The 72,089-nt window shown below is 35.0% G+C and overlaps 2 protein-coding genes across 15 annotated transcripts; both read right to left on the bottom strand.

Moving 5' to 3' along the window:
- Positions 1–11,214: 11,214 nt before the first annotated feature.
- Positions 11,215–33,216, bottom strand: LOC117926708. 13 transcript variants are annotated; one of them, XR_004653223.1, is made up of 8 exons: positions 31,502–33,216; positions 26,687–26,777; positions 26,346–26,454; positions 25,477–25,539; positions 22,403–22,559; positions 12,430–12,630; positions 12,119–12,177; positions 11,215–11,897 (listed from the first exon to the last, which is right to left on the bottom strand). XR_004653223.1 is itself a non-coding variant. In XM_034845952.1 (2 exons), the coding sequence occupies exon 1, from the start codon at positions 33,037–33,039 to the stop codon at positions 31,519–31,521; it is 1,521 nt and encodes a 506-aa protein (XP_034701843.1). In that variant the 5' UTR covers positions 33,040–33,216; the 3' UTR covers positions 26,477–26,777; positions 31,502–31,518. The 13 variants fall into 13 exon arrangements, 1 of the variants encoding a protein (XP_034701843.1); XR_004653217.1 differs by having other exon boundaries at positions 25,393–25,539; XR_004653225.1 differs by lacking the exon at positions 26,346–26,454 and having other exon boundaries at positions 26,706–26,777.
- Positions 33,217–34,971: 1,755 nt separating this feature from the next.
- LOC117927236 (protein RAE1) lies at positions 34,972–55,338 on the bottom strand. 2 transcript variants are annotated; one of them, XM_034846689.1, is made up of 12 exons: positions 55,249–55,338; positions 54,998–55,073; positions 54,814–54,900; positions 54,383–54,460; positions 54,084–54,277; positions 52,255–52,396; positions 44,684–44,764; positions 40,781–40,909; positions 37,818–37,895; positions 36,312–36,383; positions 35,765–35,845; positions 34,972–35,317 (listed from the first exon to the last, which is right to left on the bottom strand). In XM_034846689.1, exons 2-12 carry the CDS (start codon positions 55,055–55,057, stop codon positions 35,267–35,269), a joined length of 1,053 nt encoding a protein of 350 aa, XP_034702580.1. In that variant the 5' UTR covers positions 55,058–55,073; positions 55,249–55,338; the 3' UTR covers positions 34,972–35,266. The 2 variants fall into 2 exon arrangements, with proteins under 2 accessions (XP_034702580.1, XP_034702579.1); XM_034846688.1 differs by having other exon boundaries at positions 55,213–55,332.
- Between the last annotated feature and the right edge of the window lie 16,751 nt (positions 55,339–72,089).

Raw genomic sequence — 72,089 nt, forward strand, 5'->3', positions numbered from 1 at the left:
TCGACTATCATGATTTACTAAACTACTATACCACATAAACTCTCAACCTTAAGAGGATACTGAATGTATGCCAAAGTCAATAGAAGGCTTTGATTTGTGGGTGAAATCCTAAGGTGGTCGCATATCCCTATAGATTGGGTCACCGTTGATGGAGGCTGGTGACAACAGGTATTCTTAATAGACGCACCATGATATCTTATGGGTTTTAGACAATGTGTCCCTTTCGGTGATCCAAAGGACATGTGATCTAAAAGATTGTAGTCATGGTATTTCTTTTAGTGAAACTTTGATATATGCTTTTTGGGACTTGAGTATGTCAAATGACCACATAATAAGTGAGATTTGTAACTCAAGATTAGAAAGGTAATATGGATAGGTGATAGCACTACCTTGTTAGATTAGAGACACCAGTTCATAAATAGTCTACATACAGTGGATAGTAGGTCATAGACCCAAGCTTTGTCTCATTATTACTTATATAGGGTACTAGAGTGCAGTTAATTCTTTGTAATAGGATGTTGAATCAACTTTGGAATTGGACTTTGAGGGAACTAGTACTCATATGGGTCTTAATGGTCAATGCTAAAACTCGTATACCTTGATAGCACAATTTATTAAGGGTTGAACTAGCTCTAGGTTCACTTTTATACATAAAGAAATTTTGGTAATTACGCAAGATTGCATAAGGGTTAGTGAGCAAAGTATATGAATTGCACTAATTGATTAAGTAGATGACCTTGTTAAGTTAATTAATCAATTAGGACCCATTTTGGGCTAGATTAAGTGACCCAAGCCCTTAGTGAGCTTAAGTCACTTTAGCCCAATTAGAAAACCTTATAAATACCACCTTAAAGTATTTATGAGAGTCGTCTTTTTTTCCATGGTGCATAAGATTTAGAAAAGTCTAGCAAAGTTTTCATGCTTCTAATTCCATCCAAGTATAGGGAATGGAGATATCCAGGTACAAAAACACTCTATGCATATGTATCACCACCAAGGGTTAAAGGAAAATTTTTGTTTCTGGTCATGGGAACTTTCATCGAAAAATGCCTTTTGGTTTTGTCTTGAAAGACTAAACATGCCAAGTCTTAAAAAACCAAGTGAGTAGCCCTCTAATATAAACTTCCCCAAACTTAATAAACTTGTATCAAAATCAGGAACTTAAATAACATTTTTTATGCAACTTATTTCACCTTATTTTACCTTTACAATACCTCTACCTTGTGCTTTTTGGATTGTTCCATCACCCTTTTTCACCTAAGTGATCAATGATTTATCCAAACTTGTAAACGCATCCAAGTTTGTTGTCATGTGATTACTATACTCATTGTTCATATACCAAACATCTTAAACACATTCTTTAGCATGATAACAAGAAAGAAATAAAGTTTTAGATTCTTCATTATCTTTCTCTTTCACATTCTTGAACAAATTTGACATGTTTTTCTTTTAGTCAACAATATTTTTCTTTGTGGCCAAATTTCTTACAATAGTAGCATTGGATTGACTTACAATTGTAGCTTTCACCTTTTTCACCAAACTCATTTTGGTAGTGGTTATGGTTACATGAATGCCTGCCACTTCTTTCACCCCTTTCACTTCTTCTGCCTCTTCTACCGTGAGAGAAATGTTCTCCATGTCCTCTTTTATTGCTAGACTATTTGTCATTGCCACTTGTCTTATCTTTAGAAAACAACAATTTAGTCTAAAATGCATTTTCAACATATGTTTCTTCATATCTCTTAATCCTATCTTCATGGGATTGAAGAAAATCAAGTAACTCATCAATGGTTAGTATATTAAAATCTTTAGACTCTTCTATTCCTGTAACCACATGATTGAACTTCTTAGGCAAGCTTCTCAAAAAAATTTCAACCACTTTTTCATCAAATTATTGTTCGCCATATTTTTTAATTTGGTTTACAACTCCCAACATATTACAGAAGTAATTATGCAGACAATCATTCTCTTCATGAATAACATTTCAAACTTCCCATGAAGGGCTTGAAGTTTAACAGTAAGTACCTTAGTTGAGCCTTGATATCCTATTTGCAAAGCATCCTAAGCTTCTTTGGACTTTGTTGCTACAAAAATTCGATGAAAAAGTTTCTGAAACTGCTTGTTGGATAAAAAAAAAAAAAATGTCTTAGCATCTTTCTTTTAGACATCTTTGTTAACCTTTACAGGAATCTCCTCTTCTTCATAACCCTTATCCACATGCTCCCACAAATCTTGGTAGTTAAAAAGAGTCCTCATTTTTGTGCTCAAAACATCATATCCACTTTCTTTAAAAAGTGGAATGGTAAGTTGAGTGGGATAAGACCAATAATATTTACCATTTGATTAACCTAGCTCAGATACCAAATGATAATCCAAAGAAAGTTGTCTTCACTACAACTATTAGGAAGAGAGAAATAAAAAAAAAAAAGAAAAAATAAAAACTTTGAATATGGCAAGAAGTCTAATTGAAATTAGACTCACACTATTTATTTATGAATTTGCATTCAAATACACAATCAAATTCTAACAAAATCTTAAATAAATCAACCATCAACCCACTAATATTACCCCACTAACACATGTAGGAGTGTTTCCTAAAACATAGACCAACACTAACCCATTAATACATGTAGTGAATACTTTCTAAAAATTAGGATAGTATATTCCACATCTTATTTGACTCAAACTAAAGTTACAACTAACCAATAAAACATCAACATTAATTCCAATAGAAAAAGGCGTGCGGATGGTGATGGTTATGGGTAATAAGAAGAATGAGGTAGTTGTAAGTAGTAAGAGGAAGAAGAGGAGGGGGAAGAAAGAAAAAGAAGAAGAAAAACAAATACGAAAAAAATAAGAGAGGGGAAGGTAAGCGGCAGAAGTAGAGACAAAAGAGAAAGAGGTTAGTCAAAGATGAGAGAGAAAAATGAGCCCTTGAAACCCTAAGATATTTTTTATATATGGGATCCTAATCAGTTAGGCTTAAAATTCACTAACCAAATGGACTTAAAAGCATTTATTATATGTATTATTTTAAAATAAAAACTTTCAAATACAGTGTGAAACCATTTATAACATGAAAGTTATGTTTTTGAAGATTGATTATTTAAAAAATTCAGAGAATAAACCCAAGATTTTAAAACATCACTTCGTGTCAAGGTGATACCCCCCATCCGACTAGACAGAGTCTCCCTAACACGCCAATTTTCCAGTAAAACGGGTTATAGGTTAAGGGTTAAGACTAAAGACTCTAGTTTTAAAACCTGATTTTACACTCAAAATTTTCTAAATAACCCGATCAATTTTTTTTTTTTTTTTAACTTGATGGAAACATTATATATAAAAATGACCTATGTATATTACAAATATTAACTAGTAAAGAAAAATTGAGATATGAATCAAATAATTTTCATTTCCCTACTTTATCTTTTTACCCCTTTTACCCCCTAAGGGTAAGAAAAAAGAGACAAAGTAAAATAAATTCAAAAATAAAATGAGAGTAGAAATTTAACAGAAATTTTTTACTTTCTTATTTATGATTGTAGAAATTTACAGGGTTGAAGATATAGTTGAAACTCTGATTGCACTTTACTGTCACTTTTTTCACACACTTCTCTCACACACACCTTTCTATCTCTATGACTTATTTATAGGCAAACGGATTTACAAACAACAAATGAAATTTAATTTGAGTGGTTGGAGCAGCTGATGGATGGCAGGACAAATGTTTACAAAGTGTTTAGAGGTTTGGTTAACAATAAATACAAAATAGATACAAAGATGGTAAAGTCTTTATGAGATTTGACTTTTGTTTTCCTTTTACCATCCATCCGATCACTTCCTTCTTGTTTTTTCTTCTCTTGCCTATCACATGCAGAATACGTGGCTTATACATGACTTTACTGGTTCTGAGCTTCTACTACTACATTAAATTCTTGTAATTGGAGACGCATTTACTATTTTAATGTCGTCATTACTAACATCATCATTCCATTGCATTTTGCAGATTATAATAATTTTCATTATCTAGGTTTTCCCAAAATAATGTGTCGTCGCTAAGGTAAGAAAATGGTTCTAGTATTTCTACACTGAGTTCGATTATAAAATCCTGTTCTTCAGAAGTAATAAAAGGTTTTGGAATAGTGATGTGTTCTAAGGGTTTGTTTCTCCATATGGACATGGTTTTTGTTTCACCAATGAGATGAAATAATTTGTTTCGAGTTGGTCTAAGATCATAAATCTGAAAATCTCTAAAGCGAGCAAAAAATTCTGGAAATTCATTTGAACGGGTCATTTCCCATTCTGGTTCTTGTTGAGGAATAAGTGGTTCTTTATTGTGTTTTATATATACATGGTGATAGGCTAGTACTACTGATCCATCAGTTTGAAATAAAGGTGGAATGGTTTCAAAAGAAATGTCTATCTATTTTTCGATTTTGAAAAGATAAGTTAAAATATCTTTTAATTTTTCTAGGAAATTTTCAGGGATTTGAGATACATGGTTCATAAAAACATTTTTTTAAATTCCCTGATCCATGAACTGGGGTACTAAATCAAAATTTTCTTTATTCACAATAGACATAGTCACATAGGCTAAATATATTACAAGGAAAAATTCAGGGTCATGATATGTCATATACCTTATTTTTATCCCGACATTTTTGGTTTTAAAATGTTTACACAAAAGTTCTTGATTTTTAAAAACTTTGTTATATTGGGTTTGTAGAAAAAAGGTTTCAACTAAAGAGTAGTTATCAACTCCAATTAGGTTCTTAACAACAAGTTTTTCATATTGTCCAGATAAAAGAGTTGATTTCTTAATTAAACTAAGCATTTCATATTAACTATTTGAACAACTGGTTTGACTGGTTGACACTGTACCAATTTTCAAATCGTTTATCAGTTTTTTTTTATTTTCTTGGATTTTTGAGGTTTTGAAATTTTTGGGTTTCTAAAGAAATCAGTTGGTTTTGAAGGTTTTGTATCCTTATGATAGGAGCATTTTTTGTTCCAGTCTCATTTAGTCGAATCCGTCTTGATCGCCTCCGGCCATCTGAAGTCTAACAGGTCATGGATCTATAAGAGGAGTCTCTCTTAGGAGATGCTAAGGGGGTGAGTATCATTTGTTGTTGTTGTCGGCTGTGTCGCCTCTTGTTAGCTTGCCTCGATTGGTTCGAAGACTTAGAAGTCCCCGCCTTATCATTCTTGGTTGGATGATTAGTGACCAAGACTTCTTGAGAAGCTGCTTAGACATCGTTTTCGAGCGTAGAATATTTGTTCGCTCACCTGAACAGGTCATCCATTGTCACAAATGACTTCTTTGCAAGGGACTCAAAAATGGCATGTCTAGGCTGATGTTGTGCTTGAAGATCTGCAGGATTACGTCCATACTGCAAGATTCAACTTGGAGCACTACTTGCCCGAACTGCTTCATGAAGTCCCTTAGCAACTCATTCTCCTACAACTTGATGTTCAACAAGGTGCATATGTTCTGCTTATGGAAAACGGAACATAGATAGTAGCCTACAAAGGCTTTCGAGACATCCCGAAAAGTGTTCATAAAATTCTGTGGGAGACGGTGGAACCAAAAGAGAGGTTGGCCATGTAGGCTGGTTGGAAAGACTTTGCACATCACTGCATCATTCCCTATGTCGAGGGTCATAAGCTGCCTAAAGTGCATGATGTGATCGTGAATTTTGGTACTACGAATCCTTTGGGTGGCTTGTAGTTAATAATATGGGAGCCAAACAGTGTGGAGAGCATGTCATCTAGCCATTGACTGATAGAGCTAAGCGGGGCTCGTGTCACTAGTACTTCCGTCTGCTGCTACTTTGGTAGCCGAAATGGCCAGTTTGACATAGTTGTTGCAATTAGAGGACCTAAACATGCCCTCAAAGTTCCTGACATACACGGTTGTCCTTCCATGCCTAGTGCTTGAGGTCCCAGCTGGGCTCGCATTACATCAGATAAATGTGACCTTATATCGCACCTCCTCTTCCTTGATGCTCGAGTAGAGCTAATGCCTTCATCCAACTACGTTTGGCGAGCTAGCGAAGACTCTACCTCGGATCATCTCAAGTAACTGCCAAAGGAGAACTCTATGCCCCCAAGGAAAGATGCCTCATCATTTCGTCTTGAGGTTGTTTGTCAGCTCTAAGTGTGCCGACTTTGAGAGGGGCCCGTTGTTGACATTTGAGCCAACAACTCTTCATTCTCTTTTTTGAGTCGTTTCATTTGGCGGAGCAGAGTCTGTATCTTCCGCTCATTTTCTTATTAGCATCTCTCCATCTTTTCACCCCCAGGCAAAATAGTCTTTATCACCCATAGCTTATGATTGGTTTATGGAGGGTGTTGACATCCTTAGGTCTTTCCCACAGATGACGCCAATGTTGGTGTAGTGTCAATTGGATACAGGTTCATCTAGCTTCACTAAAGTCAAATGGACTTCTTCCCTGCACAGAAGAATGTCTAGACAGGTGGTTCAGGCATGCCCCTCCAAAGCTTAAGTCAGAAATTAGCAAGGATCAATCCAACGGTTTTGAATGGCTACGTATGCGCGTACCTTTTTCATGCTTCTCGAGGGGTTTTTATAGAACGGATGGCACCATTGTCACTACATTGATTGTGCATTCATGTCTTTCTTGTAATGATGATTGCTATCAGGGAGGAAATCAAGCCTTAGCAAGACAATTAACGCCACCATCTCGGCGCGGATTGGGCAATCATACCAAGCAAGAGCTGCTAACTAGTGCCATTTTCTGGTTGTTATGTAAAAGTCTCAAACTATGTAGTTGATTGTGCATTTACGTTTGTGAATGTCGCTGATTGCATGTAACAATTGATTGACATTAATTTTTAGGCGTAAATGTTGTTTAGATTGTGGCTCAAGCATTGGGTGTGATTAACCATTTGTCCAATTCATGGAATTTTCAACTGGGTTGATTTGTTTGTCTGGAAATCTCAGCCGGCTTGGTTTGTCCGTTCCATCTGGCATTGGAAAAGAAGGAAATCTCTCTCCTCTTGTGCCAGACGGAGCTTATCTTGGTCTAGACAGATTGATCCCCTGACGAATCATCTACTTACCTTGGACGGACCAAGGGGTCTTTAGTTTGGGAAGGACACGTGGAGGGAAGCTCTCCACAATTTTGCTTAAAGATATATAGAATTTATGAAGGATATATCTAAATCCTCCCCCATCAGATTAGGTTATAACCCCCAACTATGCATGATGGGCCAAAGAGAAATGGATAATTCTCATCAATTAATGTGAAAAGACTCGAAGTATGTACACATGTCATGATCTCTTATTATAAATGTAACTAAAGCATGTTAGATATTTCTACAATTATAACAAACATGTATGTTAAAACTTATACAATTTAAAATAATAAAAATTAAAAGAAATTTGACAACAAAAGCATAATTTATAGATTATATTGAAAGAAAATTGAGGAAAATAAAAAATAAAATAAAAATATGTTTTTCAACTGAAGTACTTGTTTTTTCAATAAAAAAACATTTTAATTATTTTTTTTTAGTCCAGAGTGTTTGTATATTTTTTTTATTCTTAAAAGTTATAAATTAAATATTTTTAAAAATTAAAAAAAATTAAATTTCAAAATTACTAATATTTATGGTGATAATATCAATTTTGTATAAAAGTACATAAAAGTAGGATAACGGGAAAATATGAAGTTTTTATAGGAGAGGTTAATTTGATTGACATGCCTACTTAAAATCTTCGTAAAAAATAAATTTTATAAATATAATAAATTTATAGGGATGTTAAATGTGTTTAGTATTTACATCAAACCTAAGGGGTTTGAATGAAACTAACTTTTTTTTTTTTTTTTGTAATTTATGATTTATTTTTAGAGAAGTTTGAAATAGATAGTGAAAATTATGCCCTATAATAATAATGTCTTTATAATTTGAACAATAATTATAATGAGATGTTATTCCATGAAATTATAATAGAAATCTTTAGATTAATTAATGATTAGTATTAGGGAGAATCATGTAATAGTGTGTTATCTCAAAAAAAAAAATTATATTTTTTGAAACTTTGACTTTTTTCTTTTAAAGTTCATTCATTTTGAGTAAAATAACTTTCAAAATATGCACTTCTATAGTAAAAAATCATTAACATACCAAAACTACCCTTCTAACCCTCATCATCCAACCTTCAATCTTTTTTCTTTTTTTTTCCTCCATAATACTTCCACATTTTTGTTTTTTTTTTTTTTAATATGTTGGCTTCATAAAAAAATTTCAATTTCAATTTTTTTCCACAATTTCATATTTTCATATTTATTGATTTTAATTATTTATGAACATTTTAACATAAAATAATAATATATAATAAATCATTAATGAGAACAAATTTAATATAAAAATAAATACATAAGAACACATTTAGAGATTTAGGACATAAAATTTTTTACATTCCTAAAACATAAGATTTTTTATTTTATAAATTTTATTACATTATCATATTATTTTATTGTTTGTATTTTTTAATATTTTAAAACTTTCATATGAAAATCAAAATTGATAATTATAGCTTTAATTTTTTGCTTGTAAACTTGACCACGGTTTAAACTTTTTTTTGTTAAAATATTTAATATTTTTAGTTAAAAAAGATAAAAACTTGGTTGTGGTTTTAACTTTTAATATTTTGCTTTGTTAAGATTTAAAATTGTTTATTTATATAAAATAAAATATATATTTTTTATTAAAAATGCATTTAACTATTTATATTATTTTCTCTTAATTTTGTTAAAAATTAAATTTTTGCATATCGAAGATGTGCATCCATCGATATTCATATAGGCCTTGGAAAATATAATACCAAACTTTTCTTGGAAAAAAAATACCACTCTTTTATAAAAAAAGTAACACTAAAATATATTAATAGTACCACCAATAATGTACAACTTTTCTTTGAATTTTTAGGAAAAAAAAAAGTATCATTCTTTTATAAAAAAAAAGGTAACAGTGAAGTGTATTAAAAGTATCATTATAGTAAGAATGATATATCATTATTCTTTGATTTATTGTAAGATATGCAAAAAAATTATTTTTAATAAAATTAAAAGAAAATTAATATAAATACAAATTCTTTATCAAAAATATATTTTATTTTTATTTATATAATAAAAAAAATTAAAAATTTTAACAAATCAAAATGGTAAAGCCATAACCAAATTTTTATCTTCTTTAATTAAAAATATAAACATTTTAATCAAGAAAAAAGTTAAAACCACTGAGAATTTACATACTTATAAGTAAAAAGTTAAATTTGTTTATTATGTATTTATTTTTTCTCATTAATGATTTATTATATGTTATTATTATTATTTTATATTTAAAATGTTCATAAATAATTAAAATCAAAAAATGAAAGAGTGGAAAAAATTATATTAAAAATATTTTATGAGAATGTGTAATTAGCATATTATAAAAAATGAAAAAAAATGAAAAAATAAATAAAAATAATGTTGTATGTTGATCGCCAGATGTCAAGTTTAAAAACATTGATAAGCATGATTGAAAAAAAAAATCATGTGGGATGGTTGATTGCCACTTGTCAATTTTCTTCTTAAAATAATAACAATTATGAGTTTTTTCAATTGCCATGTCAATTTTAACAAAAAAAGGAAAAAGAAAAAAAGATATGATAGTTGATGACTAACTACAAAAAAAAAAAAAAAAAGTGAAAGATAACCTTGGAATTTTATTTATATTTTGGATTGTTAGTGAAACTTTACATGATTTCCCTTTAGTATTATCATATTTTGCGACTAGTATTTTTTTTATTTTTATGCCTTATTAATATTATCATATTATTTATAAAAGTACATAATTACCTAAGAATATAATTATAATAATAATAATAGAGGGGTATAAATAAAAGACACTCCTTAGTATCAATTAGTCACATAATAAGAAAATAATATAAAATGATAAACATAATATTTTAGCCTTTAACATGGCTAAAATTCATTTCAAAACAATTAATAAAACTATAAATATCCCTTCTTCTTTTTTCATAAAGAGCAAAAAAATAATAATTAAAAAGATGTTGTAATTTATTCATTAATAATAATAGTGGTTATTTTAAATTAGTTATAAACATGACTAATGAGTATATTCAATCTTTTTCAGGCTATCGAATCGACAAGGGTGTAGCGAATAGTCAAGGCTACCTGAAAAAGGATGGCCGACATTCATCAATAGGTGGATCCGCAGTAGAGGTTGGTTCAACCACTCGACGACAGGCACTTGCCATTGAAAAACCAATAAAACCATTTCGGTAGAAATTTATGAAATTACAAAGGGCAAGTGAACCAGGCAAAACCTAATGCTTGTGAAAGGTTCTTGATCCATTGGGCAATTATATTAGTATGGGTTGCCATGAAAAAGGGGTTGACTTAAAGAGAATTCTATCTAGGTTGCCATTGATATGAATGCAGATCCAACTATTTCTTCCATTCAGTAGCAAAATTTTTTCAATGGTGGGCAATAATATGAGAGCCAGACTTCTTATTGACATTTCCCATGGTATCTTGAATAATGTGCTCATTATTAAAATAGCTAAAAATATGATACAGATTTCCTAGTCTAAATCTACCCATTTCAACATAACAGAAAGAAAACATAAAAAATGAAAAATGGCTAGCAGCTTTGCTTCCATGCTCAATTTCACCATCAAACGCAATGTCAACTGCACATCACACCTATTTTGGACACAACCTAATCATCTAGTTTCATGTTCAAGTGCCACAAATTTCAGTTAAGTAATTAAGACACACACACAACCTACCATCCTTGCTTAACCACACTCAAGACACTGATCTAGCCTTTGCATCGCAAAATTTGCCCTAATATCATTTCGATCTCATGCAATCCTAATGTAATAACAAACCATTGCCATATTTTGCCTTTGCGGCCCTGAAAATTTGGGTCTTGGATTTACATTGGTCAGAACCACAACATTACATTAGCTTATCTAATTTGTCTATGTTGGGGTCAATATCCGAAGCTTCTACAGCATCTGTTGCTGTTTAAGCCACTTCATTTCCACAACATCCCCAACATCAACACCAGCTCGTCATAGATCTACTTTTTCCTTATTCCCTTGGCATATGCTCTTTATTCATTTATTTATTTTTTATCAGAAGATATAATAATTATAAAAAAAGTACAAGAAAATGATGAAAGGTCTTCCCCACAAAATACAGAATATTAATGAAAGTAAGACTAAACACCTCCTTCATACAAAGAGAACAATACACGAAAATATAAGCCACTTAAGAATAGATAAAGGTAACATCTCCTCAAAACCGAACTCAACTCCTCTCATCGTTATCCACCGCCTTCGAATTACAAATAGAGAGATAATTGAGTTGAATAACATTGAATGGAATGCCTTTGAAGGCAGCGATATAAGAAGCCCACAAGGAGGAATAGAAGTAAAGTAGATCTCATATCTTTTCCAATTCTCCATTTTTCCTCGAATATCCTAACAGTTCTCTCTTGCCACACAATTCAAAGCATAGTAAGACAAACAATTTGCCAAAGGGTCTTTCCTATTATGGAACTTCTCAAACCTCTAAATGAGATGATCATCATGTCACATATACACCTAGGCAAAACCTAATAAATCTTGGCTAGACTGAAAAGCTTGTGTCGAACTCTCAATGTTAATGAATAACATAGAAAAAGATGGTCCATCGATTCTCCACTTCCCATGCATAAGATGCACCAATGAGGACAAAGAGACTTGTAAGATCTTCTCAACTGTAACATGTCATTGATGTTTACCTTCTTGTGCAGTACTAACCAAGAAAAGGCTTTGACCTTTGATGGGGCTTTTGATTTCCATAAAAATTTGGCTAGAAAGAACGAGATTGGATTTAATAAATTGGACAAGGCCAAGAAAAAAAAAATTGCTGAGAATAAACTCAAAGAGGATAAAGACCAAGCTCTTGATCTACAGCAAGTGGAGACAAGTGCATAACAGTGAGTGAGGACATGAGTCTTTCAAGATTTTCAATTTTCATATCAACGAGATTGCGACAAAAGTTAAGGTTCCAAGAAGGTGAAGAGGAGTTACCAAGAACAGCTGATATGGTGTGATTTTTCACTGCAATAAACCTTAGCATCTGCTTATCCCTGCAAGCATATTAAAATTAACATTACATACTTGTTAACAAATGAGAACTTAACATGAATATCTGCTAGCAAAAGGAAAATAAAAAATAAATTTTATAAAGAAAAAACGGATTCCTTGACATGCACATGAAATCCAAATTTATTCCACTTTTCATATTTATTCCACTAAAACCTACTTTTGTCGAGCATGTCAACAATGGTACAGTATTGTCTTTTCATTATTTTTATCCACAACTGAATGGTTGTGCTCACCTTGACATTGAAACGAAGCCCAAGTAGTACTCATTCTAAAAGAGATGTGTATCCTGGCTTAGACATACCATTCTCACATCTCAATCCAGTATATGCAGTTGCCTTGGTGTTTGAACCAATTTTCTATTCTTTCTACATCTGAACTTGAAGATCTCTACTCTTTCATTATTCCTTGGATTGGCTGGACTTAACTTTCAATTCCTGCATATGTGATAATAACAAATAATATTACAAATCCATTAACAGGGACAATAATCCCATGATATACATATTTGATTAAAAAAATAGGTACCACACCAAATGAAAAATGAAAGCGTTTAACCATAAGTGTCAGCAAGTAACATGTTACTACAAAACATATGCTACCATAGGCATCAATAACTAGTTTTAACAAACTAAATATTACATAATAAAAATGTTGTCATGAACTAAAACATAAAAATAGCAATATCATTGTCCTTGATACAGTCTTCACTCAATAACAGTCTGTCTTATCAAGCTTGCTGTCCATTCAGTCCTCTAATTAGATGCTGCTATGAAAGCAATGGAATCGTCTCCAAGTCAGTTTGGACATGATCCTCTATATCTTCTTCCAATGGATTTGTTCTCTCACATAGGAATTGCTTATAACCATGGACTGACAACAGAACAGTAAAGAGGGTCAAGTATGGTCTAGTCAACTGGAACTTTCATGAGTTACATGGAGCAGAAATGAATGGGTGGCCCCTTCTTGTATGCACCTCCACCTGTCCCACCCTAATAATTAATTAATAATTTTTAACATAATTTCTTTTCTTTTGTGGTTGTGGAGGAAACACAGCCCTTTGTGGTTGAGCAGGAAACATATTCCTCCCCTTAGCTCTTAAAGAAGAATAAGAGGATTTCACTAGAAATCCCCTTTTGCTTTCCTCCTTCCAAAGTAAAGAATCCTCCCCTACTGCTTGAACTCTCGCAGCATTTAATGATGGAGGTGACTACAAAAATGCAAGGACCACTGGCCACATTCTGCCTCTATCGGCCACAAATCTGCCATTCTAATGCATCTAGAAACTGCTAGGCTAAATAACATGGGGAAGCTCTCTTTCAATGGTCTCACCCCCATCCATCTATCAAACCAGAATTTAGTCCGTCCTCCATTCCTAACCAAAATTGAATTTCAGAGGCTAAACTCCTAATGTTTTTCCAAATCCCCATACCACTATTTTTATTTATTCTAACAGAAACACTTTAATTGCCTGATTATATATTTTATTTATTTAGGTAAAAAACAGTTTGTCTTCTTCCTGTGTGGAGCCTATGTGACACATAACATTCTTTTTATTTGTAGAAAATTTACGTCATGCGATGAAGTTTGATTTATTATAATTCAAATTAGATGTGAACATTTAATTTTTTAGGGTTGATTCATAATTAACTTAATTTTAATATATAGTAAATTATAAAAAATTTAATTTTGTCCTTCTACAAATGCCCCCTCGAAAAGTTGTTCATGAACACAATTAGATTGTAAGTGAACAAACTTTTGAACTTGATGATTGTTCTTTAGGAGAGATAAAATACACAACTTGAGTGGTATAAAAAACCTCAATCTATTTGAGAGAAACTTGGGATATTTTCCCAAAAGCCTATTTACCCAAAAAAGGATCAAATCGTAACATAGTTCAAAGGATTTTTCCATCTTCTTTAACTTTTTTTTTTTGATAAGTAAGGATATGCATTAAAAAGGCAAAACGCCGCAAAGCATACAGGAAGTATACAAGGCAACTTATGCCTCAAAAAAACAAAAACAAAAAATCACCTCCCTCTAAGTGGAAGCTATCCACTCTAAGAAGCCTATAAGGGAGAACGCCTCCTCTCCTACATACAATTTGGCCCAACTCCACAAATTACAAACAAAAAAATTCTTTAACTTTTGAACATTCAATATCCCCCCCTAAAAGCTAATCTATTCCTCTCCTTCCACACCGTCCAAAAAATACACAGCGGAATGGCATCCCATATCTTTTTCCTTTTCTTTCCCACAAACGATCCCCTCCAACTAGCTAAAACCTCCTTTACAGTTTCTGGAAAAACCCATTTCACATCAACTAAACCAAAAACAATATCCCATAAGGCTCTAACCACTGTACAATGTATAAGGATATGATTTACACTTTCTTCCTCACAGCCACACAAGAAGCAACGGTTTGGCAGTTGAAATCCTCTTCTTTGAAGACTATCCAAAGTTAGCACCTTCCCCCATGTCGCCTCCCAGGCAAAAAAAGCAACCTTAGTTGGTACCCTTGTCACCCAAATACTTCTTGAAGGAAAACCTATATCATCAGACTTCGCCAGCAAACTATAAGCTTCCTTGACCCTGAATTGATCACTCTTTCCTTTCCTCCACAGAACTGAGTCTTCCTCCAAGGAGGGTTTGAAACCCCTCAAAATGTGGAGAAATTCCCCAACCATCTCCAGCTCCCAATCATTGAAATCCCTCACAAAGTGGAAGTTCCAATTCCCTTGGCCCAAATTCTGGTCCCACATTTCCTCAACCGTTGAATACCTTTGCGCAGCCATACCAAAGAGGTGAGGGAAACACTGAGACAATGAAGCTTCTGAACACCACACATCTGTCCAGAATCTGATCCTGTTGCCTTTCCCTACTCGGAATGTCATGTTATCCCAACACCACTCTGATTCTTTCCAAATCTCCTTCCAAACCCCTACTCCAACCGCCCCATTTGCCTTTTTGGGCCTCCAATCAAGACCCTCCTGCCCATACTTCACCTTGATCACTTGTCTCCACAGATTATCTTTGTCACAGGCATACCTCCATATCCACTTGCCAAGCAAAGCTTTGTTCAACAAAGCTAGCTTCCTAAGTCCTAGCCCACCTTTATCCTTGTCTGTACAAACCACCTCCCACTTAACCAGATGAACTTTTCCCTCCATATGTCCCCCTCCCCACAAAAAATCCCTTTGTAGTTTCTCAATCCTTCTAACCACTATCTTAGGCATTCTGAAAAGGGACATTTGGTAGATTGGCATGCTAGCCAAAGTGCTTTTTATTAAGGTGACTCTTCCTCCTTTAGAAATATATTGCCGTTTCCAAAGAGCTAGTCTCCTCCTTACTCTCTCCTCCACCCCATCCCATATATAAGGCGCTCTGTTTAGAGCCCCTAAAGGGAGACCCAAGTACTGAGAGGGTAAAGCCCCCACCCTGCATCCTAGCTCAACCGCCAACTCCTCCATCTCCATCACCTCTCCAACTGGAATGATTTCACTCTTGGCTAAATTAATAGTTAGCCCTGAAGCCGCCTCAAACCAGAATAAAATCCAACTTAAGTGAGTTAGATGATCCTTTCTAGCCTCACAAAATATAATTGTGTCGTCAGCAAAAAACAAATGAGAAATGTTCATTGGAGGACCACTTCCACCCCTGATGTTGCAACCTGATAAAAACCCCCTTCTACAGCTCTCCTGATAAGAACATCTAGCACTTCCATCCCCATAATGAAAAGGTAAGGAGACAAAGGATCCCCTTGTCTAAGTCCTTTAGTGCTAGGGAAAAAACCTGCAGGCACTCCATTGACCAACACTGAGAATTTAGCTGAGGATATACAACTCCACATCCACCCCACCCACTTAGACCCAAAGCCCATCTTTTGTAACACCTTCAACAAGAACTTCCAGTTGATGCTGTCATAGGCTTTCTCTATATCCAATTTGCATATAATACCCCTTCCTTTTTGTTTCTGCCACGTGTCTATCACTTCATTTGCAATTAAAGAGGCATCAAGAATTTGTCTTCCCCTCACAAAGGCATTCTGAGAAATGGAGACCACCTTGCCTACTACTTTCTTCAGTCTATTAGCTAGCACTTTAGCCAACAACTTGTAAAGCCCCCCCAAGAGACTGATAGGTCTGAAATCTCTAAGATCCTCAGCCCCACATTTCTTGGGAATCAATACCAAGAAAGTATTGTTGAGACTCTTAAGGAAAGAGCTGTGATCATAGAAGTCTTTGAACATTTCTAAAAGCTCCTCTTTAATGAACTCCCAACAACTTTGCCAAAATGCCATAGTAAAGCCATCCGGGCCGGGAGCTTTATCCCCATTCATCTCCATCAAAGCCACATGGATTTCATCTTCTGAAAAGGGCCTCTCCAGGTTCTCAGCCTCTTGTAGGCTGATCTGGTCAAACTGAAGATTCCCTATGTCCGCCTTCCACCCCGTATCTTCTGAAAGCAAACTTTGAAACTCATTAGCAATTCCTTCCCTGATTTCCTTCTCCTCCATCAACCACACTCCATTGATCTTTATTCTCTCCAAAGAGTTATATCTACGGTGGGCGCTTGCCATGCGCTTGCCATCTTCTTTAACTTGTGTCAAGATCACCTTTTCACATTTTCAATCTAGTGAGCACGTCCTAATTTTCGCTTGAATTACTCTTTAAGGGTTTTTGAATCTCTCTCTCGTTTTTTTTTTTGGCTGTGTCTTACCTCTTTCATCCCTTTTTTTGTTAAATTATAAAAATTACCTTTACACTTTCACTCATATCTCAATTTAGCCCTCAACATTTTCTTGAAGCAATATCAACTCTAAACCATGTGTAAATGTCTCATCGGCCCATCTATATTAAGATTTTTCTTCAAAACAAATAGAAAAACCCACATCACAAGCACATTGAACATATTCAAAAAAATCATATAAAAATTCATATTAATGTCTAAATGCTTGTCACATGAACTTTCTTAAGAATTTCTAACAAAACAAATCCTACCAAAACATTTGAGTATGGTTTAAGGTTGATATTCTTTCCTTATTGTCAATCAAGGGCTTGAAGGAGTTTAATCTTGAATGAAGGATTTGTTTAATTCGATGTCGTAACCTTAAGCCTACCTTGGATCTTGACTTGATGCAATTTGAGTCTTGACTTGGGCCTTGACTTGATGTGGGTCTTGACCTAACTTGAGCCTTGGATTGACTCTAAGGCCTTAGCATGACTTGAGCAATGTTGGTTAAGGGCTTGAGCTAGTTGATCTCAAATTTAAGAAGTCTTTTATGGATTTCGATCTTGGAGCTTGAAACTCGAAGCTTTAAAAATTTTGACAATTTGAAGATACTTCAAAAAAATTAAAAAATCTTTTAAGATTTGAAGATGATTTGAAGTCTTTTTGAATTTTAAAGTAGCTTTGAATGTCCCTGCAAAGCCCTTCTCTAAAACTTTTCTTATGAATTGTAGCTTGAGCTTAGCAACAACCTTCCCTATTTATTAAGATCAAGAGGTTCACACTTGGATATTTATTAATCCTTTTAAAATCTTATTCTTTAGTTTAAAATAATATTTAAGCAAATTTGCAAGACTTTTCTAGATAGTCTTTAACCCCTTGACAATTATAGAAAATTTATGTCATATGATGCATAGCGCCAATTATAGAAAATGAGGGCCCATGTAATACATAACATCACTAGTAGAAAATTTATGTCATGTGATGAATTTTAATTGGTCACAATTAAAATTAATTATGAACACTTGTTTTTTGTAGTTAGCCCACACTTAACTCAGTTTGAGTAGGTAATAAATTGTAAAAAGTTAAATTTTACCATTCTACACCTCTCACCCTACTTGAAAGGAGATGGAGGCTCTCAACTATTTTTTAAAAAGGAGTAGGGAAGGTGGGTTTGAGGCTCTCACTTGCAAATGACACTCTTATTTTCTATGACACTTGCCAAGAGCAATTAACCTTTTTAAATAGGAGTCTCACATGGTTTGTGGTAGTTTCTATACTGAAAATTAATGTGGAGAAAAGCAAATTAATACCAATAGAGGATGCCTAATATGCAAGAGTTAGTTGCTTAATAAGATTATGAGGTGGGTGAGCTCCCCACCACCTACCTAACCTTCCTTTGGGAGCCTCCTTTTAAGTGGTGGTGGTCTAGAAAGTGGTGGAAGAGAGACTCCACAAAAAGCTTACTTTGTGAAAGCAACAACACCTTATTAAGGGGTGGACAACTTACATTGATTAAAAGCACCTAATCTAGCTTGACAATAAATTTTATGCCCTTGTTTGTCATTCCAAGAAAGGTGAACTTGGTACTAAAGAAGATTCATAGAGATGTCCTTTCTTTTATTTCAGGAGGTGGGTTGTGGAGCCCTTAAGAAAAACTCTTATTGGGTGAGATGGCCAATTGCTTGTATGGATTAAAAAAAAAGCGCTCGTCATTAGAACTTATCTATCCTTAATAAGGTTTTGCGTGGCAAATTGAGTTGGAAGTTTGCTACATAAAGGGAGCCACTAAGGAAGTGGGTCATAGTTGAGAGATTTAGGGAAGATGCGAGTGGTTAGTGTTCTAGCAAAGTGAGGGAGTCTAGGGGGTAAGGTTGTAGAAGGCAATAAGGTGAGGTTTGGAAGACTTAAAAAAAAAATAGTTTTATGGTAAGAGATGGTAAAGAGTGAAGTTTTGAAAAGGATATTTAGTGTGGTGAATTTTCCTTGAGCATCACTTTCCCCTCTTTATTTGTCATAGCCAATTCAAAGGATCTTAGGTCAAGTTTGTGGGGGAAGAATCAAATGAGGAAGGCATTGGAGACCTTGTTTCTTAAAACAAATTTATGATTGGGAGCTGAAAGGGTTGAAGTGCTTTTTATGAGGACTCAAGAGAGATTAGTAATGAGGAATGAAGAGGATAGGTTGTTTGGAAGGATTCAAAGGATGAGAAATTTTCAATCAAATCTTTCTATACTTACTTGGAATCGGAGAAAGGAGGACCATTTCCTATCAAAGTATTTTGAGACTCATGGATGCCTAGGAAAGTGTTGTTCTTTCCATGGCAAGTGGTTTGCCTCAGGATTTTGGCATTGGATCTGTTAAAAGGGAGAGGATGAACATTAGTGAATCAATGTTGTCTTTCCAAAGGCTGAAGAAGAATCAGTAGATCACATCCTTTTTAATTGTGTTAAACATGAATTTCCTGACTTTTTTTTTTTTTTCAATAGGTAAAAGAAATGGATTTCCTGACATTTGTCATTCTTTATATTTAGAATGGAGTAGGTGCTGGCTTCTTCAGCAAGAAAGACTCTAGTCAATTGGCATGAGAGCTATGTGGTAAAGAAGCATAGGAAGGTGGAAAGAATTGCTACATTAAGCTTATTTTGGACCATTTGGGAAAAAAAAAAAAAAAAAAATCATATCTTTTGAAAATATAGAGTAGCCATATCAAACTCTTCAAATATCATTCTAGCGTATTATTTTGCTTTGGGCTAGAAGCTTCATGGATGAACCCTCAATATCTATGTCAAATATTGCCGGTCAGTTGAACTCTACTTAGAAGCCTTTTTGTTTCTCTCTTCCTATTTGTCGATTTGACACCACTTGACATGTATGCTTCATGTGTATGTGTGTACGCGCGAAGGGTATGTATATGTGTGTGTGCATATCCAAGAAGGATCTAAGTATAAATCATTTTGAAATTTAAATATATTTATTTCATTCACCCAACAAAAGTATGTCAAACAAATAGAACTTACAGAAGCCTTTAAATAGATACAGAAATTTTCAAACTCAAAATACACAAGGAAGAAAGAAATCCGATAAGATCATTAGCGGTCCTCAAAGAATCTCTCATTAAACCCTACCTTGGAAATTGAGTTCAATGCTAAATGTAATGTTCTAACAACTACCAATTTGTTCAATACGATCAATAGCTAAATCATTCTTTTTTTTTTTTTTCTCCAAAGTGGTATCCCCCTTTATCTTTCCTTATCACCAAACCAACATTGCTACCCATATTTGACATAGTAATACCCTCACCATGCTATATATTAAGCAAATACCTTACTTTGGTGCCCCTTCCCTTAGTGTCTTTGTAAAAGCGCTCTCTTTTCCCCTATTCCCACAAACATTGATAGGTGTATTAAAGTTGAATCATAGAATCCATACTATATACCTAAGGCAACCAATATCTTATATAACTCAAGCAACTAACTAGGATATTTAACTACACTAGGAACACACGGAGAAAACAAAGGGAAAAAAACAAGAAAAAAGGAAACAAAAATCCTAGAATAACACACCAATAACTTCCTTTAGCTTTTTCTCTTCTTTTTTTTAATCAGTTTGTTGCCATGAAATAACTAAATACAAAGAAAAATAACAAATCCTTCCCTAAAAGACAACCACTACATAACTCCGACAAAAAGGAAGAGTAACTATCTACTCTAAAGATGAAAGGAATTGTAAAATTAAAAAATGAAAACAATTAAGAACTCAATACTCTAGGAAAAGAAACCCCCTAAAAAGAGATCTTATTTGGCTACTCATTTTGCTAACGTATCCACATTCAACCATGTGATTAGCTGCAAAAATCCAACAAAAGGAACATCTCAAGTCTAAAGTAATGTCAAAATTCTGACAAAGCCACTTGTCAAGCTTCCCCGAGCCTCTTGCCTCATTTACCTAAGAGAGGCCTCCAATAAAATCTCCCTCTCTTAGAAGATTGGATGAGCCCTCAGCTTTAGCTAGCTTTCAGCACTCCAGCAATGTTGACATTTACTCCTCAGTTGCTAGACACACTAACATTTTAGACAATGCTCTAACTAGTGTTCCATAACGATTCATGAGCATCCCTCTAATCCCTAACTATCCTGGGTTACCTACGAGTATCAACCAAAATTCAACTTCCTTTAGAGGGCTTAGAAACCTCCACTCTTTCAAAGATCCTACACCATTACACACTTACAAATGAAACATAAGGAAGTTGTCTTCCACACCTTCCTCCTCCACAAAAATGATAATCCCACTAAGGTTATTAGACTAATTAAAGAAAAAAAATTAGTACAATTCATTCTATTGATTTACTTTATTTTCTATTTTTTTGTTTATTTTCTATTCTTTTGTTACCTTTCTGAAATTACTGATCTCATATTTTCAATAGGTTGGTTAAGAACTACCAAAAATTAAAACCAACTCACATCTCTAAACTCATCTGTATTTTTCTTATCTAATTACAATTAATGATCTACAATAATATCAAGAATGATTATCCAACTTCTTTATTTTCACGCATAAGGTATGTTTTCCTTTTTTTAATCAGAACAAGTAACTCATGTTTTTTCATATCTTCTTAGCATATATTAAGCTAATATCTCATTCTAGTGGCCCTCTCCTTGGTGTTCACATTGTGAATAAGTCCTTTATTCCATATTCCCATAAAGTTAGTTACATTTGTTAAGGACACGAATAGGATCCATTTCTATCTTCTTGGAACCAAGGTTTTCAAAGCCATTTTTCAGGGGCGCCTTGAAGCACACCTTAAGGCGAGCTGTGGCAAAAACACCTTGAGGCTTCGAAGAAAAAGCAGAAGTCCAGAAAGGCATACGCCTTTTGCAGCAAGTCATGGCGGAGGCACATTTTGGCTAGCCTTTTACGCCTTTGGATTGCGGCATACGCTTCTGTTGGTCTTTGTGGATGAGGTGGCCACATTGGAAAAAAAAAAACTGAAGAATATTTAACCCAAAAATCCCATAGAGAGTAAAAACTAAGAATAGAGAAGAAATTTGAAGAAAAACCCTAACCTTACCTTCATGAAACCTGACCTCATGATCTTCGCTTCCACTCTGGCAGGACCCTCTCATCATCACCTTGCCTCATGCTTGTGCATTTAAAAACTTTGCTTGGCACTTCCCTTTCATGTCTTTCTACTAAGTACACTGCTTTATTTTATTTTATTTTTTTGTCCAGATAAGTTTCTCCTAAGTCTATACTGCTTGAAACTATTCTCCCCCATGCTCTCTAAAAAGGTGGTCCTACTTACTAAGAACAACATGATATGACAAACAATGAAGCCACAACCTTATTTTATTTCTCCTCTGCCTCATGTTCAATATGAAGCATTCACTTGAGAGTGAAAAAGTGATTTTTATTGTTTCTAACAATCCAGAACAACAAAACAAGCTAATAATTTGGAATTAGTTCAAAGAAGGACCTTACAAATGATTGGGAATCCAATCTCACTCTGTCAAACTGAGAGATTCAAACTTGGCAAGCACTTGCAAGTGTTGTCATATTAATTGTAGCAATGGAGCCAAGAAGAGACTTCAAAGATAGGTCCATCAGATTGTTTAAACAAAGGCTAGTCCTTGGAGGCCTGCACTAAAAATTTACAAACTTCAGAATATTTCAAGCAGCCATTAAAAACTCATTTACATTCATAGGCATTGCTTATCTGGCAAGTTACTCTGTTCATGTTAGAGTTGGGAGCAAGACGATTTACTACTAGAAAGTACCGACTCTATTAGAAATAATTCTAACATAGTCAGTACTACTCAAAATTCAAGTCATTAACAATGCTAAATTGACTATATTAATGTTCAAAACAAATGGATATTTACATCAATTCAGAAACTACCTACTTCTAAACAAGGCGTTCATAAAACAGATTAATTCCTAATATATGTGACTCTAGCAGAAACTTGTGAAACAAACAATCACTGCTGGTGAAGCATTTCCTGTTCAATCAGGAGTAACACGGTAATATGAATGAATAATGGAACTCAAGGACAGTTGTTAACAATCTTTTCCTATGTTTTCCCTGCAGTCAAATGAAGTTCTAGGGAAAAATGACCCCAGACAGAGGATTAGGAAGCTCTTATCAGACATTTGTGACAGGAGAAGGATTTGGAGCAATTCAGAACAAAGAGACATACCATAATATATCTCTCCATCTATATGTATATATGTACACACACACACACACACATATATATATATAGATGTCCTATATATACATACACACATACATACCTATATTTAGTAAGCTTCTCTATTCTTGTCAACGGTTCTCCTTCGGGCTTTTTTCAAAACTCTAGGGGGTTGAGACAGGAGGACCCTCTCTCTCCTTATCTGTTTGTGATTGTCATAGAGGCCCTTAGTTGTTTGCTAAGGAGGGCCAAGCTTGGTGGTTTTTTGCTGGGGTGGCAGGTGAGAGGAAGAGGGAGAGAGGGGTTGGATGTTTCTCATTTACTGTTTGCCGATGACACATTAGTATTCTATGAGCCTTCCTCAAATCAGCTGACTTATTTGAGTTGAGTGCTTATGTGGTTTGAGGCTATGTCTGGGTTAAGAATTAATCTAGAAAAGAGTGAGCTTCTCCTATTGGGGAGGGAGGAGAATATCAGGGAGTTGGTGCACGAGTTTGGATGCAAAGTTAGGGCACTTCCATCGACTTATGAGGGTCTTCCTTTGGATGCTCCTTTTAAGTCAGTGGCAGTTTGGGATGGTGTGGAGAAGAAGTTTCAGAAGAGACTGGCTCTTTGGAAAGGGCGGTATATTTCTAAGGGGGGAGACGTACCCCAATTCACAGTACTCTGTCCAGCTTGCCTATTTATTTTATGTCCTTGTTCCGTATGCTAAGATTGGTTGGGCAAAGGTTGGGGCAAATTCAAAGAGACTTTCTTTGGAGAGGAGGGGCCCTTGAGAGGAGACCTCACCTAGTTAGTTGGTCTGTTGTTTTGTTTACACACAAGTAAGGGTAGTTTAAGGGTTAGGAACCTCTCATTGCTCAATAAAGCTCTTTTGTGCAAATGGAATTGACGCTTTACTAAGGAGAGGGAGGATGAGATTCTGTGGACTGAGTCTAAAGATAGGGCTTTCTCTGTAAAATCCTTATACAGGGTGTTGGAGCTAGGAAGACGAAGTGTTTTCCTAATAAGGGTGATTTGGAATTTGTGGGCGCCTAAGGAGGAAGAATTTGTGGATCATATTCTCCTTCATTGTACTAGAACAAGAGTTTTATGGCATCTTTTGTTCTCCCTTTTTGGTGTGGTGTGGGTGCTCCCCTCATCGATTAGAGAGGTGTTGTTAAGTTGGCATGGTTCTTTCGTGGGAAAGAAAAGGAAGAAGGCCATGGAAGAAGGCATGGCGGGCTGCTCCTTTATACCGTTTTTGAACTATTTGGAAGGAAAGAAATAGTAAGACGTTTGATAACGAGGGTCAATCAATTCAAGGGTTGAAATCCTCCTTTGCTTGTAATCTTGGGGCTTGTTGCAAGATGCACATAGTTCCTAGACCTCATTCCTTAATAGATTTTGTGGAATGTTTGGGTTTGGGCTAAGGGGGTTGTTAATGTTTCTCTTTGTTTTTGTGTTGCTTTAAGGTGTTTCTGAGTATACTTTCTATGTACCTTGGAGCTCCTTCTCGAGCATTACTTTTTATAAATTGATTTTGATTACCTATCAAAAAAAATATTTAGTAATGGAAAAGAAAACAATATCTCAAATTGACATTTTTTTCAGAAATATAAAAAAATAAACATGTTCTTTGCTAAATAAATCATAGTTATTTAAAGATGTTAAACAAGAGGCTATTGTTCTGACAAGTCCTTGTTTTTAGCTTGGTTTTATCCCTATTCTAAGGATATAAAATGCAAAAAGGAAATATCAATCATTTAAAATTCCTTTCAAATTCCATATAGAATAAGGCCAGCAATTCTTAACACGACCCATAAATATGACTAAAGAATCAACAAAATTAGCATGTTAGTACAAGATATAATTGTTATTGCCTCATACTAACACAAATATGGCTTGAACCATGTATTATCCATTTAACAGTCATAAGTTGTTTTTTTTTTTTTTTTTTTTAGGAAAATAAAAGTTATTGATAGTTTATATGAATTTTTTTATTATATTTATGAAAAAATTACTTGACAAAACAAGTTAACTGGTTTACAGTATTATTAAATGGGTGAAAATCATGTGAAATGGGTGATAATCATATCAAGTTAGCACATAGTTAAAAAATTATGTATGCTAACTTTAACATGACTTAACCCAACCTAATTAAATTTGTTTACTAAATGGGTTACATAGGTTGGGTCATATCACTTATATGCTAAATAGGCCCTGCTCATTTTAGAGAATTATGACTCAATTATTAAACATGTCATATTTAGATTCAGAAGATCTGTGGAATACTCTCACCTAATAAGACATGACCCAACATGAGCACAGCAATTGTCACCCCTAGTGTAGATAATGGAAAATCAATCAATGGCAAGGGAGTACCAGACATCCAAGCACACCCTCAGCCAGGTGCCTTCATAAAGATACTGCTTCATAACAATTAAACTGCAGGATCACATGCGTGATTGTCAAAAAACTATAGCAAAACTGATACAATACACAACATGATACATTTTTAGTGTATAATGATATGCATTTCTGATGTATTGTAAGTGTAGCTTTTGATACATAATGTGTCACATGATAAACACAACATGAGAGTACTCGAGTATTTTAACAGTTTTTAAGAAAATTCTAATTAAATCCCGTTCTCAAAATACTAGTATATTGTTGCTTAAAAGGCAAATTAAGCTATAAAATGGATGAAAAAAATGGTAGTAGAAGAGAAAGAACAACCTACTACATGGAAACATTGTACACTTGTTGAAGCCATGTTAAATATTGAATCTTATTGGTAACAATTGTTTGAACAAGTATTGGACAGGTGTTTGATGGTTTTATTCAGTCTAATAGTTTTCTAAGCTTATGTATTTTATTGATGAACACCTATACTTACCTCTTTTTAACTTAATTATCTCTAATAAAATTGATTGATTGGATAGCACCTATCAAAAATAAATAAATAAACAAAATTGATTGGATAGTGTTTTATACTTCAATTTAGCAATATATATTTATCATACATGTATGCAAATATTTATATGCACAAACTTCATTTAAAATGAAGCATTACAAGGATGGATGAGCTATCTGTATATAGCCAATCGACTTCCTTATGGAATCATTTCAAATTCTACTTTCTATAGGGAAAAAAATGAAATCATATATCAGAAAATACATTTCAAAATCCCATTTCTGTTCAGTCAAACAAAAATAAAGGAACAGAGAATAAAACTTGAGAATCTAACTACCATTTCAACCCCAACTAGTTGTAAGACATCATTTTTCTTGATCTTCTTTACAACCACCCAAACCTCATTGTAAATCTTCAATTTGGATTAAAGGCTAAACAGCAATAAACTGTAAAAATACACGATAAATGAAATTTCAATGCACAATGATTAATACGAAGTTACATTGAGAAATATTTATTATAAATGAATAGCTCAAACAGGGAACATTAAATCCTCACTAAATTGCCAATATGAAAGAGGTTTTGTATCCTCTCTTTAATTAATTCTACAAGTCCCAAATATCCTAGCCTGTTATTAGAGAAATATAAAGAACAGAAGAAAAATCAGGGCCACTTCACTAGTTCGTAAAGGCTCAACTAATTGCTCTATTACTCCAACTCATTTCAGTTCCCTGTAGCCGGTAGGTAAATCAAGGGAGTTTCACATCATCTGCACAAAGAAGCAAGTATCACAATATAAAAAAGCACTGGATTAGGTTGAGTAAAATGTGGATCTAGGAGTAGCAAATCAGGTAACACTAAGCAAGTAACTGGAACCTGAAAAATGAAACTGATGCTATAAGGTTCTCTGGAGTTCTGATTCCATTTTTCTTCCCAACAATAAAAACAAGTGAAAAATACCAAAAAGACCAAAAGATTTCTTCAATCCTAAGAAACTGCCGAAACATGGTTGGATCCAGGAACCCAGGGAACCAAACAAACTCAATTCTCAACTTCCCCATTTGAAAAAGGACTTTTGGGCAAAACGGCCCTCCAAGTTCAAGGAAGATGAACTACAGCACATTCCTTTCCATTGGTTGGTCATTGTCCAACACTTGCCATATCTGTAAGCTAAGCAAACTCAATCTGTGCATCCAAATTTAATAGTCATATTGAGCATTAGAGTCCTTAGGTGGAACCCTAGGACCCCACACCAAATTAGCTAGAAACAGACAGGAGGCACCAGAGGATTGACAGAAATACACATGAGCTGCTTTGCAGCATGAAATTGGGAGACAATATTTCAACAGATCCACTGTACTAAACATCATAACAAAACTTGGACCTCAGAAATACTTGTTCCTGATTGGAAAGTATTTCAGCCTCCTCTAATAGCTTTCCCAGGGCCAATCCATACACTTCCCTACCCTCCTTAGAGCACCAACTCCCTTCCACCTCCCAAGCAAACCCAAAATGACTCTGCCCCACAAACCATCTGACTCTATAGTAAACCTCCACAATCACTAACCAAATAAAGCCTTAATGAGCATTAAAAAACCATTAATACCGAATTCCACCCTCACATGAGGGATCATGTTAAATCTTTTAAAGCTACTTGTACCAGCCAAGAGTCCACAAATGAGGACATAGAATGAATTAGTAAGCTAGAAAAGATGTTTTTAACAAACATAAGTCTCTTCCGTTGTTGACTAGCAAACATAGTGAACTAACAATGGAGATATAAGATTTAATCCACCTAATCCATTTCTAATCAAGACCTATCTTCAACAAAATGGTCATGGTTCTTTTCAAAATCACTCATCAAAATCTTCAACAAAATGCTTCTATAAGCATGGTTCAAAGTCACAATATCGGTCATTGACTCAGATTCTATGGTAAAAAATATTTAAAGATTATAATAAAAAATAAAAAAAATAAAAAAAAAATTATGAAAATTATTTTAAAAAATAAGTATTACTAAATAAATTTTAAAAACTAACAAAACAAAATTATCGTATAAAACGGATGCAATTGTCTTCAAATTGATGAAGAATAAATACAAAATTGTTTTTCAAGTTCTCAATTCAAAACGTCATCAGCCTATAAGGTAAATTGATATGATTTATATCACATTTTAGAATATAAAATAGTAAACCATTATCATATAAACACAATTCATACCACACATAAACATTTAGAATAATAAATTATTTTTATATTAACATATTATCGCTTTTCTTCAAATTCCCCATACCACACCACATAGAGAGAGAGGATTGTTGACCCATTTGAGCAAAGGCAGAGAGTCTCCTCTACAGAGCACACCCACGAACACAAAGCAATGAAGATGAAGTAGGGAGGTGAACCAGCACATAGCACAGGTGATTAGTGGAACAATTTGATGTTTCTCACCATTCACCATAGGGAAACCACCAACAAGAAGGCATTGTAGACATGTAGTCCATCTATGATCATCATGATGGATTAATGCTTCTTTCTTTTTCTTCTTCTCATAAGTACATCATAGTGCTTTAAAAACTTTTTTTTTGAAGAGAATCTTTTGATTTTTCAAAGATTTCTCTATTTTGGTGTTTCTTGTTGTGATTTGAATGGGAAAAAATGATTTATACATTTAACTCGGGAATGTTTTGGTAACTTGGAAGATTCAACTCAATCAATTTGGATGATTCAATTGAGTCACCTCAAATGATTCAACCGAGTCAACTCAGATGATTCAACCAAGTCAACTCAAATGATTCAACTAAGTCAACTCAGATGATTCAACCATATTAACTCAAAATCTCAATCGAGACAACCAAGTTTAATCGGTTCCTAGCTAAATCTATGTTTAAGATGGTATTAGGAATCAGACTTGGAGTGGAAAAGGCCAAGGCGGATACAACTCAATCAAATCGTACCAGACTTGGCCTTTACTTTGAACCTTGTCTATGAGCCCCCAACTACACAAACCAGGCCTAAAATTTCTTTTTGTACCCTTTACCCCTCCCTTTCTAGGAACTAAGGGTCTATTATTTTTAACTTAAGTGCCACTTTCAAACTTCAAAGTTTTTTGTTTTTAACTCATAAATCTTTTTCAAATATTATTATGTAAATCAAGAAACCCAAAAAAGAAAAAGGCATTTATCTAAATGAAAAAAAAAAGAAGGTTGATTTTTCTAACTTTTACTCCACTTGACCAAACTCCTTTTGACGCACACACCCGACCCTCCCTCTACATGGCATCAGTTGCTCACTGATGTTTGTCATTGTTAACCATTGTTGTCCTTGCCATCATCACCACCACTTGCTCCCTCCCAATTGCCACCACTCCTGCTCCATTGTTGGCCTCCACTACCAAGAACCAATGCGATCTCTTTCTCTAGGTTTCTCAAGGTACATTCTCAATCTTCCTCACTCTTTCTCCATCTCCATCTCCATCTCCATCTCCATCTTAGAAATATAGTATTTTTGTTGTTTTGTTTCTCTAGAGTCTCCTATGTATATGGTTTTTTTGGTTTGTTTGATTGTTGGGATTTTTATAGTCCATTTGGTTGCTAGGAAACCTTAAAGAAAAGGAAAGAAAAAAGCTCATGTTGTTGTGGCAAGGGGCTTTTCCAATGCAAGCTCATGTTTCTATGGAAGGGGGCTTCACACCCATATGAGTGCCCTTCTAATTGTTCTATTGGTTTTCCCAAATGGGTTTTCTTTGCTTGCTTGCTTTGTATAATGGATGTCTTCTATTGGTGTGATTTTACCCAAACTTGTGGCCATTAAGGATTGTAGTGAATCTTTAAAGCAAATGGCTTTGAAGCTTACAACGGGGGACAACCTCTGAAGTATGATGGCAAGTATAGAATTGAAAAAGGTGTTTGGTGTTCTCACTAATGAGGGCTTTCTCATGGGAAAGACTTGTGGAAAGGCATGAAGAGAGTGTGGGATGAGTTCTTAAAATCTACATCCTTGTTTCTCTGCAAAAAGCCAAGATTATGGTCCTGGTATGATGTATGTTGTGGTGATCTCCCCCATAGATTGACGTTTTTCTTTGTTCTATTATGAGATGACAAATCAAGGAAGAAAAAGAAAAGACAATCCTTCATAAACACAGCCTATGATACCTGAACTCTCCAACTTAACCTAGCATGTTCGTGTTAAAATGACACATGAGTGCGGGTGTGGAATTCTTGTTGGATACTCCTACTTTGCTATGCATATGGTTGTTTGATTTTGATCATTGTTTTTTTTGCCTCAAACTTCCCTAGAAAATTATTACTTTGAAAAAGGAGAGAATTTAAAAATGATTAGGGATAAGGTAAAAAAGATAAAGTTTGAAAAACAAGACAAGGAGACCCAGAAATTGTTTTTTAAGTGTCATCTTCCAATAACACACATCCTACAAAAATTTGGCTCTCTATCCAAATCATACTTGTTAAGCCTTGGACATCAATCATGAAATCCATCACTATACAGAGCAGATCACAGGAATTCACATCTCAGTCCAATGGAACTGTAAATCTGTTATAAGTTTTTCTACATAGGTTGGAATCCTGCCTCTCCCACTCGTTTGTTGTAGATTTGTTTCTTTAAGAAAAAAGCTCATTTCTAAGCTCAAGAAGAGCTCTCTACCTCTTTGGATGATTTTGTTAAAAAAGTCTATATCTCATAAAAGAGTTTAATATGAAAGCCAATAAAAATTTTGCTTCTTGCAAAATCTCTATTTGAGCTTATGCAAGAAGTTTTTTCATGTGTAATGAAAATTTTGCAATATGAATACTGCCCTTTGAAATTATGGTTTGGGAGCCAAAAACAAAAAGAACTATCTCAAATAAGGCCTTAAGCAAACAAAAAAAAACATAACCCTTCTTAATAGCATGACAAAGCCCATAACCCATCAAACCGTTTCCCTTTATGGAACACCAACCCCCTTCTAAAACCCCAAACTTATCCACCACCACTTTCCACCACAATCTATGTTCTTCACTCGCCTATCTCCAAATCCACTTTCCCAATGAGGCTTTATTAAGAACAGGCATACTACTAATTCCTAAAGCCCCCTTTCTTCCTAAGGGCGCACACGATTGACCACTTCATCAATTTATTACCTTCCTCCATCATCCCCTACAAATATCCTTTTTAAAACTTTCCTAATCAATTACTAAACAAGAATAACAAATGAAGACATAAAGTATAATGGCAAACTAGAGAGGGTACTCTATGCTTAAACCAATTTGCAGGATCTCAAGAGCTTGAAATAATCTATTCAATGTAAGTAACGCAAGTTACATCATCATGAAACAGTCTAGAGATAGGAGGAAAAAATTAGACACAGAAGAAAGTACAATGACTTTTTTTGTTCCAAATAGGATGTACATTCATTATAATCATGGAAGCATAATAAAGTGCAAAATCCCTATGTCAGTAACTGAATGCTATAGGAAGAAAGAGGCCTTCTATTACCTGTTCTTGAACTGGACTCAGGATGAACCCCTTGCAGATGCAGATGCAGATGCAGATGCTTGCACAGGTACAGCACAAGACTGAAAAGAAGCATCAGAGAATGTTTCTGATGCCTTTGAACAATTCAAAGGCAGTCCAGGAGCCGAAGCCTGGCTCTCAAGGTAACCTTCACAATGGACTTTGGTTACAGAATTCAGAACTGCTTTCAAGCTTGCATGCCTCTTGCTATACTTTCTTACATAGCGATCAGGTTTTTTACTACATCCTTTATCCTGCAGCATAGCATCCCTGCCACAGTTGGATCCACATTGAGTTCCATAGTCACTTGCATGCAAACCAAGTCTCAACAGATCTTGTTTCTGACAAGACTGAGACTCCCAGTCCATACTACTGTTGTCTGCACCTGAGTTAACCAACCTATTAGAACAACTTCCCTCTCCCTCCTTCAATGGTAACTCCAACTTATAATCTTCAGGATCAGGCTTGGCATCAACACCCCCATTCAGTCCTATCTCAATCGCCCCCATTCTTGTAATGTTATTTCCACGGCATTCTTTGCTCTCTTCAATTAACACATTCAACTTAACAGAAGTTCTACAATGAACTGAAGTTTCAGAAACAGTTATATTAGGATCAATATTCCCACAAACACTACCCTCTCTACCCAAGGAACCCAAGGAATCAATGTCACATTTCACAGCCTTTGGGACAGCTGAAGAAACAGAATTCACTGAGCAGAAGTTTTTTGAAATCCTGGGTGAACTATTCATAGCTCGATGCAACCGAAAAGCCAATTCCGCATCATCCATGAAAGGGCCCTCAGAACCTGCCTTCCTAGTGTTTTCATCCTTCCTTACAACCGAATCCAAAGTACCAGTAGCCAACTCTACGGCACTCTTAGCTAACACCACCTTCCTTAAAGCCTTCTCCTTGGCCCTAGCTGCTACCACGAACTTTTTCTCCACCTCGCAATTTACATCCTTCACTACATCCTCCAAACTCTCCGTCCTCGAAACCTTATCCAAAATCCTATTACGACTCACACCCAAAACCCTACCACTCCCAATTTTCTCCTGAAAATTCCCATTCCCGCCACTAGTACTCCTCGAACCAGGATTGGGCATCGAACTTGGAAGCCAACAATCCAAACAAACAGACTCCAAACACGGGCAATAGGACCAAGGCGCGGAACCCTTATACTTGGCAACACAATCTTTATGGACACGACGCTTACAATCACTGCAACCAAAACCAGGGCACTCGCCCAATTGAGAGAGACAATAGGAGCAGAGATCGGCGGAATTCATCTGATCAAAGCACTTGGAGCAGAGAATAACGATGCGCCAGAAGCTATCAAGGATGTGCAGTCGATCTTTGCCGTTGTTGGTGATGCGGAAATTGCAGGCCTGGCAATGGGAGAGATTGGGAAGTTCTCGGGTTCTTTTGGACAATTGGGACAGAGATTGGGCGGAGGGGTCGGCTGCCATAGGGCGCTTAGGCGGAGGCCCGGCGGCTGTGGAAGAAGAAGGCGGTGGCATGACGATGGGATTTGGATTCAGCACCTCCGGGGTTCCACAACGTGGAGATTAGGGTTTTGACTTCTAAACCGTTCTGAAGGGGGAAGGGGGGGTTTAAAATTTTGAAACAGCCAAAAAAGGAAAAACAGATAAAATGGTGTTCCTTCTCTGCCAGTCCATTTCATTTGCCCATACACTCCATTCTAATAATGTATGGTAGGATGTAGGTAAGAGCAACATTTACACATAGAACACATATTCATGAGTTATTTCGTGTTTGGCGGCCATTCTAAAAGGTTCTTCTAATCTTTTTTATACTTAAAATATAAATTTTTTAAATATTAGAAATACTAAAAACGTTTTTAAAATCACCGCTAAACACACTCTAAATTTCTTTAATTGATAAAATATTCCTATCATTTAATCTCTTCCTCAAATAACTTAGTTATCTTATGAATTGATGTTCTTTCCAATTTTTTATGCATTTCACTGCTCCATTATAAATTCCTTTTGCCCTTACTGTACTTCAATTTGGTATTATACTCCACCCTGGTAGTTTTGTCAAAAATCGATTTTTATAGACGCTTGATCTCTCCCGCTAGGCCCTACGATAATGATTTCTATAACATTCTGACTTTTACCATAAATCAAATTATTTTGTGGATTGGATTTCACTTGCCACATTTTTTAAAAATCAAAGGTTATTTGTATTCTTTGAAAACCCTAACCACATCACCATTCAATATCTTTTGGTGAAGGGATAAAAAAGGAACTTTGTTCAATTTTTTTAGTCTATTTATAGATTTTTCATTTTAAAATTTTACAAATAAATAATAATAACAACATTTATATAAAAAAGTATAAATCATTTTAAAAAAAAATTAGAAATAGAAAATAAGACATACATTTCTACTATTTTTTTATTTTTAAAAATTAAAACAAAAAAACAAAAAAAATATATCCAACAATACCCTATGCTATGTTTGGTTCCCGGAAAATTTGAGAAAAAATGCAAGGGAAATAAAATACAAAGGAAAAGTAGAAGGAAAGAAAAAGTGAAGGAAAATAAAAAAATAGATTAAAAGTTGATAAATTATTTTTTTTGTTACTTCAAACTCATTTTATTTATTTTAACTCATCAATATAAAGATTAAATAATTTAAAAATACATAAGTTTTTAATTAATTTTAATTATATTTGATTTTCTTTAATATTTTTTCATAGGACAACCAAACATGAGAAAATTATTTTCCTTAGCATTTTTTTTCTTTTCTTTGTACTTTCCGGGAATCAAACATAGCCTAACCATATGATTGTTTTATTATATTAATATTTATCATTTTTACCCTCTTACTTCTTTTAGACAGCTCCAGGCGTAGAGCTTGGCAAAGCTTAAGAAAAGATATTTCATAAACATAATTGGAAAACATTTTGAAACATAAAAATTAAAAGTGTGTTTTCCAATGATTTTTTAAAACGTTTCTAGTATTTCTAATACTTGAAATTTTTTATCTTTTAAACATTAAAAAAAAATTAAAAATACTTTTTAAAACTACCACCAAACATACTTTAATTTAAGTCAAATTAGAAACACAAATTAAATATAAACCCTTGTGTTTACTAGGTATAATTCAATAGAAGTTACAATCTTACCAAAGCATAAATTCCAACCATGCCTCAATATTTTGAGAACATAAAATAAAAATGCATTTGATAGTGATTCTAAAAAACATTTTTAGTCTTCCTAATATTTAAAATATAAAAATTTTCAAGTATTAGAAAAGTTAGAACTATTTCCTAAAAATTATTTCTTATAATTACTATCAAACGAAGCCTAAAACCTTTTTTATTTTTATGAGAAATGCCTTAGCTTTTAACAAATTTTCAGTTCATATCTCCCCTCAAGCATTTTGTAGAAAAATTTGAGAATAAAAATATCAAAATAAGATTATATGTGTAATTTTTAATATATAAAAATAAAAAAGAACTAGCCATGACTTCGAATATATGAAAAGCAATAACCCCATTCCCTAAAAAGCTCAACGGAGTAAACTAGAACAACCTTTATTAAGAACCTATTCTCAAAGCCAAACTCACCTGCTCACTACAGGACCATTCCTAAGCTACACTCCTCTGCTCTGCTCACAAGTCGGACCTACCAATAAAAAACAAAATGAGATCCATTTACAAGCAAGGTACAGATACCCATTTTTCTTCCCATCATTCTCATGGCTTCCACTGTGTAGCTTCACTTTCTACCACTTGTTCCAATTCTTGGTTTGCCTTTGACCTCAGCTTCCTGCATCCCAAAACAACATACAGTTGCAGTTCTCAAAACTGGTTTTTCCAGGTTAGAAACAGTACTATAAAGAAAAAACATCAAGGCTATGTTTGGTTCCCGGAAAATTTGAGGGAAAATGCAAGGGAAAGAAAATACAAAGGAAAAGTAGAAGGAAAGAAAAAGTGAAGAAAAATAAAAAAATAGATTAAAAGTTGATAAATTATTTTTTTTGTTACTTCAAACTCATTTTATTTATTTTAACTCATCAATATAAAGATTAAATAATTTAAAAATACATAAGTTTTTAATTAGTTTTAATTATATTTGATTTTCTTTTATATTTTTCATAGGACAACCAAACATGAGAAAATCATTTTCCTTAGCATTTTTTTTCTTTCCTTTGTACTTTTCGGGAACCAAACATAGCCCAAGTGTCAAGGCTAAGAAGCATTTATAGGAATGTACCTGTGGTAAATGCAGGAAGATGTAGGTCTTTGCTGTTGCTGGATTATGATTTTCTGCACCCTTACTCCAGTCATAACACACCTATAAACAAACAAATTTTGGTGAAACAAGCTTACAGGACAGAACAAACCAACATGGTAATCCATTTACGCAGAAGTAAATAACTTTAAACCCTGAGAGTTCGCAAGAAGTTGTTGTCAGGAAAAATTTGTCTGATCACAACTTCAGAAGCAGGGTAAGCATTGCAACCGAGACAAAAATACTGAGCTTCTAAAGTGGGGATCCCAATAGTCAAATACTCGCAGTGTGACTTAAAAGACCATTATGCACCACAAAACAACAAGAGGACATGGGGGAAAGGTTTCCTTTCATGGAGACTAACCCTGACTTAATAGGTTAATTGCATACTAAATGCTGCTTCCGTAAAGATGGATCAGGTAAAACCCAACATGGGGGCTAATTGCATACAAAATCCAGCTTATGGCAAGGAAGAATAAGTTACATATCAATCATCATTCTTTGCCAAAACATCAAGGGTGGAACATACCGAATATGCAAATATCGATCCATCATTGTTGAAAGTACTGCAAGGTATAGGTTGACTGCACCTTGACATAGCCTGGAAATCAGACAAAATAGAGTCAGACAAACAAAGGGATGTTCTAGCCCAAAAAAGTCGGCAATTTGCCAGCTTGATATGGAAGAAAAAAAAATGTCTATATAAAATATAGTAACCCTTATCACCCATCTTGCAACAGAATGTCAAGAATAAAATTATTTTTCTAGGTTCAGACTACATGTGTGCATATCCATGGAATCAACTCCATAAGGAAAAAATTACCAACCCAAAAGGGTGTATTTCCCTGGAAGGGAGTAAACTTACCTTGACAGGCTGACGCATATACAATCTCAGTTTTGGAGGCTATAAGGTTGGAAAATTTTGAAGGAAGCTTCCTTAGACATATTCGACGAAGGTGGGTTCAAGTATCATCACAGGAGAGAAAGGTGTGCAACCCAAAAGAGTGGTAGTTTAGATATTAGATCACTTTTGTGGATGAGTATAAGCACTTTTGGGCAAATGGATGTTGAGATATCGAATGGAATATAAAGTGATTCTTTTAAGACTATGGTAGTGATGGCATAGGTTGATAACCTAATAAGGTGTGAAAGTTCTGGAGTGTTGGGCAGGGAATCATGAGTGGGACAAGGGATTTTGAGTTTAGAGTGGAAGATGGAGGTTGTGTGAGGTTTTGGAAATTCATCTGGCATAAATGTTTCTCTTTTATGGAGGACATCTCTAATATTATGAGACTGCAACAAACAAAGAGGCTTGGGTGAAACTTAAAAGATAATGTGAGGTAAGAGGAGAACAACAATGAAGAATTAGGGCAAGCATGAATGAGAAAGGTATTAAAAATATAAGAGTGTAGGGGTGAAACTTGTTTTAATTATGGTTTCTTGTTCTTTTTGTATATTCCTTTCTATCTTTATCTCATTTCTAAACAAGAAAAATGGTATTGAAGATGTCTTAAGTGTAGGAGCAGTGGCACTGGTGGTTCTAGTTTCTTCCTTTGTCCTTGTATCTAGAACTACATTGCAATTTATGGATGTGGGTTGAAATTTCAATTCTCTTCGTTGGGTTGTTGGGCCCAAACAAAACGAATTGGAACCTTAGAACCCATTGCCAACCAACATTACACTCATTTCACAACCCCATCCCCCAATACAGCCCATCCATCCACACCTCCCCGTGCAAAAAAAATAAAATAAAAATGAAAGAAATGAAAACAAAAAAAACAAAAAGAAAATACTAAATATGTACTGAAAATACTGGAAGAAACCTCAAAATTATAAGAAAGAAGATCATGAACAAGTAATAAATTCACATGACAAATATGAACCACAAAAATGATAATTGTAAGGACATGCAGGCTGATTTCAGTTCATACTTTTCCAATTTGGGTAAAAACAATAGAATCTAGAAAGAATAGAAGAGTAACAGTGTCCAAAAACAACGAGAAGAACATATTCAAAAAGGAATCCTTGAGATTACCTTGAGCCTCTGTTTACTATCCTTGTCCCAGAAATTAAAAGCACCGTCAGAGCCTGCAGTGGCAAATGTGTGATGCACCTGAAATAAGGGGCACAAAAATAAGTTCTCCAGAGAATGCAAATCAAAAGACCTTCAAAATGGTTTGGCACTGAATTATAACTAAACTAAATATCTCCAAAAAAAAATTAAAAAAACACTGAATGTGGACATAACGTAAGAAACAACTATCTGTCCAGATCATAGGCATACACTATAGATCATTATCTAAACTTTGGCCAACTTTGGGGATCTTAGCATGATTTTTCCTTGAGATCTTTTGATTAATCTTTTCTTGGAATTCCATGCAAGTATTGCTAGTCTTGTAAATTCACACACCATAGAAATTGAATAGATGAAATGTCATATAAAAATGACAAAGCAATTACCTAAATAGCTGAAACATGATATTGCCAATAAGTTAACCTAGAACTCAAAAGCTCCACCCAAGGTTAAGGCTTTTCATGGCTTGTGGCTAATAAGAAGTTTAAGATCAACAACTTTCTTAAATTGAGGAGGCCCTACATGGCTCTTAGACAAACAAATGTGTTATATGTTTGAAGGGTAGTGAATCAACCAATAATATTTTTCTTCATTGTCTCATAGAACTAGGACTTTAGCATAGATTATTCCACATAGCCAATGCCAAATGGGTTCCTCCTAGAGGCATAGCAAAGATGTTGGAAATCTCTTTTAAAGGCTTTGGCAATCTTCCCTTTTGCGAATATTCTTTTATAGATTCTAACACTAGATTAAAAGAGTGCTTGTTACTCAAAGAGGTCAAAGAAGAAAGCTATGATTGATTTGTTACACCTAGTGTTTTGAAAACCAGACCAGACTGGTTAGTCCAACCAGTCGGATCGTCGACCAGAGAGTTTTCCGATTCGATTCACCTTATCAACCTGGTCAAAAGTCAAATTGAACGTGAACCGCCTAAACCAATAGTCCAACTGTGAACTGGATCGAACAGGTCAGGCCAATGCGAATTGAGTAGGCCAGAGGCCGATCCCATTTTTGCCCATAATGGGCCATACTTTGCACAAGCCCAAAGCTCTTAAACCCATTTTAGTCCACTGTTTATGGGCTAAATGCTTTGTTAACTTCCTTTGAAGCTCATCTATATTTATGAGGGGAATTTTTTATGTCAATTTCCGTTGTGGGGTGGGTTACATGGGTAGAAAATAAAACTGGCAGCAACATGGGGGGAATCGAACTGGGTTGTAGCACAAAACTAAGGAAATAGCTACCATGGGCAATGTGTAAGCTTTGTGTAAATCTTTACAAAAAATAAATAATGTAACCTAGGGTTTTTATTTTTTGTTTTTGTTTTTTTTAAAGTTCCAATAATTTAAACTCTTAATAAATATAAATATTTAAGTGAATATTTATTTTTATAATGATAAATATTAAAATAATATAAATCAAATAATGTAATAATTTTAAAAATGATAAAATAATAAGATCTGTAATTTTTTATATGTAAATAGACTTGAACATTATATTTTTTCCTTTTATTTTAAATATATCTTCACATTTAAATATTATATGTATTTTATTATATAAAATTAAATTGATATATTTATATTTAAACTTATTATCATTTAATTTGATGATATCAAATATAAAAGATAAAATATTCTTAAAAGTTTGAATTATATTTATATTCCTAATTTCTTTAATTAATTTAATTTTATGTAATATATAAATTATATATTTATAACGTCACCGGTTCTTCAATCACCAATTCAACTAGTGAACCATGAATCAAACTTTTCCGGTTCAATGATCGGTCTAGTTTTGAAAACATTGGTTACACCCTCTACTAGGTTCGACATGGTTAAACTTTGTGGATGTTCTTTAAGTAATCCTAGACAATTAGGTATCAGAGGCTGATTAGAGATCATTTAGGTATACTAGTGAGATTACTCTAAACCTGCAAAAGCGAGATTGGCCATTGAGGCAAAGATATTATTGTTATTGGAGATATTTATGCAGGCCAAAGCTTTGTGGTAATATCTTGAGTGTCTAATAGAGAGAGAGGCTCATGGAAGTTTGACAACTAGATACAAAAAATCATAGATGTTGCTAGTGAGTTGGATGCTCCATCTCTTGGATTCATCGTTTAGCTAATCAAGTCATAGACGAGTTAGCCAAACAAGAAGCAATGCACTTGACATCCTTTGCTACTGATTTTCTTCCCCCCTTAAGTGTATAAAGCTTCTCTTTTGTGTGTACATTGCTCTCATTTCTTTGGGAAGATGGTCTAGTTTGTGTCTTTTTATTTTTATTTTTTTATTTTTTTTTTGTGGAGTAGTGTATCTTCTAATCAACAAATGCACATCTTCAAAGGATTGCTCATCCTTCTTGTATTCATCATTTAATGAATGAAGATGTTTGTTTCTAATCATATATCTAAATAAACCTAAGCAAACAAATGCAATGCATCAAAAATTTGTTTCAAGTTCAGATTGTACAACAACAACATTATGATATGATCCTCGAAGGCACTTAAGGACATAAGGTATGAAATAGCTTCCTCCTCTTCTAGTGGCAAAATCTTCACTAATATCCATGAAAATGGGCCATGAAGACCGAAACTGAGCATAAGCTCAATATGAGTATGCTATAATATAGGGGGGAAAAGGCTATAAACGCATATGCAATCACAATATTTCATGTTAGAAGAAATAAAAGAAGCTTTGGAAAGAATAAGCCAGTAACCCTTCTGGTTATAATAAGTGCGCTTTACCTAAATAAACCAAAAAAAGTAAAGAATATAATACAACCTACCCTATTCGCTAGAAAATGAGAAAATAAAGCAGCTATCAGTAAAGAATAAACAAGCTCCCAATATACAGGCAACCATGCACACGCACAGAGATATATTCAATAACTAGAACTATTGCAATGGCAATGTAGAATCTTACAGGATGGAAGTTTAGAGAATTCACTGAGTATATCTCATTGCCTTCCCTGTGACATTTAAAAGTAAAGTTTTTACTTTGTTGTGCATCATCAAGATGATGTACGCCAACCCTTCCCTCTATCGAGCCAACCTAAAGAACAAAAAGATAGATTCAACTATCTTAATAAATTGATCCATAAATCTAAAGAGTAAATTTGTTAAAAGGAAAATATAGTAAAAAATATGTGAGAAAAAGAACAGTTTAAGTAATAATACAAGTGAAAAAAGAAGACAGATGTTGAATTGTAATTGCACAGAACTAATAACAATAGAAGTTTTGCATTGGGGGTAATTAGAAAGATCTGCATATATGAATTTGGAACTCAAACAAACATAATAAAGATGATATGAACATGGAAGTTCTATAGCAATTCAACTTGAATTAAGCCCTCAAAACTGCGTTACCAAATTCTATTTTTTAATAATATTATCTCCAATTAAAACCTTAGAACAGAAATAAAAAATATCCACCCATTATTTGTCTCTAGTTGGAAAATATTCTCCATTATTTGTGTCTCTAATGTGAAAAAGTATCATCAAAAGAAGTATTCCCCATTAAAAAACAATAATAGTTGAAACTCCTATAAAAATTGTCCCATCAGCAAGGGCTGAGCTAGTTTGAACTTCAAAAAATGATTTTTTGTTCCTCGTTGATGTTGCAGAATATATCATTTGGTAATTCCACCATTTCCCTAGGTTGCATTTATTTGATTGTTCTTTAATTCATTTCTCAATCATTGCATTTCTTTTTCTTTCACTTTTACTTTTTAATTCTATGAGCATGCATCTATGGAAGTCTCAGTTCCCATTTTTACTAAATTTTGTGAGCAGCAATTGAGATTGGAGCGTCTAGGATTGACATAGGAGCATCTCAAAGTTCACAGACTCCTTGCATGGACTGTGTAAGAACTCAATTTTACCACTTTAATATGGTGTCCTATATTTGCTTTCAAAGATTAACAAAAGAAGGCTCTGAACCTCATATTTCCACTGATGCTTCATCCAAATTTGACTATGATACTTGATTGTTGAGCTGTCAAAATTCACAAAAATTGCACACAGTGCTTCTATCCTCTTAGAATTTTGTTTTCCTGGAGCCTCTATTTCCTTGAAGTTCTTATTCTTATAGTTTCTAGTTTAATCTCCAATTAAAGTTTAGAAAGTGAATATTATTCTTACTGTTATTATTATTATTACTGTTACAACTGTTGTTGTTCTAATGATATAAACTTATAGTTTCTGTTGGATTTTGTTGATTACATAGGGAGGTGGCCAAGTTGAATATGGATTTTATTTGTTTCTTCTTTTGTTTTTTTTTTTTTTCCTTTTGATTGCAGCCTTTGTATACTTGCTGTGTGGTTAAAGTGTGCAATTATTTATTTACCTCTTCAAAGGAAATGATAACCTTCTAGTTTTAATTATTTTTGAAATTCCTATTTTTGTCTTAGGCTTTGATTTGAGTGTTTTTACAGCTTAGAAAGCCCATTTGCTAAAAAATAATTTATTATAACAAGTTTCTATTTCAGAGTTTCTGTTTTAAAAGAATTTCTATGTTTTAGAGTTCTAGCTTGAGTTAGACCCAAGTTCAATTGGCTTCTGAAAAGTCAAAAGCTCTTTTAAGTTCAATAAAAGTTTAGGTACCTATTTGGCTAATTTTTAAAAGAACTTAATGCTAAAAAAAGCTTAATATGAACGCTAAGAAAATGTTACTTTTCATAGAAGTCTATTTGGACTCATGCCAGAAGTTATTTCATGTTTAATGAAACTTTTATCAAATCAATTTTGCCCCTTTAAAAGTCATCTGTTTGGCTTCCGCTTTAGCTTCTAGCCAAACCCAAAAACTAAAAGTTATCCCAAAACAAGGCCTTAATATAGAATTTTGGGGCCAATAAATCTAGCCCTTCAGAAATTTGAGAACCTTTTAATTATTGATACTCAAGTCCTACTCGTGCATACATGTGTAGGCCCTTTCTGTACAATGTTTTCCTTGCCTTAGTCTATTCGGAAATTTATTAATATCCTCCTGCAAAATGAAACTGGGTGACTTAGTTTGATTGTTTGGCTTTTCAGACTGATTTATGAGATTCTGCTCCTGCTCTTCATTCTTCTTGCTACTATTACTGTTCTTATTTTTCCTGGATGTGAGTTACTGTTATCATTATTGTTATTGTTAAAATTCCTAACATCATGCAAATGTTCACATGACCAGAAAGCACCCAGGTCCCCAGACCCCACCCAAAACAGTCAACTTCTTCTTCTTATTGCTGCTATTACTATTCTTATTCTTCCTGGATGTGAGTTAATGTTATCATTATTGTTATTGTCCTTACATTCCTAACATTATGCAAATGTTCACATGACCAGAAAGCACCCAGGTCCCCAGGTCCCCAGGCCCCACCCAAAACAGTTGATGACACCAAAACCACCTTCAAGCACAAGTTTAATACACAGCCAAGAAACTTCCAGCACTCATGAACAACAATAAAAGAAGGGGATGACCTAGGCTTACTGTCTTGGTCATTTCTTTTACCTATCTTTTCTTTTGCTTTGTAAGGTATTCCTTATATACTAACTGTTAGGCGTTTTTCTAAATATCATCTGTTTTGCCTACTAAAAAATAAAAGATGGCTCATTTTTTTTCCCAGGGGAAAAATATACTGCTTTGCACAATGGTAGACCATACAACTTCTTGAGATCCACAATACTAAGACAGCTACACTTTTTTGGATCAAATCCAACAAAGCAGTAATGAAAAGACTATATGCTTCCAGAATGGAATGAACCATGGTACTGACCTCTGATGATTCCATGGCAATTTACTCTGTCGAACATCCTATTTAATAGCCCAATCTTTCAACTATGTCATCTAGCACACTCAATTGAACATATACATCTATCATTTGTCTATCTTTACAAAGCATGCCTTTCTTTACAAGAAACAAAAGAATTCACTAACAAAACAGAAAGGTCTCAGAGAATAGCTCATCCTTCCTGTAACCTTACTTCATTATCAATGAATTGTTGTTTCTGATATACATACATACATACATACATATGTATATATATATATAGAGAGAGAGAGAGAGAGATAAAAGGCCTGGTAAGTTATACTAATATAAAAATAGAAAAGCTAATAACATAACATAAAAGCACCTGAACAACAACAAAACTGACAACACTGGAGGTGGATAATACTGGAGGTGGGTAATACTCTCCCTTAGAAGCCTCAAAAGTAATCACACTCCTTTAGTGGTATCTGCATCCTGATTAGCTAAGCAGGGAATCAAGAATAAAATCTATGCTCATTTTTTTTTTTTCTTTTATAGATAACGCACAAAGATAGAATAAAATCTATGCTCATGAGATCAATAATCTGTGTCATTAAGTGTTCATACCTCAAAGGACTTATCGTCCTCTCTCAAACTCATGTAAACCCCCAACTCAGAATTCCTCACAACCAACAAGTTTCAAAGCCCCATAACACAAGCCTTCTAATAAGGTAGAAACTCAGCCCTAATGGCAACCAACTCTCCATCCCAACCCCTGTTAGCATAGAGAATACCAGAGAAACCTTCTCCATCTGATTTCTGATAAGGCCCCTGATAACCATGACCCAGGTTGATAAAAGTAACCAACAAAGTTAAGCCTTGATCAACCCTCTAAAGTGAAACCATGGTCTACACACCTCTTCTCTTAGAACTCTACTGACAGGCTCATTTTCAATATTATACTTAAGATTGCCATCCCAACCATGTAAAGTGAGGGAAAAGGAAGAAAAGAGTAAGACAAGATATAAATAGAAATACAGAAAATATAAAAGCAAAAGATGGATAAATAAATAAAAAAATAAATAAAAAACACATACCAAGAATCCTTGCTGATCCGGAAAGGCAGCAACACATCTGGTCTGATACTTCAATGGTGAAGTGATTCTCTTAAACTCAGTCTGTTGGTATTTGAACCATGGTTAAGACATGAAACACAATGAAATGAAGAACCAAATTGTTCTCCAGGAGTCTGCTGGTAATTGAGAAATAAAACTTGAGTAAAATGCAGAAATAAAGGTTGTGTGATGTGGTAGTTTTGCCTTGTCACTTTCATGGAAAATAAACCAATCAATGACAAGTAACATGGAAAATATTTTGTAACTCCTGTGACATTGCAGCACAATGGTACACTGGGCATTAATCTTTTGGGCCTCCCAACCAAGAATGTATTTTTTTGGAGCAATGAAAAGGTGAGTTTTCTATTTCACCAAAAACAAAACAACATATTATGGGATAGCTGTGGTAGAAAATGTTTAAACGGTTTAAATGGGGATCTGTAACAAAAATATCTGTCTACAAATGCATTTTAAATTTAATAAAAAAAGGAAAAAAAAGAAAAAAAAGTGTCATTAAAAATCTATTGAGGACATAAATGTGTTTATACATTTTAAAGAAGTCATCCCTTACAAGCGCCAAGAACTTCTCCCTCTAGGCAATATAGGACAGCACATAAGCAGTTACCCAATAAAAACATTCCTATCAGCAAATGAGACTAAACATCAAATCAACCTTTTTTTATGAATAAAGAGAAATATATTAAAAGAAAAGAGGCACATCAAAGAAGCACCCCAGAGTATACAGGTAGTATACAAAGGTACAAAACAAAGGAGAGAGAAGAGAACCCTTAACCAGGGCCTAACCAATCTACAAAATCTACAACAGAAGGGGGACAAGAGCCAAATAACCCCCTAGTCTAGGCCCACAGATTACAAAGGAAAAACGATTTACACCTATGAATCGAATGCTCCTCGTTTTCAAATGCCCTACTGTTTCTTTCCTTCCAAACAATCCAAAAAAGGCACAAGGGAGCTGAAAACCACACTTTCTTCCTTTCCTTTCCCACATAAGGCCCAAACCATCCCAATAACGCCTCTCTAACTGAAGAGGGGAGCACCCATGAAACCCCAAAGAGGGAAAAAAGTAAGCTCCATAAACTTCTGGCCAACCCACAATGCAAGAGGATGTGATCAATAGACTCTTCCTCTGCCAGACACAAGTAACATCTGTTAGCCAAGGAGAACCCTCTTTTCTGAATACGATCCAAGGTTAAGGCCTTTTTCCATGTAGCCTCCCAAGCAAAAAAACTCACCCTCGGAGGCACCAAAGACTTCCAAATAACTCTTGCAAGAAAATCCCCTAGTCTTTCTGGTTCCAATTCCTTGTAAAGAGACTTAACGGAAAATCTTTCGTCCTTTGCCTCAGTCCAAATTACTTGATCTTCCACATCACTACAAACCCTCCTCCCTTGCAACCTTAATAGAAAACGCTCCACATCGAACACTTCCCAATCGTTAAGCCGCCTTGAGAACCTAGGAGCCCACACTCCCCCTCCAAAATGGCTCCACACATTCGCCACCCAAGCCTCTTTAATCGATGAAATAGCAAATAAAGAGGGAAAAGAAGTACACAAAGGATCATCTCCACACCACTTGTCCTTCCAAAATCTAACCCTCCTACCATTTCCCACAGAATAAACCAAATTGTCTCCTAACACATCCCAACCTCTCCTAATCGCTTTCCACAAACCAACGCTAAAACTACCTCTCACAACATGGGACCTCCAACCACCTTCTTCTTCCCCATACTTTGCACATATAACTTGTCTCCACAAAGCTTCCCTTTCCACCACAAAAAGCCAACTCCACTTACATAGGAGTGCCTTATTCAACAACGCCAAGTTCCTCACACCCAAACCACCCTTTCGTTTATCTGAGCAAACAATAGACCATTCCACTAAATGGGGCTTCCTCTCCAGGGGCCCACCACCTCAAAGAAAGTCCCTTTGGATCTGCTCCAATCTCAAACTCACGCTTCTTGGCATGTGAAATAGGGACATACAGTAGATAGACATACTGGACAGAGTGCTCTAGATTAAGGTCATTCTGCCTCCCTTGGAGATATACTGCCTTTTCCAAAAGGAAAGCCTCTTCCTCAACCTTTCCTCAACCCCGTCCCAAATTGCCACCTCCTTGTAACAAGCACCCAAAGGAAGTCCCGAATAAGAAGATGGGAGCTTGCTAACCTTGCACCCGAACTCAAGGGCCAACTCCTCTACATTCTCCACTCTTCCCATCGCGATGATTTCACTTTTGTCCAAATTCACCTTCAACCCTGACATGGCTTTGAACCACATAAGGAGCCAACTCAAGTAGGACACCTGATCAATGGAAGCCTCACAAAATACTAAAGTGTCATCCACGAACAGAAAATGAGTGATCTCCACTCCCGCACCTCCTCTATCACTAAGCTGCCACCCCGGCAAAAACCCCCCCTCCTTCGCTCTCTTAAGCAAACAATTGAGAGCCTCCATGACAATCACGAACAGGTAAGGGGATAAAGGATCCCCCTATCTCAATTCCCGAGAACTTTGGAAAAATCCTGAGGGAGTTCCATAATAAGGACGGAGAAACTGACAGTACCAATACACCACTGAATCCAGCTAATCCACTTAACTCCAAAACCCATCATTTCCATCAACCAAAGAAGAAAACTCCAATTTATATGGCTGTATGCCTTCTCAATATCCAGCTTACAAGGGATGCCACCTCCCCCAGATTTCTGCATCGAATGAATCACTTCATTCGCAATCAGCAAGGCATCCAGGATTTGCCTTCCCTCCACAAATGCGTTTTGGGACTTGGACACTATCTTACCCATCACCTTTTTAAGCCTATTAGCTAGCACCTTTGCTAACAACTTATAAAGATTGCCCACCAAGCTTATAGGCCTAAAGTCTTTGAGATCTTCAACTCGTCCTTTCTTAGGAATTAAAACCAGAAAAGAAGCATTAATGCTTTTGACGAACTTGCCCTGATCATGAAAGTCCTTAAAGAACCCCATAACTTCCTCCTTAAAAAAACTCCAACTGAATTGCCAAAACGCCATTGTGAAACCATCAGGACTAGGAGCTTTATCCCCGTTGAGGTCCGAGAGAGCACCAAACACTTCTTCCTCAGAAAAAGGGGCCTCTAACATTGCTGCATCTTCCCCTTCCAGGACCTCAACCTGCAGCCCATTGCATCTGGGCCTCCACTCATCTGTTTCTGACAACAAAGAATGGAAAGCCTGAACCACAACATCCTTAATGTCACGTTCTTCTGTTATCCATGACCCATTTATCTTAATCTTCACCGAGGAAATGACCCTCTTATGTGCATTGGCCATTTTATGGAAATAACCAGTATTTCTGTCACCCTCCCTCAGCCATAACTCTCTGGACTTTTGCCTCCAGGAAGTCTCTTCCATTATCACCCACTTCTTATACTCCTCCAAAGCCTGCTTTCTGAGATCTTGCTCTTCAGCAGACAACACCCTATCCCCTTCTATTGAATCCCAAAACATCATCTGCTTTAAAGCTGAATCTTTTCTGGCAGTGACATTACCAAACACTTCTCTGTTCCAAATCTTCAAGCTGGCCTTAAGCGCTTTCAGTTTTTCAGACAAAATGAAACTAAAAGCCCCTCTGGATTGGAAGCCCATCCACCAACTCCTTAACAAATCCTTAAAGCCTTCTTCCTTCAGCCACATATTCTCAAACCTGAAGGGGGAAGGACCCTTCCTCGCTCCTCCACAGTCCAACAAAATTGGGCAGTGGTCAGAAACAAGTCTGGGTAGAAGACTTTGAATTGCCCCACTGAAATAACACTCCCAGTCCTCTGAAACCATAAATCTATCCAATCTTGACTGAACTTGGTTATTCAACCCACCCCTCCACGTGAAAGACCCCCCCTACAAAGGGAGGTCCCTTAATTCCAAATCCTCCGTGATCTTCGAAAATCTTCTCATTGTTGAAGACAATCTTGAAATACTGTTTCTGTCTCCCAAGAATCTAATAACATTAAAATCACCCCCTATGCACCACGGATCCTGCCACAAACCCCTGATTGTCCCCAACTCCTCCCAGAAATCTTCCCTAAACCTCCCAACAGCAGGGCCATACACCCCTGTAAAGACCCAATAGAAGCCATCCTCCATATTCTTAAACTGACAGGAAACCGAAAAATTACCAATTTCCATTTCAATCAGCTTTAAAACCCTATTATCCCAAAAAAATAACACCCCCCTGCCATACCCCAAGAATCAAGCGTGCCCCACTCCAAGAACCTGCCCACCCCTAACGATCGAACCAAACTACACGACATACTTTGGATTTTGGTTTGTTGTAGGCAAACCAAATTTGCCTTTTGAGCCTTGATTAGAGATTTAATGAGCCTTCTTTTATCGCTATCATTTGCCTCTCTCACGTTCCAGGAGAGAATTCTTAACTTCATTTACCCACAGAGACTGAACCCCCACTCTCTCGGAAAAGAGCTCTTCCATTTCCTGAACTTTTAAAATTAACGGAACACTCCAACCTTTTAAGTTCCCTTTCAGACCTTGAGGATTGAACCTTAATCCTTTTAGCCCCAGACCTTCGGTTCTTCTAGTCTTTCCTCATAATCCATTTCTTGAGCAATGCTAGAATTTCCTCTTCACATCCTGTGGTTGGCATGCCCAGAAAGTCACTAAACTGGGCAAGGCAAGAGGAATTCCATTCCCCAACTGACTCCGCTCCAAGCTCAAGCTGCCTAAAGGAGTTGATTTCGTCGGGGCTCGTCTCTCCGACCACAACTAGCGCCCTTTCCTCCTCAGAAGAGGCCGCCGTAGGACTCCCGTCAGCTAAAACCATTTTTAGGGGATGAATGCTCGCGTCCGCTTCAACCATCTCCGTCCCCGATCCATAATCTCGACTTTAGATCCCTGCGCCGCTCTTTTTCGACAAGAAATAGAAGAAGAAGAGAGTCCCCATACCCCCCGAGACACCAAAGGAAAGGGATGAGAGGAATACCTTGTGGCTTCAACCTGGAGAGCCTCATCGGTGCCCAAAATCCAAGTCACAGTCGACTTGAACCACTCCAACGGGACAGTCACTACTGCACGATCGTTCCCAGCGAGAAGCCCTAAAGGGCTATCCATCCCGAAACTCCCCTCTTCCCTTAAAAGGGAAGGGCCACTCAATTGGGCCCGGCTGAATCCACCTTTATCTTCAATAGCCAGCCTAGTTACCCCCTGGTCCTTTTGCAACTCAACTGGGCCTTCCCCTATCGGCCCATTTGCCTTCTTTGAATCCCCTGTATCCTTCAAACAGGCCCTCCTACCAACTGGACTCCTCCTGCCACCGCCTCCAAAAACTTCCCCATTTGCAACTACTTTTTGAACATAGCAGTCCAATCCTTCACCAAAACGGCTACTCTTCCCTCCAGCGTTTGACACGTCTCCCCAACCATCCTGCATCAGTACGAGGTCTTTCTCTACACCTATACGCGCGCGTGAACCACCACCGTCGTCACCTCTAACCTTCAACTCTGGCGACCCATTGCTGCAACTTCTCGGAACAACCATGGAAAACTTCAGGGGGACTTCCCACCACAACTAGAGGGGAGTAAAATGTAGACCCGACCACTAGCTGCAAAGAAGCGGGTAGACTTCTCCCATTCAACCTCACTAGGATCCTAGCCCACTGTAGTTGAACTAAATTCACCGATCCTTCATCCACTGCTATGAAGCCTCCACATCAGTCCCCAATTTTAATAAAGACTTCACGGCTCCACAAATGCAAAGGAAGACCCAACACTCTCACCCACGCCTCCTTGTAAGACCCCTCCTTTACCAAACACCCAGTCTCGTGTTGCCATCTTTCCAAACTAAGAAGTCTCTCCCTGAACCTCCTAGGTCCTCTAACCAACACCCTTTCTGCCTCCAAACAATCCTCAAACTTAAACAGAATTAACAGAATTAAAGACCCCCCAAAAACATACACCTGCAAGCCAAATCTTAGTTGCCAAGTATGCCTAGCCCACTTTTCCAATGCCTGAACCTCTGATACCGAAAAGGGTCCCTCTCCAAACTTCCCAACTAGGCACCTCCTAAGCTTCTGTTCTCTTCCTTGCACCAATCCTTCTCCAATCTGAAGCCAAATAGTCTCCTCCGTCAAACATTCATTCTTTCTTACTATACTCACATAAGACATATTCCCACTTCCATTCTTCCCACTTTCAGCCTTCCTACTGCCCCTAAACTCAACCGAAGGATCCACCTTTTCCTCGGAAAAAGGAACAACCCCGAGCGATCGTAGTTTTTCAACCAAAATAAACCAACCCCCATGGTTTCCTTCTCCTTCCGAGAAAACCAGAGAGAAGCTCTTTGATTCAGCTGTGACCACCTTGCAGAATAAGAACCTTCCAGCCCCATTCTCCTGACATTCCAGCCTGAAACACCTTCCTCCCTCTTTCCACCCTTTACTCCACCTCGACAACCCATCATCTCTGCAACAAGCTTCCGCTCCTACCAAAAGGGAGCGTAGACTGAGCTCCCTGAATCTGACCCACCTGGAGTAACCTCTTCCGCGCTCCACAATGACCCCTCTCAGTCTCCCTCCAAGCTCCTCAACCGAGATGTCAAAGGACTTGGACTCCACTGCAAACCAACACCTCTTTCCTTCAACTATACCTCTTTCCTTCAAATCAACCTTGTTGACATTCTTTACTAGATAAAAGGAATTGAAGGAGTGCCAAAGGGACCCTGCCCATGTAGGCATGTACACAAGGAGGATACTTGAATTGATCTAGAAAAAGACTATACCAAAAGCAGCCATACAGTTGGAATATACATCACAAATGAATTATATAAATGAGACAACCTAGAAACAGCAAAGAAATGATGCTTTTATGTCTAATAAATGGACAATCTTCTCATAAAGAGTAAGTAAAAAGGCATTTAAGTGTTACTTTAGTCAAACCGGGGAAAATGTGCTCCTGAGACAAATGGAAATTTTCTTCTCTGATAAATTAGAAAGTGAAGGTCTTATAATCAGCAGTCTATATAGATAAATACGTCTCTTCAGCTTGGAAAGGAGAGGAAGAGGCTGGTAAATCTGTTTAGCTGCTATGGGATGTGCACCAAAGAGACATCCAGATATCAATATTGTAAACTTTATAAGCCATTTATCTTCAAGAACAATTGGCTATGACTTGAGGAGGCTAAAATGCTATTTGTGCATATTGCAACAATGTTCTGAGACTTTTCCAAGCAGTAGAAACTTATAATTAGAGGTAAAATAGCACTGACCACAAGATGTTAACATGATACAAAAGATAGATATGGAAATGCCTTATATTCAAAATTCAACCATCATATGACTTGAAATTGCATGCTAGGTCTTATGTCATTGAAATTGAGATTTGCTATTGAAACTGGAGATTCAGACACTGTCATACCATAAGCATGTAAATATAGCCAGAAAATAATAAAATATTATTATTTATGATGCTTAAGCATCTGAAGATTCAAGAGAGAGCAAATAACCAGTTGAAAAGATTATTCACGTAACCCATGAGAAGAAATGTAATACCTGAGGGTTTTGCAAGTTAAAAACTATAAGATTTCTATCTGCAGTGCCAACAACCATCAAGGGATGTCTCACAGTTAGTGCATAACAACGGTCAGGGAGTTGCTGGGTATGCACAGGATTAGGCTGCCTTGTATCCCAATACCTGAAAATACAGAATATATCCACAAAAATGCTTCATCAACAAGCAAAAGAATCCAAAAAGTGATATGTTTAGAACACCACATTGCAATAATAAATCAGAAGGGAGACTATGCATAAACCAAATACAAAACATATATTAGCCACAGCGAGGTGTGCACAACAGAAAAAAGTACTGACATATCAACATAGAAATAAGATGACAAAAGCCACATTTAGTAATGAAATTTTTTAAATGGAAAAGTTCAACATTTGTGCTTAAAGAGGGTTTGGCTAGCCAGATAGAAGGAGCAGTTGAAAGACTCCTCTTAGACACTTCAGAAAAAGGACGAATAACAAAATCTTATGAAGCTTCTAGAGGAACATATCATGGAAATATGGGAGAAAGAGGGTCTATTGGTCTCCTACTATTATGATAGCACATGTTCCAGGAAACCTTTTGCACATTTATTTGAACAAACACCATAAAATGCTCTGGTTGACAGAAGAAAAGCATCTCCCTACACCAGCAGGATGCAAATACAAGCCAAAAAAAGAACATGCAAGATCTTGCATAAACCTAGATGCAGACATGGTGGCCAGTGCATATGTTTGCTTCTTGCATAAAGCACATAATCAAAAACCTAGATGCATCTCTTTAACCAACCACCAGAAAATGCTCTGGTTGACAGAAGAAAAGCTTCACTTACACCATCAGGATGCAAATATAAGCCAAAGAAAACATGCAAGATCTTGATTTAACTTATGGGTCCCCATGGAGAGTCCGAAGGGCTCAATCATGGAAAGTTCCTCAGTTATTAAAAAGAAAATACCTAGATGTGGAAACAGTGCATATGTTTGCTTCTAGCATAAAGCAACTCATTTTTTCCCACACAAAAATGACCAAAATAGCCAGTCAAATGTCTGAAAGAAAAAAAGTATTCATGTACCTTTATTGATGCCAGTTAACATTTTCAAAGTGACTTAACTTGCAGTTCTGAGGCTTCTTCAAAACAAGAAAGAAGGAAAAAATAAAGAGGAAACAAAAGAGTGGAAGACTTATCAAAGGAATTAAATTTTTTCAGTCAAAAAAATCAATAAAGGAGAGGGAGAAGGAGAAAAAAAAATCCGCAAAGGAATTCAGAGGGCACTAAAATCACAGACAAAAGAAAGAAGGTGGAGGATGGAGGGAGTTTTAGAGTGCATCAAACGTGTAGAAAAAGAACAGCACATCCATACATAGATAAAAAAATTCCTAAAATTAGCATCAATTATGATATCTACATGATTATACATGGGCAATGAACTCCAGAAATCTGCTCAAGAAAATAAAGAATAAAAGTAACAAATCATGCATTTGATGTGAAAGCCATTTCTCTCCACAAAAATATGAACTGATAATTGTGTCCCCATGCAAAAAATTTTATAAGACTTTCACATAATTGTACTTCCTTCAATGGTTATGTGACTTTGCTACATGACCTTTCTTGATATTGTGAAGACATTATATTTGCTCACTCACTTCAAGACCCAATGTGGACAACATAAGGCCAACCTTGAACTCAAAATCATAAGAACACTATTTACCTTGGTACTACAACTTCACAAACACTTGTACAATATTGCAACAAAAGTAGCACCTAAACTTACTGTCATACTTTTGATTCTCATTTCAAATGGGAAAAACTATAAACAGAGAAAAGAATGTTTACTTAAGAGTCTTGTCCCAACTTCCTGTGGCTAAGAGGTTCATCTCTGGGATCCAAGCAACCTCTTTAATGGGAGCATCATGCATGGCCACAGTCATAGGTTGCCCGCCAGACAACAAAGGCCACATTTTCACTTGCTTGTCACAGCCTCCAGAGAAGACAGTTGTTCCATCATCCTTCCAAGCAGAGCATAGAACCTACACAAAAATAACATGTACCAAATTTAAAATCCAAAACAAAAATTTCCAAAAAAAATAAATAAATAAAAATGTAGGTTTTGTAAAAACAGAATAATTTGTTACCGGCTGGTCATGTGATATTGATGCCTTGGGCACACTGCCAACAGTTGGCCCATTCCGCATTATCTCCCAACATCGAACCTACGAAAAGTTTCAACAATGCAAATGGGTGTCAAAATTCTAATTCCAACAAGACCAAAAACAATCTCACAATAATTTCTACAAACGCCCTGCTTAGAAGCCTACAAAGTTGAGGAAACCAGAACAAAAGTTTCAACTCTCCTGCTTTCTATTGTATCAGTTTCCAAAAAATTGCCAAATCCATCTCATATTTTGTATAGCAGACTCCATTGAGAGCCCCGAACAACCAAAAAAAAAAAAAGAAAAACTAAAAAATTCTTTTAATTTCTTTTCCTACACATTTTCTCAGCAACCAAACATTAAAAAATTATAAATAAACAAATAAGAACCATAGAAGATTAAACAAAGCAAACCTGATTATCCCATGAAGTGGCCACCAGAATATTTGCCTTGGGACTGAAACTAAGGCTTGAAACAGAATCACTCGGAGGTTGAGCCACCTATCAAATTACACAATAATTACAACAACAGCAACCAAAAAAAAAAAAGAAAAAAAAAAGCCAGAATAACATTTAGTTAAACTCAAAAAACAATTACCTCAATCGACTTATTGGGATTTGGATTGGAAGCAGTAGTGATTGAAGAGAAATTTGACATAATTGAAGCTAATCAACTGCAAACATTCAAGAAAAATCAACAAAAGAGGTATAATTATGAAGCAAAATCTTCCAATTAAGTTGGAGAAACTTTACAGGAAAGAGAAAAAGAGAATAGCGAAGTGGTGAACAGGTATGATTGGGAGAGAAAGAGACCTCAACAAAGGAAAAGGTATGGAGAAACTCGGTTACCAAGGAAAGAGAGAGAAAGTACACTCCAAAACCCCGCGTAGCCTCCAGAGAACGCTATGCTCCCAGTCTTCCCCTTTCCGTTTGTTGTTGTGTTTTTGGTCGGAAATAAAAATGGGAAAATATTAGATTATTAAATAGTCATACAATAATTCAACAAATAATAAAATGCAAAAATAATTGAAGGAAATTAAAATTTTATTATTTTTTATCCCTCTTATTTAAATATTAAATAATCTCTCATTTATAAATTATCATACTTAATAAAATAAAATTTTCTAGAAAAAAAGTGGATTTTCATAAGCTGACGTGGAATTATTACTAAAATAAAACCAAACTTTCCATAATTTAAATCTCCTATTGTCGTTCCAAGATATTCAGAATTTCATACACTCTGACTCCACGTGTTTTTGAGTTCCCACTCACCTTTCTTCTTGCCAATTTAGTATGCCACATGGCAAATAAAAAAAATAAAAAAGTAACTTCCACAAAACCCACAAAGCTATATGAAAGAGATGGAAAAGGTATAGCTTTGAGGGTTATTTTTTTAAAAAAATTATCCACAAATTAAACTTGATTTCAAAATAATGCTGATAACTACGGATTTTAACCACTTAAAAAAAACTTCAAAACCATAATACCAATTACAATTTTAAGTTTAAAGTTAAAGTTGTGGTTGGTAATTACGATTTTAAATTTGATTTTAAAGTCATAGTAATCAATTAGACTTAAAAAAATTTTATACATATAAAAATTATTTTTTTTAAAATTTTTTTGTTTCATTTGAAATATTTAACTTTATTTTAAAAATAAATTTATTATATTATTTTTATATTATATTTATTAAAAATATGTAAAACCACTATATGATTATTTTAAAAATAATAATATATGAAATAAATAATTGGTCTTTTAATTTGATATAAAAATATTTTTGTTTAATTTTATTAAAACAATTGACATTATATTTAATATAAATTATTATTAGTTAATTATATTTAAATATGAATTAAATATAATAAATTATATTTATTTAAAATAAATAAAATATGAAATCGTATTTGTAAAAAAACAAATAATATAAATCATTATATTAATTAATTAATTTTTATATATTATAATGTAAGTGATAGATACTATCAAGTGTATACAAGTTTAATTTAAGTTTAAAATTTATCATATTTTCATTTAAGTATATAATAATTTATTCTAAATTCGTAGTTGGTGATTACGGTTTTAAACTTAAAATTAAAGATGTAGTTGGTGATTACAGTTTTGAACATTATAAAAAAAAAAAAATTGAAAACCGTAATCACTAATTATGGTTTTATAACGATCGTTATTTTGGAATCAAGTTTAGTTTATAGTTTTTTTTTATATAAAAAAATGAGTTATTTTTTGTCAAAACTGTAAACCTATGAACCCTAATTTCTTTATTATTTGCTTTTCTTCCCTCCTCTCATTTCCCATACTTACAAGATAATGAACCCTAATCTTTATCTCAGAACAAAAAAATATTGATAAAATTTTATATTTTAAAAGTAGTTAATAGAATCTTTCATTCTCATTAAATACAAACAAAGTTGAAACAACATTGTCTTATCGCCCTAGCTTAACCCCCTATTGTCAACATTGTTGCATATTGTTGAAGGAGTGAATTGAACCTCGCCTTTTGTTGCTACCATCATCAACGATTCCTTCATCTTTAGTAAGCTCTCAACCCATTATTGTGTTAAATACTTGAATCGTTGGTCCCTACTTGTGAGTCGTGATACCATGCATATTTTAAAATTTCTTGTGACATTGTAGAACATTGTGACATCGTGAAATGAATTTGACACTTGTTTCTCTCTTTGAAATGCAAAAATAAATAAATAAATAAAATATAAAAAAATAAATAAATAAGCTTTTGATATCATTTTTCTTTGTTATTTTTTACCTTTAACATCATTTAGTGTTCATCTATAATGATCCACTTGATGATATTTAGTCATAGCTTCAACTTTTATATATTACTATATGTATAAAATTTCAACTAGAAAAATGCCTTACTGTTTTTCAAGCATTTTCTCACAAATCAAACAAAGAATTAATATCAAATGTATAAAATTGTGATTTCTTTGGACATTTTGCTATGGTGTTGAATTGTCTATTTGGATTGTTATAGTTGCTTTTTGTTAGGTAGAATTCCTTACGATATCTTTTTATTTGAAATGTGGTTTTAAAGAACATTAGATAGTGACTTTTACAATAACATTGTTAGAACATTAGTTTAATGCATTAAAGGAATGAAAGCATATTAAAAAGAGATAAAAGTAATAATTTGATGTTATCATTAAAAGGCCTTTTACAATCATCTTGTTAGGGCATTGAGTCTTATCTGTATGTTGACAATTTTGTTTCAATTAATGTTTGATCATAGAAATCCTTTTAGATAATGACTTACTTTCCATTGAAGATCAAAGAGTCTTGTTTGTTCAATTGGGAAGTCACAAATACATTTAAAAAGATTTGACTTGGGCAAATTAGGCCCCTAAGAGTTTTAATAAGGAATGATGCATTTTTAATTAAAGAAAATTGTTTTAATTTTTTTTTTTTTTTTTTTTTTTTATGAATTTTGAAAGAAATAAGGGATGCTCGAGTGAGCAGCAATGCTCGAGCAAGCAACAACGCTCAAGTGCTGGGATAGCTCAAGTGCTTAGCACCACTCTAGCGCCCGAGGCGCTCAAGTGGTGGTTAAGTACACTCGAGCACTAATGAATTTTCTACTGAGATTTAGAAGATATTTCTTAGAATTTCACATAAATCTCATTTGGAAACCTAGTGATATTGAACCTCTTTGGGATATTTACCTATAAATACTTCTCTATAACCCTTCTAGGGTAAGAGATCAAAAAATTATTGAGAGGGTTTCATTAAGGAGAAAGCTTAACGACCCAACATTAAAGACCTTCATCCCTTCAACGAGGTTGAAGCGTATTCACTAGAGCAATCAGAGGTTGCTATGTCGCAGATGTGGATAAAGTTGTAGGTACTGGAGAATAAGTCTTTAGGGTAAAGTGGCAAAGTAAATCTGTATAACTTGATCTTATATGGTGAATTTAAATTAGTGTCTTAGACCTCATGGTTTTTTATCTCCACAATTAGTGTGACGTTTCCCACGTAAAAATCCTTGTGCCTCTTTGCATTTCTTTATTATCTTGTGTGCATTACCTTCTATTGAATAAATTGATAATCCCTAGATACTCATAAGGAAAAGTTAGTTATAATATATAAATATTTATTTATTTTTTTTAAATACACTCATTCGCCAATTTTTTAGGTGTTACCCTACTGACTTCAATTTTTCATTTTTATATCAGATTGGGATAAAAATCAAATTTTTATTGATCATATAGGATTAAAAATCATTTTTTTTATTGATTATATAGGATAAAAATTGAATTTTATTGATCTTATAAGTCTAGTATGGAACAATAAAAATATGGGGCTCTTCTAAATAGTCCATCTTACTTCAATATGAGTAATTATCCCCACTAGAAAGCCTAGATGAATTTTTTTTCTTAAAATACAACGTGAATGAGTATGGAATTTAGTAGAACATGGATGAGGACCCCCATTGATTCTTTGATTTCTATATAAGATCAACTGGAGAATTAAAACCTAAACAAGATTGGAACAAAACCGATAATAAAAGGAGTGAAGCCAATGTTAGGGCTTTGTTTAATATATTTAATGGAGTTTGTTTAGATGAGTTTTGTAGGATAGTAAACTATATTTATGCTAAGGAAGCATGAGATATTCTTCAATTCACCCATGAAGGCACATCTGCTATTTAAGTTTCTAAATTGTGAATTCTTACCACTAAGTTTAAGAATATTATGATGTATGAAAATAAAAATTTTCTTCCTTTTATGAGAAAAATATCAAGATCTCTCCTAGAGAAATTTAAACCTAAAGTTACTGCCATAAAGGAGAGCAAGAATGTTGATTCAATGAGAGCTGATGAATTTGTTGACTCCATACAAACATATGAGATGACCCTGCTTAATTCTCAAAAGCCTAAAGATTCTACCTTTAAGGTTTCTAAGAATGAGGAAAAAGATATTGAAATGCCATATAACATAACTAGGGATGAGTTAGCTCATATGGCTAAAAGAATTGAAAAGTTCATGAAATTCAATAAAAAGTTTTTCAAAAATAAAAAATCTAGAAAATGAAAACCTCTAAAGAAAATGATAAAAGTTCCTCTAAAGGTAAGAAAGTAGAATGCTCTAACTATGGTGGTCTGGGATACTTTTCTACTCGTTGTCCTAGCCTCAAAGATATCAAAAAGTCTATGTAGGCTACATGGAGCGACACTAATTCTAAAGAAAGTGGTTGCACAACTTTTGAGGATGTAAGGTATAATCCTAATGACTTTTTAACTTATGTTACATCTATGGAATCTGTACATGATAATGAATGTGATAGTGATAGTGATAATGAATTCACTAATGATCAAAAAGCTGTTTTTCTAAATAATCTTGTTGTTGAACATAAAAACTAATTAAGAATTATTTAAGAGACCATGATATTCTTGAAGCTCACAAAACCAAGATTGATCTGCCAAAAGAAAAGAGAACTAATCTTCTTAAAAAAAAAATAGATTTCTTGAGCCTGAACATCATTTTCTTCTTAAGAAGAATAATGCTCTCCCTCAATAGATGAAAGGTAATAAGCTCTCTTCTTTTGTGAATGAGATCTTTCACCTTTGAACAAAAGTGCTTAATGAAATACTTAATAAATGCAAAACCAATGGCGACAAAAGAGGTTTGGGGTACATTAATAAAGATGACACTCCTTTTAGTGGAGAAAAATAAATTGTAAAAGGGAAAGAAAAAACCCCTAACCTAGTAGCATCTATTATCCTTCGATCACTATGAACATGTTGCAAGAAAACTAGACACACTCAGTATAGGTTCTACACTAAGTTCCTAGAGAGATTTGAATCTGAAATGAGTAGGCTAATGAATGCCTTTAATTTCCTTAAAAATAACATTTTGAATAATTAGAAAGAGAATAAAACTAATTAAAAGCCTAGATATCAACAAAGCTTCTCTAAGTCACCATTTAGGGTTAAACAAGTTTGGATAAGAAAAAATAAGGATAAATGTGAGGTTATCTTCATTGCTCTTAAAGCTAGATCTTCTAGTGACTGGTACTTTATATTGGCTACTCTAGACACATGATAGGAGACAAGTATTTTTTCACTTCTCTTGAGGACTATAATGGTGGCACAGTTACCTTTGAGGATGTAAGCTGAGCTTGTCTGAAAGGCAAGGGAAGTATATCTATCCCTAGTTGTCCTAAGTTAAATAAAGTTCTCTATGTAGATGGATTCAAGGCAAATCTCTTAAGTATTAGTCAAATATGTGAAAATGATCATAGGGTGAACTTTTACCAAGACTTATGTGAGGTAATCAACAAAGAATGAAAAATAATAATCACAGGACATAAGACAATTGGCAATTGTTACGCAATAAATCCTAACTCTAAAACACCTTTTGTGTGCAGTAGGTCAAAAGCTAGACCTTATTGAGCTCTAGCATAGAAGGCTAGGTTACATAAACTATAGGAATTTTGTACACTTAGTGAATAGTGAAAAAGTTAGAAGTATCCATAAACTAAGTGGTGAACCTAAACTCATTTGTGGTGAGTGCATGAAAGGCAAACAAACGAAAAGTTCACACAAAAAAGTTAAGGAAATTAGGACCATTAGATCTTTAGACCTTCTCCATCTGAATCTTATGGGCCTCATCCGTACAAAGAGTAGAAGTGGTAAGAGATATGTCCTAGTTGTTGTGGATTATTTTTCGAGGTACTCCCTTGTGAGTTTTCTTAGGGAGAAATCAGAGACCATAGAGCACTTGAAGTCATTGTTCACCAAAATACAAGTGTAAATAGGTCATCCAATTGTAAAAATTAGGAGTGATAAGGGAAGAAAGTTTGATAATGTTGATATGGACCTCTTTTGTGAGTCAAAATGTATTAAACATGAATTTTCAACCCTTAAAACTCCTAAACAGAATGGAGTGGCTGAAAGAAAAAATAGAGTGTTACAAGAAATGGTTAGAGTGATGATTCATATGCATAATACCCTTATTTAATTTGGGAAAAAGCTATTAATACAACATGCTACACTACTAATAGAATTTTCTTAGATTTAGAACAAAGAAAACATATTATGAATTATGAATTGGGAGAAAACCAAACCTTAAGTATTTTAGGACTTTTGACAATGAATGCTATATATTTAGGGATGGGGAAAACCTAGGGAAGTTTGATGCAAGATTTGATCAAGGTATCTTCCTAGGCTATTCTATTATTAATAAAACCTATAGGGTTTATAATCAAAATTCACAAATTATCCAAGAGTCCTTTAATGTGGTTATAAATGATACTGGGTATGATTAGGATGTAATTGAGAATCAAATTTTAATCCATGAATTAATTAGGAATAACCTTAAAAGTGTGGAGACCATAGAAAATAACCCTAATAATATCCTTGAAAGTGAAATTGACCCCAATAAGGATGAAAATGTATCTTAAGAAAACATATAAGAAGAAATGAGAAATAAACATAAATCCAGAGTACCCAAGAACCACCCTATCTCAAATATTATAGGTCTTTTGAATGAACATGTGGTTACTAGGAGACAATTAAGATTAAATTAAATGTGCTTTGTATGCTATACATCCTAATTGGAGCCAAAGAATACGAATGAAGCTTTAAAATATGAGTCTTAGACTATTGCACTCTGAGAGGAGTTAAACTAATTCATTAGGATTGATGTGTGGTATTTAGTCCCTAGGCCTAAAAATAAGCATATCATAGGTACAAAATGGATTTTAAAAGATAAACGAGATGAAAATGGGGTCATTGTGAGGAACAAAGCAAGATTAGTTGCCTAAGGATAGTCACAAATAGAAATGATTGATTATGAAAAGACTTTTACACTCATAGCCATATTAGAATCAATCAAGACACTTTTGGTAATAACATACTCCTTGAGTATGAAGCTTGTTCAAATGGATGCTAAAAGTTCTTTCTTGAATGGGATTCTAAGTGAAGAGGTTTATGTTGAGCAACCTAAGGGTTTTGAGGTTCCAGAATTCCCCAATCATGTCTATAGGTTAAAGAAAGCCCTCTATGGATTAAAGCAAGCTCCTAGAGCTTGCTATGAAAGACTCACTACCTACCTTTTGGAGAAAAAGTTTAAGAGATGGAGAGTTGATGAAACCTTGTTTATTCATAGGCCCAAGGATGAGTTACTAGTGGCCCAGATTTATGTTGATGATATTATTTTTGGAGCCACCTTTAATGACCTTAACCTTAGTTTGTTGAGGAAATAAAGACTAAATTTGAAATGAGTATGGTTAGTGAACTAACTTTCTTCCTAAGATTGTAGATTAGGCAACTAAAAGATAAAATCTTTCTTTCTCAATCTAAATATGCTAGGAAGTTAGTTAAGAAATTCGGTTTAGAATATTTTAAACACTTTAGAACACCTTTGAGCACTACCACTAAGCTTAGCAAGGGTACATTTGGAAAAGATGTTGAGCAAAAGCTCTATAAGAGTATAATAGGAAGCTTGTTATTCCTCATTATGAGTCATCCTGACATATCCTTTATTTGATCTAGATTGATTCTTTATTGCATATCTTATGTATTTAGAATGATTTTTGTTATATATATATATATGATGATCTTATTTCTCTTTATCTATTGTATGTTTTTCAATGTTTATAATTCAAATATGCTTTGTCATTTTTGTGACAAAAAAATGAGAGATCACTGGATATATTTGAATCACCTAAATAGAGAGAACATAAGCATTGAGATAACAAAGAAAAAATAAAGACACTCCTTGACAAAAAAAAAATGGCTAATAAATTTTAAATTATTTATTTAATTCATTCTTTTATTCATTTAATTCTTAAAGGGAATACATTGAAATATTGGAGGAAATTAAACCTAAGACACCAAAGGAAATTAAATCAACTGTTGAAAACATAACTTAGAAATTTAAGAGAGATACCTAACATAGATGTTTCCTGCAAGATATTTTTGTTTGAATTGTCTATCTCTCTAAAACTATTTTCAGTCATAGAAGGTTTTTCCCATGGTTTTCACTACTTATTTTCTGGTTGGAGATAAACCTCTAGGCATCATAGTTAAGCCATTATGTCTTATGAAGCTTATATTATATTTGGTTGATTTGCATACATTTATATTCCTCTTGAGCTTAGCTTTGCACCTTGGTGTTGCTATAGGGATCTATTCCTTTTACATGCTTTCATAAGGCATCATGCAAAATCTCCAACTATCATGTTATGTTGCTTTGATAATATTTTATCCCACATATTGCTTTACCTTTGGTATAGTTTTCTGTATGTGTGTAATATAGACTTGGAAGATAAGTACTATAAGATCATGCAAAGAATTCATTTAGTTTATTGTTAATTGAGTGTTAATGTGGGTTATGTAAACTCCTTTATCAGAGTTCAGATGGATTTATGTAACAATGATAATTGAGTCTTGTTTATATGTTGACAATTTTGTTCATTTTAATGTTTGGCCATAGAAGTCTTTTTAGATAGTGACTTGCTCTCCATTGAAGATCAAGGGTTGTTGTTTGTCCAATTGAGAGATCACAGACATGTCTAAAAAGGTTTTACTTATGGCAATATAGGCTCCATTGAGGTATAAAGAGGATTGATAATTCTTCTGAACTTAAAATTGATTTTTATAAAGTTTTTGAAAAACAAAGAATGCTTAAGCAGGGTGCAGCGCTCAAACGTCGACTACTTAAGTGTCCCATACTGCTTTAGTGCCTGAAATGCTCAAGCCACCAAAGTGGGCTTGAGCGATCATGAATTTCCAACCACAATTCTTTCATGCAAATCTTATTTGGAAGTCTTTTAAAACCAAACCTTTTTTTTTTAATTTACTCCTATAAATACCTCATTATAACCCCTTGAGGGTTAGAGATTGGAAGGGGATTGTATAGAGTTTGAGAAGATTTCAAAAAGGGTTTCTTAGAGAGAAAGCTTAAAGTGGCACACCATTCCCGACCTCTCATTCAAGAATTCAATCTTTGAATCTTGGGTTGAAGACCTTCATCCTTTTGGTGAAGCTAAAGTGATCCACTGGAGCAATCGAAGGTTGCTGCGTCATGAATGTAAATAAAGTTGTAGGCACTATAAAATAAGTCTTAAGGGTAAAATAACTAGATAAATCTGTGTAACTTGATTTCATATAATGGATTTAAAAGTAGTAGATCTTAGACCTCATGGTTTTTTTTATCTCCACAGTTAGTGTGAGAGTTTTCCATGTAAAAATTTGGTTCTCATTACATGTTTGTTAATTTCATTGCTATATCTTTGATTGGTTGATTATCATTGTTACCCCTAACATATCACAAGTTTTCTCTTAAAATATAAAAAAAAAATTCATTTTTTTATATTTAAAGATTTCAAGTATAACCCATTTGGTTATACAAGATATCTCTAGGATCTCTCAGGATAAAAAATTGGGGATAATACATATGAATCATTATTGTAAATTTTAAAATTACCCATTCACCCCCCATTTGGGTGTTTCTTATTGGACTTTTGGTTTTTTCAATATCTTTCTCATTTTCCTCCATTCATCTTTCCTACTTCAAATTTTAAAACTAAAAAAAATAAGAAAAAAGGAACACATGGTTGTAAACTATAGTTGTTGCAAATAGCCAATAATTAGGTGTTTTTTTTCCTTTCATTTTTTAAATTTAAAGTGAGGATGATAAAACGACGGAAAGTAAAATGGTGAAGATGATAACAAAATAAGGGTGAAAATGAGAAAAGATAAGGAAGAAGAAATTGGTAGGGAGGAATTTCATGTCTACTCTTTTTCTTTCTCAATTAATTACTCTCTACAAAAATTCTTTTTCATCTAATAATACTTACCTCCATCTTTTATCTCCCAAACAACTCATTCTCATTTGCAATATTCATTTGGATTAAATTTCATTTATTATGAATTTAACTTAGATTAGTTTCTTATTAAGGATGTTCACCTTAACTGTGTTAGAGTTAAGTTTGGTTTACAAAAAACATAACTAGGGTTAAGTTATCGATTATAATATTAATTTAAACTATACTATAGTTACACTTCATTTACAAAGAACTTGACTATGTTTATATTGACTTGACCTATACTATGGTTAATTTTCATTTGAAAAGAACTTAATTGTAGTTAAGTTTTCATTTTATCTACAAAAAACTTGATTATGATTGATTTCTTAATTTAAAATGTTCACCTAAATTTAAATATTCATTACAACAAATGTGAGATTTAGTGACAAATTCTTTTGTTTATGACTAAAATTTTGTCACTAATGATGAATTTTATTCTACAAAAGAGAGATTTTGTCATAAAATAATTTACCATTAAGTTTTCTTCACAAAAGTATTTTTTGTCACTAAAATTTGCTACTAGAGAATTGACAAAAAAAATTGTTGCTCCCACTATATGGGAGGAAATTTTTTGATGATGAAACACAAGTATTTGTGATGACATTGTCATTAATTTTTGTTTTCAATGATGAATAATTTTCGTCATCAATGATGAAATACACATATTTATGATGAAATTGTTTGTCACTAATTTTCAATTTTTAGTGATAAATATTTTTTTGTCACCAAATCATCAACTATTTTTTGAAAATTATATTTATTGTTTATAATTGATATTCTAGATAATACAATTGTTGTGAGAAAAAAAATAAAAATTTAAATTATAAAAGAACTTACTATTTATGATAAATTACTTTGTCATTAAAGTATTTATATTTTTTGTTATGATAATGGTTAGTGACAAAAAAGTAGGACTTTTATATTTTTACTCACTTTCTCTCACTTTTTCTCTCTCTCTCTCTTTCACACACACACACACACACATATGAGAAAGGTATGTGTGGACCCTGCATTTCGGCTCATGTGTTCCCCATTCGATGGCGAGCTCGATTTTATTTTGAAAAGTTGATTTTATTTATTGTTTGAAAAATGACTTGGAGTTGCCACTTATTTTTGTTTTATTTTTAAAGGGTAAACAAAATAAGAAAGAAAAACCCTAAGTGTGACTCCTTGTTTTGGAAAAGGTTGGTCTACGAAAAACCGGATCGGGTTCGGGGGTCAGGTTACTTATCGGGAAGGTACGGTAAAGACCGTAGCACCCCTCTAAGTCCCTAAAGTCGGGTCTCTACTAATAAAATGAAGCTGACATGGCAATGGATGAATAAAATCAATGAATACTCACATCAAATCATGCATGTATGAGAATCATAATATATAATAGAGGATAACCGAAGTGGAGGTGGATGTGTACCTGGATCTCCAGTGACAAAATGCGCTATCATGAGGCAAGGTTAGTGAATAGTAATGAGCATAAAGTATATCACCCATATCACTCAACCAGATAAAGAAGCACCAATATCATGCATGGTATTATTTCAAATTCATTTTTATTTTGATGAAAATTTATTTGATGTGGGGCCCCCACCAAAGCCCGTTTATTTTTGTATGAATTAATTTCGTAAATTCTATCACCAAGAATTACGAAAAATAAATTCACACTTATTTTAAAACATTTTGAAAATCAAGGAAAATTCGAAAATGGCTCGCCAAAAAGAAAATGGCGACCAAATTTTATTAAAAATGAGATGTTGGTACCTAATAAATCTAAAGATGGAAAACTGTAGAGATTCGAAAGTATTTGAAAACCAAAATTTGGAAAACTGCTTGAAAATTGGATTTTTGAGGAGATCACTTTTGAAATCTAAGAAGGAAAGGAGCAACTACAAGTGGACATCAATTACATGCCCAGGATGGCCATGCATAATGAAGCTCTGCACGTGGACTTGATATGCTACTCATACAACCCTGTAAGGTGAGTGATAACAGCTGCCACTCTCTTGGGATTTTATCTGAGGAGACATCTGAAATCCTCCTTGAATCATTGGGAATCTCGACCAATGGGTTTACAACAAATCCATCACCACTCTGAAGCTGAAACCTTTGACTCTCCGACTTGCATGCTCCAGCGTAGTCATTATTTCCAACTATGTGGCACATGGCAATGTCTGATTGAGTGGCGTGCGAAGGAGAAAACCTCGATGTTGACCCTTGACCTGTTGTTTTCCTTCAAAACATGGAGCTCAGAAAATTAGCACTAGGTGAACACGCAACACGTGGCTCCCACAGAGTCTGCGCTGGAAATCCTTTTGTTTGACACGGCCGAGTCGAATGAGATCTCGTCCAATGCGAGTTCTGAGCCATGAACACGTGCCTCCAGAGATTTCAATCCATTCTAAGAGTCTCCCAAGAATTTCAGGTGGAGATTTAACAGGCTGGGTTGCTGGTTTTCAATCTGAGCAAATTGCTGGCGGACCTGAGACAGACTTTCACATTCTTTTATGGTTTCTATGCAAGCCCTCAGTAGCGTTACTCACTCTAATAGTAATCTCAGAATTCTCATCTCGACGCGGAACCACACGAAATCCGGACCTGAAGGCGCCAGACTTATTCATCCTGTCATCTGAGTTTTTAATGAAGCGGACTTATCTCATTTCTGGCTTATGAGAATCTATTTTGCTCGTTCTCCTCTTTTCCTGATGCTTTCTTATCTTTCTTCTTGAGGGCGTCCTCATAGAAGTTGACGTTGCTAGCGGGCCCATATTCTCCAACTAACCTCACTAGTACATTGATTTTCTCACAAGAAGCATAATAGGATTCCACATCCCACTTTAGACAACAGTCATTCTCCATAACGCCAGTTTTTTTTTCATGCTTCAGGGCACACGTCAGATGACATGCCATAAAAGTCGTCCTTGTTGGGAGAACCTGGACTGCGAGTCAACCATAGGTTAGGATCATTATCATCATCACATTGATGACAGATGCAACAAGAACATCTCTGGCAAAAGACATCTTCTGGACTCAAACTAGCTTTGCATGCAACGATCTGACGGAACAGAGTTCTAACTTCTGTGTATTGTCACAGGTTTCCAGCCTTGAAAAATCAAGCCACCATTCTACACGTAATGGACGGGATTCCATAACCTTCTGAAGCGAAAGAATTGCATTGACAAAAGTAGGAGCCTCTGTTGTACTGAAGCGGGCCTGAACTCTAGGATTCTGGGTCATGGTGCACTAGTGGCTCTGGTTCAGTCTGATGGAGGAACAACAGTCAAGAGCTAATTTCAGCTGCAGTTCGGAACCTCAGCTGCCAAGACAAAGGTGGAGAGTCTCCTCGCTTGAAAATCCGGTCTTCTAAACTCCCATTAGCCATCTTGAACTACATGAAGCATATACAAGGATGCATCAAGTGGATTGGCAGTGATAGCAGCAACAAGGAGTCTTATCTGGTTTCGTTCTTGGGGTGGGTGCAACCACCTGGCCATGAGGACAGATCCAAAGCCACATGGGCATCACTTTCTAATGGCTCATCAACTGAGGAGTGCGATATTCAAGCCCATAAGCTTGGTCCCATTATGGTTCTTTGCTCAAGCAGCAAGCTCCTGCAAGCTCACATCATGGAGGCTCGTCTCTACTTCAAAACTGTTGAGACGGACGTACCAATGCGTGCCTGGGCATCTTGCAGGCTGTTCACTGCATAGAAATTCCCGCGCCGGCGCCGTGACACTCTTGAGGACTCCTTAACATCCTCAGTATTACAGCCATGCAGTCTTTTGAACATGGGTAAGTGGGATAGTGTGAGGGTGTAGAGATGATGGGAAACGGATGTGGGAATGATGATAATATAGAGAGAGAAGTGGGTACAAAGAACGGTGGGTGAAGTACCCTAGGCGTGATGGGTATGGATGGTTTAGTGGGTATGAATCAAACGGGTTAGATGGGTGGTAGAATGGGTGAAGTGATGAACAAGGAATGGGTTTAATGGGTTTAGAGCATGGGTGTGGAGAGTGGAATAGAGAGAGAAAGTGAGTAACGGTCACGCATGTAAGTAATGATAGGCATGAAGGCTTGTAATGGGAAGCTAGAAAATGCATGCATGTTATATGGATGAGAAATGGCAGCTAACACTTGGATTACAACCACATGTCTCATGGATTGCATGTTCCTGAAACTTCCAAGTCCTCCTTACATGACTTAATGGTGCGCTTTATCACGGTATCCTTACCCATCAGCACCATAAAAATCCCCACACAAACCTTTTCAAATGTTTCATAGCATATCCCAAGTCTTCCAGTCTCACAATCATCACGGTTTCTGAGGACATTCTAATCAGCTTGCATCCAGGTACTGCTAATATTCAGACACAGGGTCATTCATATTGCTCTCAGCTTAGATGAACTTCATTTCGTCCATGCCTTCACCAGTGCAAAGTCAGATATTCTTAGGATGTACTCCTGAATAATTTCCACAAAAACTCCAAGGTCCACAGTACCAGATTGCCAGAAGAGTGAAATGCTTCAACCATGAGATCATTAAATTAAGGACAACTTGTGCTAAAATCTGGGATGAAATGATCGCTTCCCCGAGATGATAGGCTTCATTTCTTCAATAGTAATAACACCCCTTTAGCAAATGACCCTGACCCTAATGATATCTTCCCATTACAGTTTCGTACCCAAGAAAGTCCATACACCAAGAACAGAGAGAAAATAGCAAGAAAACAGAGCAATGAGAGAAGAGAAATAGGATGAAGTATTAAGGACCATACTTCATTTCCTAGTTGGTGGGCTTGTAGATGGGTGGATTAAAAAGGTTTATTTCCATTAAAATGTCACAGAGCAGATAAAATGGGATTAAAATCAATTTTGAAACACAAACAGGAGCTAAAGAGGAATAGTCAGCCATGAAGAACAAAGCATAAATTGTCAAAGATCAACAACAATGCATCCCAATAATAATATATGAAGAGAAAAAAAAGAAAGAAGTAGAAACACAATGGAAAAAACTTACTCTCGGGAAGAAAAAAAACTTGGAGGCTCTTCCTCCTTCTCTGTTCCTCTCTTCAAACTGCAGCAAAAGCTCCTAGCTCAGCGAATACTCTCTCTCTCTCTCTCTCTGGTTCTCTTAAAACCTCTTTTTTTTTTTTTACTCCAGTTCCTGAATCCACTAGAAAACCAGTCAGCCTCCCCCGAAAAATCTCACCTCCAAGGTCTCTCTAAAACCCAGCCAAAAGCCTCCCTGAAAAGATCTCCTTCTCCCTCTAAATCTCGTTTTCTTTCCCAAGCTAAGCAATCCTCTCAAAAATATCTCCCCCTCCCTCTCTGAAAAGCACCACGGTTCCCTGCTGCTGCCAGCCTCTCTCCAGCGCCAAAAATCACCAAACAAAAGCCCTCACTCTAAAGGTCTCTGCAGCCCCTTCCCCAAACAACCACACCACCTCCCTCTCACAAGGCCCCTCTCCACTAACTCCAGCTGGCTTTTTTCTCCACTCACTCTCACATGCAACCGGCAACATCCTCTAACCGTCTACAGCTTTTTTTCACATTCCTTGGACAGGTGTCTAATTTTGATGGCTTCAATCAGCTCTCTCCCAACGGCAAGATGCACTACCTGATGGCCAATCTTCAAACTCCACGTGGCTCCTCGAAATCCGGACACCTGGCAAAATAAAGGTGCATAAAATGCACCCCAACATGGGGGTCTACAGTATGTTATGGGCTGTTCATCCTAAAATAATAAGGATTTTAGAACCCAACTTTTCCAAATTCAAGAAAAATATGTTTATCTAAAAAGTTATTATGTTTTTATGCTTTTTGTGTTGATTGGGTTTTTTTATTCCCAATATGCCCTTCCCTATCCTCTAGCTCAACTTCCACATAAGGAAAACCAAAAGAAAAGGAAAAAAGGGGAAAAAAAAAACAGAATTAATTCTTCCAACTCAACTTCCTCCAACACGGACATTGAACCAAAGGAGTTTAATTCTCAAGAATTAATCTCCCTCTCAAAACAAAACCCTAAACTTCCATGTTTTCCTCTCATTTTGGAAAACCGAAAAACCTTAACCTTTCTTGTCTTCCTTTTATTTAGGAGAACTGAAAAAACCTAATAATAATGAAGCGACCTCATAGGGTTAGAACGTAGAATAGACTCAAAGAGTGCTTAATGCCCTTGTTCTACTACGAATCTCAATCTTTCTCTCCATATCTGGCTAGTTGCGATCTCTCATAATTTGAGGTAAGTCAATCTCATTTTCAATCTAGGGTTTTTGAAATTTTGTTATAGTATTATGAATTCTTTTTCATTTTGATTAGAGATCATTTTTTATTTTTATTTTTATTTTTTATTTTATTTTTATTCTCTTCATATCATAAGAAAGAAAGAGAAAATAAATTTCTTTTGAATATTAAAATGGTCTTTAAGAGGTTTTGAGATTGGAAATATGCTTTTTAATGGCACAAAAATTTATGTAGTTTAGTTGTTAATTGGGAGACTTGTTTGTTGTTTTGTTGTGGGCATATTGTAATCAAATGTTGTGAGCTACAAGGGTTAGTGTTGATTTGCAAACTTGTCTTATCTCTATTTCGTTTGGTTTAAAGTTTAAATCTTTGGGAGAGAGTTTTTGTTCAAGAGAAAGAAAAGTGGTTGTTGGTAAGTAAAAGACTATTCTGTTTGTGTAGTTCCCATGGGACTTCTTTTCAAAAGGTTGTAATGCCCTATTTTAGAGTTTCAAGGATTTTTCTCTATTTTTTTGGGGTCCGAATTGTGGAGTTTTGCTCTGAAAATAGAAGAGAAGGTGAATGATTTTTTAGTTTTGCAGTTTGAGCTTGTCGTGTCTAACATGC

This window comes from Vitis riparia, chromosome 12 (assembly GCF_004353265.1).
Source record: "Vitis riparia cultivar Riparia Gloire de Montpellier isolate 1030 chromosome 12, EGFV_Vit.rip_1.0, whole genome shotgun sequence".
Taxonomy (NCBI): domain Eukaryota; kingdom Viridiplantae; phylum Streptophyta; class Magnoliopsida; order Vitales; family Vitaceae; genus Vitis; species Vitis riparia.

What these genes read in the sequence shown, in the direction of transcription:
- LOC117926708 (XM_034845952.1), bottom strand. Translation starts at nt 33,039, where the DNA reads ATGCCACCGCCTTCTTCTTCCACAGCCGCCGGGCCTCCGCCTAAGCGC.
- LOC117927236 (XM_034846689.1), bottom strand. Translation starts at nt 55,057, where the DNA reads ATGTCAAATTTCTCTTCAATCACTACTGCTTCCAATCCAAATCCCAAT. An exon ending in CGGATCAGCAAGGATTCTTG is followed by an intron (nt 40,910 to 44,683) that starts GTATGTGTTTTT and finishes TTTGTTCTTTAG; the next exon opens with GTTGGCTCGATAGAGGGAAG. An exon ending in ATTCTCTAAACTTCCATCCT is followed by an intron (nt 37,896 to 40,780) that starts GTAAGATTCTAC and finishes CCCTTATTTCAG; the next exon opens with GTGCATCACACATTTGCCAC.